Source organism: Sus scrofa, chromosome 3 (genome assembly GCF_000003025.6).
Source record: "Sus scrofa isolate TJ Tabasco breed Duroc chromosome 3, Sscrofa11.1, whole genome shotgun sequence".
NCBI classification, from domain to species: domain Eukaryota; kingdom Metazoa; phylum Chordata; class Mammalia; order Artiodactyla; family Suidae; genus Sus; species Sus scrofa.
In genome coordinates, this window is record NC_010445.4 from 58,859,719 (window position 1) to 58,931,254 (window position 71,536).

At 46.5% G+C, this 71,536-nt stretch overlaps 1 protein-coding gene across 2 annotated transcripts; it reads left to right on the plus strand.

Annotated features, from left to right (window-relative positions):
- ST3GAL5 (ST3 beta-galactoside alpha-2,3-sialyltransferase 5) lies at positions 3,266-59,836 on the plus strand. Of its 2 annotated transcripts, XM_021087294.1 has the most exons (8): positions 3,277-3,479; positions 5,979-6,048; positions 30,233-30,356; positions 33,456-33,567; positions 46,163-46,506; positions 51,438-51,624; positions 53,756-53,914; positions 58,100-59,826. In XM_021087294.1, exons 2-8 carry the CDS (start codon positions 6,003-6,005, stop codon positions 58,346-58,348), a joined length of 1,221 nt encoding a protein of 406 aa, XP_020942953.1. In that variant the 5' UTR covers positions 3,277-3,479; positions 5,979-6,002; the 3' UTR covers positions 58,349-59,826. The 2 variants fall into 2 exon arrangements, with proteins under 2 accessions (XP_020942952.1, XP_020942953.1); XM_021087293.1 differs by lacking the exon at positions 5,979-6,048 and having other exon boundaries at positions 3,266-3,479; positions 58,100-59,836.

Sequence of the window (71,536 nt, forward strand, 5' to 3'; positions counted from 1 at the left end):
TCCATAAGGATGTGGGTTACAACCCTGGCCTTGCCCAGTGGGTTAAGGATCTGGTGTTGCCGCAAGCTGCAGTGTAGGTACAGCTCGGATCTGGCATTGCTGTGGCTGTGGTGAAGGCCAGCAGCTGCAGTTCTGATTCAACCTCTACTCTGGGAACTTCCATATACCTCAGGTGAGGCCATAATAATAATAAAAAAAAAATGACGTTCCATGAAAAAACAGACAAACAAAAAACAACCAGCTAATTTAGCTCATAACTCAAATGATCACAGGAGTGCTTCTCCTTAGGCAACCATTGCATTTTAGTTTGCACCAAAAATGTTTTATGTCCACTTTCCATTTTGTCATAGAAAATATTTAAGGTCGAGATTTTGATAAGTTAATAACATTTTTGCTGCTCTATCAAGAACATTCCCAAATGAAATTGCCTTTTTTTTTTTTTTTTCACCATGGGTTCAAGGTGGTGAAAATACTAGTATAGCTGGGCACCATTCCCTTGACTTAGCACACCATTAGCACACCTTTGCTTCTGCACCATCAGTGAGAAAGGTAAATAATGGCTTAGATTATAATGAGGTAATTTTGACTTCAGAGATTCTCTGAAATGTCCTCAGGGACACCCCCCACCCCAGGGGTCTGTGGATCATACTTTGAGAACAACTGACTTAGACCAATCAGAGCCCAGTCATAGAGCTGAGAGCGGGCAGACTTACCTAAACTGAAGGGAGCAAGGGGATGGATCTTGGGGGTAACCACGATGCATGTTATGAGAATGACCAAAGTAATAAACATAAGAAACTAAAGAATTACCAAACCTGGCTACAGTCTGGGATTCACGAATAATCCCATTCTTTTCTTTTTATCTTTTTTTCGGGCCACACCTGCAGCATATGGAAGTTCCCGGGCTAAGGGTCCAATTGTAGCCACAGCTGCCGCCCTATGCCACAGTCACAGCCATGCAAGTTCCAAGCCACATCTGTGACCCACACCATAGCTTGCGGCAATGCCAGATCCTTAACCCACTGAGCAAGGCCAGGGATCGAACCAGCATCCTCACTGACACTATGTCAAGGTTCTTAACCTGCTGAGCCACAATGGGAACTCCAGCCCCAACCTTTTGTTAGTCAATGTCCAGAGGCTTTTCTGAGACCAGCCACTCACTGATTAAAGAGATTCCAAAGGAGGCTTTGAGATCTAGTGAATCTAGTAGATTTTCATCTACTGTTTGGGGATGGCTGTCTTAGTACAGAACAGTAGCTAACAGGGGCCCTGCAGCTAGTGAAAAGGATGTTTAGGGCAGGGCTTGTATTGCTGTATAAGTGGGTCAGCCTCTCTCCGTACCAAATGTGAGTGGAGTGAATGAGGGAGTGGGGAGGTTGAGCTTAACAGTTGTCCCATTAAGACAGGCTGGGGCAGGAGGCAGTGTCAAGCTCCCTTTCTCCCTTTCTCCTACTTAACTCACACTCTTCCCAGCCCGGGTACTGCTGACTCACATGGCAGCCTTAAAGGGTGTCTGGGCCTTGCCTGCCTGAGGGCAGGCTGAAGTGCAGAGGTGCACGGATGAGGGTTCAGCCCCCAACAGGAAGACAGTGGCGGTCAGGTCTCACTATGGCTCTGTTAGTGGTAGATTAACTGCAAGGTTAACCGTTCCTGCTCTAAATAAATACCTTCAAACAAGGGCTGGCTTTATGGACAAGGAGGATCTGGGAGAAATGGGCTGGTCTCCAAGGGAGAGGAAGTGAGGTGCTCAGCATTCCCCTTGCAGCTGTCACTAACCCCACGGAGCCAGGCCGCTGCTCTGCTGGTCAGCCTTGGCCAACACACTGGATTTTGATCTCCTAGTGACAGCTTTTTCACCAGTATTTTCAAAATGCTCAAGTGTCGTCACCTTAGATAATCCAGAAACATTTTTATGACAAAATCCTTTTGGGAGGCGTGAAGGGAGAATCCTTCCACCCTTTCCTTTCCAAGATTTCCCTCCTGATCTTTTTTTCTTTCTTTCTTTTTTTCTCTTTTTAGGGCCATGCCTGTGGCATGTGTATGTCTCCAAGCTAGGGGTCAAATCAGAGCTGCTGGCCTATGCCATAGCCACAGCCACAGCAACGCGGGATCTAAGCTGCATCTGTGACAGCTCACGGCATCGCTGGATACTTAACTCACTGAGCAGGACCAGGGATTGAATCAGCATCCTCATAAACACTAGTCTAGTTTTTAACCTGCTGAACTACAAGGGAACTCCTCCCCCCTGATCTTTGTTACTCAGATAACACTTTTTTTTTTTTTTTTTAGCACCCCATCCCCGCTGAGGGACAAACACAGACATCTTCAAACCCTGTTTGGAGCTGTGCAAACTGAGTGCAAGCTGTTGCAAAAAAGAGTGATAAGACTCTCAGTTCGTAGAGACATATTTGGCTCAATGTCTAGAATCTTCTTTATCAAGCAAGGACCTAACAGGCACCACAGGCACATGACTGTGATTGCTCTGTATATGTCCAGCAACCCGAAAGAAAATTCTGAAAGCAGACCAACTTCACCGACTTTACTGGAGAGTCAACAAGTCCGATGGCACAGCAATGTCACAGGCACATTCTACACACCTGGCCGTTGAAAGAAAGAACATATCCGTCCTTTCAAGTCTTTTAAATTCCTGAACTTGGGGATTCACCAATATTCACGCTTTAAAAATTGTATGCCATTTGCTCTCCAGAATCAAGGGGGATTCCAGAGGTATGGAAATGGGCGCTCCAGGCGCAGGTTCTGATCCTGGTTCTGCCACTAATTGCCCCAGTGACTCACCTTTGCTCTTTGGGTCTCAATTACCCAGCTGTGAAACTAGTAATCTCTCGCTTTTCTGTTCTGCACATCCCCAGCCGCACTCAGGTTTCCCTGCTTGTCTCCAGGGCCCTAGAACTCCAAAGCTGCTTTGCCTGGGGGTCGGTCCTGTAGAATAAAGCACGTGACTACATAAAGCCGGTTCATTCAGCGGCTCCGCAACTACGAGTCCTCCCCTCAGTAATCTTCTAGAACCAGTCTAAATACACCTCTTCTTAGTGCCTCCACAGTCTAACCGCACAGAGATCCAAAGGGCGGTGGGTACCCGGGACCCCCCATGCCGCACACAGCTCCGCGCGTGTCCGGCTGGGGGCGCCCCCTCCCCTTTACCCGGCAGGGTGGAGGGTTGCGTGTTCTGGGAGCCGGGCCGCCCCGGGAGCACTCACGCGCTCTGATTGGTCTCTGGCGTACTCGTGACTCCGGCCCCGCCCCACGCCCCTCCTCCGCATCTGAGCCAGGGAGCTGATGGTCCTGGACTGAATGGGCGCGAGCGCGGCGTCGGGGGCGGGCGGGGGCGCGGGGCCAGGGACTGGCGGCCCGCGGGCTCCCGCTCCCTAGTATGCGGACGAAAGCGTCAGGCTGCACCGAGCGGCGTCCCCTGCAGCCGCAAACCGAGGCGGCGGAGGCGGCGGCACCTGCCGGCCGAGGTACGTGGCGCAGCCCCCTCCTTGGCGTAGCGGGGCCCGCCGGCCGGGGGCGGCGGCGGCGATCTGTCCCTGTTCCAGTGCGGCTGGGCCTGGCGGCTCCGTCCCAGCCCCCATGGGCAGCGCCCAGGACCCACTTCCCCCAAACGCGTCTCGCGGGCTGAGAGCGGTGGCCTCCCGCGGAGTGGACGGGCTGGGGGCGCCGCGGCCCGCGCAAGTGTGAACACGAAGGAGGCAGAGGGGTGAACGGCCGGGCTGTGGGGTTCGGCTGCGGTGGCGCTTTTCTCCTCTGTCTTCTGCAGCGGCTTGGGGTTTAATTCATTGCTGGAAGCTTCTGAACCTGGAAAGCCAAGTTAACTCATTTCCCCAGGACAGCATTCGGGGGCCCTCTGTGGCCAGCAGCTCCGGAAACTGACCTTTGCATCCTTCGGGAGGGTGTGAGGTGTGGTGTCTGCAGGTAGAAATTCGCCAGTGACCTTGCCTGTCACCTCCCTGCGGCCAGCCCAGCGGGAGACACGTTTTGGTGACCTTTAGTTTCTCTTGAATTGGAAGCAGCTGCCTTGACGTGAGCAGCTGCCTTCACATGTGCCTCTAGTGTGTAAGTAAGGCAGGATTTTCGGGGAAGATTTTTGGAGAGCATGTCGGAGGAGCCTGCAAATAGGAAGACGTGGGGTCCTGCCTTAACTCCACACCAGGTGACCTTGGCCAACACTTATATCCCTGTGGAACACCGTCTTCAGTCTGTACCGGTAGGCTTGGCCAAGGTCCTTTTCAGGCCCCTGGTTCCGAGGTTCTGACCACAGAATGTCTTTCCCAGTGAAGAGGATCCTGCAGAATCATTGGCTGCCATGAAAGACAAATTTTATGTCCTCATGTCTCACTTCATGTCTGTGGCCTTTGCTTAATTAGATGTCATTCATTTACAAGGGAAAATGGTTTTGCCTGCTGCCCTTCATCTGGCACCTTTGGGTTGTCTGCTCATTGGGCCAACCACAGAGCTGGGTGTTGGGGTTACAGAGAGGAAGGAGACTCCTCTCCCACCTGCGGATGTTAAACCTGAGCCCTCCTCTTGGTTTATGACTGGTAATCCTCCTCTGCGGAAGGATGCATGTCCTGAAACTGGAAGAAGAATCTGGTGTCTGCTGAGTGAAGGGGCACAGATTCAAAAACTGTCAGGATGGGTTGTGGTTTCATTCGCATAATTCTGAAAGTCTGACAGTTGAGAAGAATGGTTTACATTTCTAGTCAGAGAGCCAGGGATCACCTCAATTCCAACCAGTGCTTGGACGAGGAGAGGCTGTGAACTGGGAGAGTCCTGTGACCGAAATGCCATGAGCCTTTTCACATGTCTGTCCATTGTCTGAGTGCTGCTGTTGCTGTAAGATGAAAGGAACCTTGGTTGTGGTTATTTATTGTAATTAGCTCTGTCTTCCTCTCAGCAAGAAAAGAAATGCGGTGAGGTGGGAAGTCTTTGTGGAGGAGCGAGGGAGAGGGCTGGCAGGCATACATTTTACAAATGCACATTTATGACTCCCCATTTTGTAAATGCTTATAATTCTGGGACAAACTGCCAAATTGTTTCATATTATCAGAATAGGTTAGTATTAAATTTTCAAGCTGTATCCAAGGCAGCATGAGAAGCAGCCCTTTGTTCTCTGATATGCCTCCTGCAGTCCTCCCATGCTGTCCCCGATGGGCTCTTTGGCAGGAGTTTTTCTAGCAGGTTGGCTCTTGGGAGGTGAACGGGACAATGAAGAGGGACTGTGGGAGTCCATCCAGGTGCTGGGGACAGAAGGGAAAATCTTGGCAGGAGGGTCAAGGCTCCCTTTGCACACCCTTCGAGCTCCTGAGGAGCGGCCGAAGTATTTAATTGGAGCTGCCTGTGGAGATGGAGTATTGAGACGGCTCCCTGGGGGCGCACGCTGTGTTGTTGGTCTAGCTGGGAGCCTTGGCGGAATTGAAACAACTGGCCACGCACACACACGTGTTAGTGATGGTACGAACTCCCTAACTGCTCAGGAAGGAGAAGCAAGGGCTGGATCCATATGTGTGGCACCGGTTAGCAAAGGCGTCCCAAAGTGGGTGAATCCCTGGTCTGATGTGGGAGGAAGCCATGAGCATGGATGGTGACACCCAGGCTCTCCAGAGAGACCCATCTTGAGCACAGGTGCACGGGGGAGTGAAGAAGATGTATAAGGGACGGGGGTGGGGGGGTGGGGGTGGGGAGAAACGAGCTTAGAGGGGGTACATGGACCCTATGAGGCTTGTCTTGTCTACCTGGAGAGCTTTTTCTTTTCTTCCTAAATAGCATACATCCTGGGAAAGTAGACATAAGTGTACTGTTCAACGGATGTTCCGAACCCAGCACACCATGCCTTTACATCAAGGAGCAGGAACGTCCTAGGTGCTCCCTTCCAGGCCTTGCCTCTTTGAAGATAACCGCTGGCCTGACTCCCTGAGCTTATATAATTCAACCTTGCCATGTCCCTCTTCCTCTTTTAGCTTTGGGTTTCCGAGACACTCTGGATGCTGCCTGTCTTTGTGGGGGTGCTCACTCTCGTGGCTGATTCAGGTGAATAATATACTGTATATTTGTCTGTACACTGTTGAGGGACATTTGGGTGGTGTCCAGCATTTGGCTATTGCAGATCATGCTGCCGGGACTGTTTTCATTCCCGTCTTTACATATACATGAGTTTCTAATCAAGGTCTATGTTAGGGTTGTGGTTCCTGTTCATGAGTGTGTGTATGTATACTCAGCTTTGGGAGCTACAGGCAAAGCTATTCTATTCCAGTTTTGGAATAAAAGCAGTGGTAGTTCCTCACTATTAGCTGATGAATGCAACACTGACTTTCAGTAGAGGCGGAAAGTTGTACTAGGAGCCAAGATCAGTTTCTACGTGGTTGCGCCCCATGTCTTCTTGGCAAGTTCAGTCACCTCCAGGCCCCAGTCTCCCCTGGGTCGGGTAGCAGGATGGGCTAAGCTGTGGGGGACCCTTTCGCTCCATGAACCTCTGTGATCAGGGGAAAGTTTCTCTGGTCAAAATGCTGCAAACACTCGTGAGAACCTCTCCCTCCCTTAGCTTTCTCTACTTTGTTTTTACTTATGTGCCTTGCCTTCCCGGTACCTCTGGATTTGTACTTAAGGATTCCCCCATGTCCTACAGGAAAAGCCTATTTCTTGTTTGGCCTTTTGAGGCCCTACAAGGCATTTTTGTTCCCCTTTACAGTGTGGAAAAATATATTCAGGATTAAGTTATTGGATGGTTCACCAACTCCTTATACTGATGAAGTCTTCTCCTTTTTAAATTTTGTTTGTTTTTGCTTTTTAGGGTTGCACCTGAGGCATATGGAAGTTCCCAGGCTAGGGGTTGAATCAGAGCCTCTGTTGCTGGCCTACAACACAGACACAGCAACACGGGATCCAAGCCGTGTCTGCAACCTACACCACGGCCTCACAACAATGCTGGATCCCTGACCCTCTGAGGGATCAGGCCAGGGATCGAACTGAGGGATTGTTCTGAGGCCAGGGATCAAACCCGCATCCTCATGGATACTAGTTGGGTTAGTTAATCACTGAGCCTCAAAGGGAACTCCAAGTTTTTAATATCTGGAATTAATTGTTCAGTATCATGTGGTATGATTTGATTAAAGGGGAAAAATTGATACAAATAACAAGTGTGGAGAAAAAGGTCTATTTGATGGAATAGTAAGTCTGTGTTTTGAACACGAAGGCTGACTTTAAGACTAGGTTATCATTCTCATAATTAAAGGCTTATACATAGTGAGTTGAGAGCAGAACAATTTTTCTGTTATATATGTAGAGTTCCTTCTTCCCCAGACTTTCTCTCTCCTCAGCTTCTACTTTTTCATCTTCTTCTATCTTGTTTTTCACCTCCTTTCTGCTTTTCACAAACATCTTGTCCTCATTTCCAGGAGCAAGAGAGGAGGACAGAGTTGCCGTAATTTTTCAGAGCTGCCAATACTCTCTCTCTTTGCTTGGTGTTTTCTGCAATCAAGCCTTAGTCACCCAGGATTTGGTGGCTGGTGCAGGCTTCTTGTTTATTCTTTCTCTGGATCAGCTCTGTCCAATGGAAATAAAACCCAAGCCATGCATATAATTAAAATTTTCTTAGTAGTTACATTTGAAACATTAAAAGGAAACAGGTGGATTAAAGTTTCAATTTCCCAGGAAGATTAAAAAAAAAGCTTCTAAACTCCTGTGCACCTAATAACATGGCTTCAAACTATATAAAGTAATAAGTGACTGAATGACAAAAAAAGTTGACAGTTGTATCATCAAAGTGAGAGATTTTAGTATACCTCTTTTAGTAACTGATAGAACAGCTAACAAAAAACCAATAAGGGATTGATTCAACAAGGAACACAGTTAATAAGCTTAATCAAACCAATCAAATAGAAAAACATAGTTCCAGCAAGTAAAGATGATGTTTTTACAAAATCTGAGCATTCACCAGATCCCAATGTATTTAAAATAATCGGTATCATACTGACCGAGTTCTCTGAACACAATGAAACTAAATTATATATCAATTTAAGAATATAATTTTAAAAGCATATTTGAAAATGTGAATTTGAAAATATTTAGATTAGAATGATGGAGAAGTAGTAACAATAAAAATACTTTTCAAAGCTTATAGAATGAATTGTACGCTTAAAGTTGTGGGGTGCAACTAAATCAATATTTGAAGGGGAATGTATAGTCTTCATTGCTCATGTTAGCAAGAAAGTAGGCAAAAAGTGATGATCTAATCAGCTAAATTAAGAGGACGTTAGGAACATAGCAATTAAGTCCAAGGAATTAAAGGGAGGGCATTTTTAAAGAACAGGTGAATTAATTTTAATAATATATTTTAGTTAACCCAATATGTGCAATATATTATGAAACCAATGTAAACATTGTTAATAAGCTGTGTGTTTTATATTCTTCTGTTCATGCCAGGTCCTCAAAGCCTAGTGTATATCTTAACAGTTATATTAGAGCATATCTCAATTTGTTCTGACCATATTTGAATTACTCAGCAGGTACACATGGTTAATAGCATTCCCACCTATAAATGTTGTGAGTTATTGTGATAAAGAGGACAGTCAGAGCTAACAGTGACAGAGTTCAAATATCTGCTAAGTTGGGAGTTCCTGTCGTGGCGCAGTGGTTAACGAATCCAACTAGGAACCATGAGGTTGCGGGTTCGATCCCTGGCCTTGCTCAGTGGGTTAAGGATCCGGTGTTGCCGTGAGCTGTGGTGCAGGTTGCAGAAGCGGCTCGGATCCCATGTTGCTGTGGCTCTGGTGTAGGCCGGTGGCCACAGCTCCGATTAGTCCCCTAGCCTGGGAACATCCATATGCTGTGAGAGTGGCCCAGGAAATGCCAAAAAGACAAAAAAAAAAAAAAAAATCTAAGTGAATCAAGGCTCATAGGAATCTAACAGTGTTTTGTGGTTGGCAAAGAGAGTGTGGGCTCTTTGTGAAAATCCTATACTACCCTCACCCCCCCACCCCACAAACCCACGCCCTAAAAAGCTGGATAGGACAGAAATAAAGATAAATGCTATACTGACTCACTTTATCTTTACCTGTTCTGGACATGATACATATATGTATAGATATCAGTTCATTTAATTTTCACAAAAGCCATGTGAGTTTGGTACCATTGTCATCCCCGTTTTAGAAATGAGGATATTGAGGCCCAGGCAGTTAAGACACTTAGAAACTATAGGAGCAGAGCCAGGATTCAGACTCAGGCAGTCTGGCCTGGAGGTGGTAGATGAGGCAAATGCATGGCTGTCTTTGCAGTGTGTAGTGCAAGCCCACCTAACCCCTCACAAGGGCTCTTGTTGAAATTCCTGGGATGATATGAGGCCCCTTCCTCCACAGGCCTTGTCAGCCTCCTTCCTTCTCGCTGTCACTGCCCCAGCTCGGCTGCCCCATCCCCCTGGCTCATTGCAGCAGCGCCCGGACCAGCCCCTCCTTCTGCCTCCTTCATCCTGCTGTGAGCTCTCTGCTCTCCTGCTTCAGAACCACTTAGGGCCACCTGACGCCTCCTCCTCTGGGGCCAGTTTGAGGCCTGGTTCCTTCCTCAAGACATCTTTTGCTACTTTCCCCCAGGTGCCCTTGATCTGGCTGGAGCAGCCCTCCCTTCCTGCCAGAACGCCTGCCCTCTTCTTTCTCTGAGGTCTTGCCTGTCCTTCCAGGTCCTGTTCACACATCATCTCCTCAGAGAGGCCTCCCTGATTTTGTCTGATGAAGCTAGTAGTTGCTGGTCCAGGGCGCTCCTCCTCTCTCATTCAGCATTTTCGGTGTTTAGGTATTTTTGCTTTCCCTGGCTGGATTTTTTTTCTTTTTCTTTTCTTTTTTTTTTTTTTTTTGGTCGTTTTAGGGCCACACCCACAGCATATGGAGGTTCCCAGACTAGGGGTTGAATCGGAGCTGTAGCCACCAGCCACAGCCACAGCCACGCCAGATCCAAACCAAGTCTGCGACCTACGCCACAGCCACAGCAACGCCAGATCCAAGCCAAGTCTGCGACCTACACCACAGCTTACAGCAACGCCAGATCCTTAACCCACTGAGCAAGGCCAGGGATCAAACCTGCAACCTTGTGGTTCCTAGTCAGATTTATTAACCACCGAGCCACGATGGGAACTCCTGGACTTTTCATTTCAAGAGAAAGGCTGGATCTTATTTTACTTTATATTTCTAGTACCTGGTATATGCTTATGAAATGTTTGATTAAAGGATTGTTAGGTGAACAAAGCAAATTAGATAGCAGTACAGACCAGCCCTCCTTCCCTGGGGTTCTGCTAGAGAACTAGACCGTAATGCTCTAAGGCCACCATTGCACATTTTGAATTAACTTCTCTCTTATGCTTCTGGAGCGATTCTAGATATATACTATTCTTGGGAGAATTGAGAAAATACACACTCAAATCCTTTTCTGTAGGGCTCAGTCTCCAGTGGAGCCCAGCCTGACGGAGGCTAGTGTGGATAATAGGACCCCACTCCTGATAAAACATTCAAATGCAAAGAGAAAAGGCCGATGGACTGTAGACCAGAATATTACCAGGGAGTATCACAACCAGTGTGATTGCAGAATGTTCTTTCTGAAATTTCTAACTTTGTGATAACACAGTTTTTTTTTTTTTAATGTTTCTTGAATAAGTCAAATTTGAATTCCTAAACCTAGCCATGCCTCAGGATAAGTCAGTGGAGAGTTGGAGTTTGGTTGTTAAATGTAACTTCTTGGTCATAGATGTGGAGAACAGACTTGTGGTTGCCAAAGGAAGGGGGAGGGAGTGGGATGGCCTGGGAGTTTGGGGTTAGAGGATGCAAATGATTACATTTAGAATGGATAAGCAATGAGGTCCTGCTGTACAGCACAGGAAACTATATCCAATCACTTGTGATGGAACATGGTGGAGGATAATGTAAGAAAAAGAAAGCACATATGTGTGTGTGTGTATGTGTGTGTGTAAGACTGGACCAATTTTCTGTACAAGCAGAAATTGACAGAACATTGTAAATCAACTATAATATTAAAAAAAAAATCTTTTTAAATGTGGCTGCTGGGGCCAGGCCGGAAATCACCTGTTGCAGGCCAGAAATCATCAAGCTGAGCCCTCGGCATTGCCGCTGCAGAGCCAGGCCTCTGTGTGAGGATGACTGGCTTGTCAGCCCTCTGAACCTGACTGTCAACACTGGACACCTTGTCAGTGGAAAGGCTGAGTTTCCAGGAGGCATGGTGCATTGTAGGAGACACTAGCACAGTCATGGGGACTCAAGGATATTCTCAGAAGCAAATGTAGAGGTGTTTTTTTCTTATTTTTTTATTTTTTGTCTTTTTGCCTTTTCTAGGGCTGCTTCCTGTGGCATATGGAGGCTCCCAGGCTAGGAATCCAATCAGAGCAGCAGGCACCGGCCTACGCCAGAGCCACAGCAACACGGGATCCGAGCCGCGTCTGCAACCTACACCACAGCTCACGGCAATGCCAGATCCCACTGAGCAAGGCCAGGGATCAAACCCGCAACCTCATGGTTCCTAGTCGGATTCATTAACCGCTGCGCCACGACGGGAACTCCTGAGGTGTTTTTTTCTTAATAGCTCAGAGTGAACATACCCAGGGGTTCTTTGAATTAAGTCTGTTAGAGGAGTCTCAGTGCTAATCCCTGCTCACCAGCTATTGCTTTTAACTGTCTCTGTTTTTTTTCTTTTTTCCCCTGAAGTTTGACCTTGCTTGACCTCACACAGAATTTTATCCTTATCCTGGGTGCCAAAACCAGTAGATTGGATGAGGAACAGGGTAGTTACTTAGTCCCTATGAAGTTACTTATTAATTACAAAGGGAAAACAGTAATAGTAACAGGACAATAGATAAATTCCCTTACACAACTTTAACCAGTTGATTTAACATCACCTAGTATTGGGACAAAGCAATATCAGGTGCTTCCCAAGAAAATGCACCGAGAAGGAGCAGCACCACTTTCTGTGGTATTCCTGCCCCGAAATGTTTAACTTGAATTGAATCATGAAGAAACAAAGAAGGATCATGATGGCAGAGGAGTAAGGTGTCACTCTGACCTTCTCCCACAAACATATCCAAAAAAACCACATCTACATGTAAAATGACTCGCATAGAACATCTACTGAGAGCTGGCAGAAGAACTTAAACCTCCACAACGGGCAAGAAACTCTTGATATGACTGGGTAAAACAAAAGAAAGAGAGAAAAAGGAATCAGGACGAGACTAGCATTCCTGAGAGGGAGCTGTGAAGGAGAAAATAACCCACATCCTGGGAAGCCACTTTACCGATGGGGAGATCAGCCGAGACGGAGGGACCTCAAAGTTGCCGAGAAAAGCACAGCAGCTGGACTGAGGAGGGCAAAGTAGAGTGAGAGCTGCACAGATCATCTGCACCACTGGCCTGGACTCCACAGCTTGAAACACTTGGCCAGAGGCTGGGCGCTGAGACTCAGGCTCTGGAGGTCAGTCCTGAGGAGAGGACTAGGGTTGGCCGTGTGGAGACAGCCTGAGGGGCTGAGGAGCAGCGTGCCATGTGGGGGGAGACAAGTGTGGTACTGGGTACCAAAACAGACATAGAGACCAATGGAACAGAACAGAGAACCCAGAAATAGATCCAGACACCTATGGTCAATTAAACTTCAACAAAGGAGGCAAGAATAAAAAAGGAGGAAAAGACAGTCTTTTCAGTAAGTGGTGCTGGGAAACCTGGACAGCCACATGTAAATCAGTGAAACTGGAACACACCCTCACACCATGCACAAAAATAAACTCAAAATGGCTTAAAGACTTAAATGTTTAGACAAGACACCATCAAACTCCTAGAAGAGAACATAGGCAAAACATTCTCTGACATCAACCTTACAAATGTTTTCTGAGGTCAGTCTCCCAAGGCAACAGAAGTAAAAGCAAGAATAAACCAATGGGACCTAATCAAACGGACAAGCTTTTGCACAGCAAAGGAAACCATAAAAAAAAAATAATTAATAAAAAAAAAACACGAAAAGACAACTCACAGAATGGGAGAAAGTAGTTTCAAATGATACAACTCACAAGGGCTTAGTCTCTAAATATACAAAGAACTTACACAACTCAGCAGAAAAACCAACAACCCAATGGAAAAGTGGGCAAAAGACCTGAATAGATATTTCTCCAAAGAAGATATACAGATGGCCAAAAAGCACATGAAAAAATGCTCAACCTCACTGATTATTAGAGACATGCAAATCAAAGCTACTATGAGGTACCACCTCACACCAGTCAAAATGGCCACCATTACTAAATCCACAAAGAACAAATGCTGGAGGGGGTATGGAGAAAACGGAACCCACCTGCACTGTTGATGGGAATGTAAGCTGGTATAACCACTATGGAGAATAGTATGGAGGTACCTTAGAAAACTATACCTAGAACTACCATATGACCCAGCAACCCCACTCTTGTGCATTTATCCGGACAAAACTTTCCTTGAAAAAGACACACTCACCCACACATTCATTGTAGCACTATTCACAACAGCCAAGACGTGGAAACAGCCCAAATGTCTATTGACCAATGAATGGATTAAGAAGATGTAGTACATATACACAATGGAATACTACTTAGTCATAAAAAGAACAAAATCATGCCATTTGCAGCAACATGGATGGTACTAGAGACTCTCATACTAAGTAAGCCAGAGAAAGACAAAAATTCCACATGATATCACTTATATCTGGAATCTAATATATGGCACAAATGAACCTTTCTGCAGAAGAGAAAATCATGGACATGTAGAACAGACTTGTGGTTGCCAAGGGGGAATGGGGAGAGTGGGATGGACTGGGAATTTGGGGTAAATAGATCAAACTATTGCCTTTGGAATGGATAAGCAATGAGATCCTGCTGTGGGAGCACTGGGAACTAGTCACTCATGATAGAACATGATAATGTGAGAAAAAAGAATGTATACATGTAAAAACAACAACAGCAACAAGAACACATCTGAATCCCCCCAAAAATAAAAATAAAAAAGAAACAGACAAATCTCAACTGAGGGATATTCTATAAAACCGCCTGTACTTTTCAAAAAAATGTCAAGCAAAGAGTTCCCTGGTGGCTTAGTGGTTAAGGATTTGATGTTGTCACTGCTGTGCCTTGGGTTTCTGCTCCTGCTTGAGTTTGATCCCTGGCCTGGGAACTTCTGCATGCCACGGACACAGCCAGGAGGAAAAAAAAAAAAAAAAACAAATAAACAAAAAACAAAAAACTAAGGTCATGAAAGATTAAAGGAGGCTAAAAGACGTGACAGCTTAATTCCCCCATGCGATCCTGGACATGTGATCCTGTTTTTGCTCTAATGCCATTATTGGGACTGCTAAAGAAATGTGTCTGAGGTCTTTAGATTAGAAAATAATTCTAATTTCCTGATTTTTATCATCATGCTATGGTTGAGTCTGGGCACATCCTTGCTTTCAGGAAATACTGAAATATTTAGGGGCACATGTCATTGTTTCTTCAACTTTCAAGTGGTTAAAAAAGTAGTATGTGCATCCTACAATAGAAGGACCAAAAGCATACACAGCAGAGTGGTAACAAGTGGGTTTTTGTGTGAGGGAAAAATCTTGGTACTCTTCTTGCAGTCTACCTGTAAGTTTGAGATTATGTCCAAAAATAAAGTTTAAAATCCGGAAGCCTCTGGGTCATGGTGCTGTGGCCAGTGTAACATCAGAAGCCAGGGCTTTCAGTGGCCACACTTTCTGGGGTTGCTATTGAAGTCATTTCTGGGAACACTGAGCTCTGTTCAGAACTGTTTTTGCAGAAGAACATGGGGGAAACCACTAAGAATATGGCTTCAGCTGACTAGAAGTTTCTTTCTCAAGCTTCCTCTTGCTGTCAGCTCCCCAGCTGTCCCAGACAGTGTCACCCCTGCTGGTTGTCCTCGGGTCTCTGGTCAACCAGCTCCTAGCCATAATTTGCCTGGGTGAGACTAGACCTACAGCTGTCCTGCAAAAGACGCTTCCTAGACAGTGTAACTTCATTACCACCCAACCTGCTTTTTACATGTTAGCAAACATCCTCAGAGAGGTGACTTGGCCACCATGAAACAGCCAACAGCCAAACAGTTGTGTATTTTATCTCTTTCCTCTTCTCTTGAAAAACAAAGCAAAACAGATCCAATGGCTCTTTTTTCTTTCCCATGGAGGTGAGTGGACAATTGTTTGATTCTGATCTCCCTTCCTCATTGTACAAACACACACGCACACATTCTCTCTCTCTCTCACACACACACACGCACACACAGTGACTGTTGTTTGAGAAATGATTCTCATCCCTGTTTTCCACGTGCTGGGTATGCTCTGGACACTTCACAACCAACCAGTGGTTGTGATACCTGGATGTAGAGAAGGAGCTGGTCTTCGTGCCTGCCTCTTGTTAGGACCTTGCTGAGTCTGGGTTAGCTTTTCTGTGGGGGTCAGGGTGCAGGCCGCTGATCAGTGCATTCATTTATTCATTGGTTCATTCATTCAATCAGTATTCAAGGACCTTTTGCATGCTAGGCACCGTTTTAGGTTCTGAGGTTACAGCAGTGAACAACGCCACAGTCCCTTTTCTAGGAATCTTATATTTTAATGGGGAGAGCAGACAGTAGGCAGATATGGATGAATTGTAATGAGTGTGTGAAATAAAGCAGGAAAGTGATAACAGGACCTAGGGCTAGGAGTGCTGTGTTGCAGAGAGTGGTCAAGGAAGGTGACTTTTGAACCAAGACCAACATAAAGATGGTGAGGAATGGAGCCTCCTGGAGGAGGGACAGAGAACCAGCAGTGGCATTGGAGACCCAGAGGGTGAGATTTCCCCTCCTCGACTGAAGATCAGCAGGAGCACTGCCAGGCTAAAAGACAGGGTGGGTGGGGCTCTGGATTTAACCCTGTGAGATTCTCTGCCCTCATAACATCTTCATCACTTCAGCAAAACCTCGCGGAAATAGTGTCTGTAGTTGTCAGGCACGTTCTTGTTTTTGGAGAATGTTGATGTATTCCAAGGGCTATATTGCCTTTAAAGCTTTTAAACACAGAAAAAGCGGGCAGTTGAATGATGGTGATGATGTATTCTCAACAGTAGAGGAATACCAGATGATTAGAAGTAGATTAAAAACCACACCTCCGAATCACTGAAGTGCTACATCTTGGTAGGTGATCAGAATTAGAAGCGTGTACGCTATGTATTCACAGAGCAATACTTTTCCTTTTTGTGACGGAAAACAGGTCCTCGTAACTCTGTGCAGGTTGTAGGAGGATCTGAAAATCTTCAGGCTAAACTCCACTGTTAATTTCAGCTGTGAGAACTGCTGGAGAGCTGGCTTTCTCAAAGTGCTGTACTCACCTAACTTGGGGGAACTTGCTTATAAATGTCCTTACCTGGTCCTACCAGGTGGGAAATTTGGGGGATGAGGTCTGGGAATCCACATATGTTTGTAGGAGTGAGTGGTTCTTGTGCACGGTCAGGTTGAAGAATTGCAGGCTCAGACAGGGGTGGAGGCATTGCTCATTTAAGTGGAATAAAAACCAGATGACTGGGTGTGGTCCCTGGATCAGTGCCCTCACCGGCACTTCTTTTGTGATTTTGGCGTCATGGCTGAAATGTCACGTTCCTAAATAAAAATGAGAAACTCCCTACGCAGCGGGAATAGGAAGGTACCGCTTAGCGGGAATTTGGACCCTTGGCTGGTGGGAGTGGGGTGAGATGGTTAAGGTGCTTGAGCTGCGTGGATCCAGGAGCACACCTGTGAACCCCCCTTAGCAGCCTGGTGTGTAAACACGGGCCTGTGCTTGCCCATTGGTTCCTGTTCTATTGTACAGGTGAGAACACGACCACGTATCTTGATGACTTGAGATTTCTTGTGATTATGCAACCCAAACCAAACCTAGCAAAAGTTTAGATACTCAAGTATCTGATTTGATACTTGTGTCATCAATTTTTAGCCCACAGTCTTTGATTTTTAGTTTTTGCATTGTTTAATTACCCTCCACACTTTAAAAATAAGGCAGTCTTGTGGGGGGGCGGTTTCCCATTGTGGCTCAGTGGTAACGAACCTGACTAGCATCCATGAGGATGCAGGTTTGATCTTGGCCTTGCTCAGTGGGTTAAAGATCTGGTTTTGCTCTGGCTGTGGTATAGGCTGGCAGCTGCAGCTCTGATTCACCCCCTAGCCTGGGAACCTCCATATGCTGCAGGTGCAGCCCTCAAAAGAAAATAAATAAATAAATAAAAATAAGGTAGTCTTAGAATTTTAGTATATACAATGGCTTTATCCCAATGGGTAAAAGCAGAGGTGATTACACCCCCCAAGGCACGTTGGGCAGGGTCTGGAGACATTTTGGGTTCTCATAAGTGGGAGAGAAGGGGAGGACCAGTGATGCGGGCAGCATCTAGTGGGTAGAGCTTGGTGATACTCTGAAACATTCTGTGGCACATAAGACAGACTCTTACAACAGAAACTTACCCAGCTCCAAGTGTCAGTAGTGCCAAGGTGGGGAAAGCCCACAAAAGATCAACTGAATGCCTCTTATCTGTGTTATATGTTAGGATTCCAAGTGAGCTTTCCTGGAAAAAAAAAAAAAAGTTCTGGGAGCTCCTACTGTGGCTCAGCAGTAACAAACCCTGTATCCATGAGGATACAGGTTCAATCCCTGGTCTCACTCAGTGGGTTAAGGATCCGGCATTGCCATCAGCTGTGGTGTAGGTCACAGATGCAGCTCCAATCTCTTGTTGCTACAGCTGTGGTGTAAGCCAGCAGCTGTAGCTCCGATTTGACCCCCTCGCCTGGGAAACCTACATATGCCACAGGTGCGGCCCTAAAGAGAGGGAAAAAAAAAAAAAAAAAGAGTTGCACAGCTAAAACTTTGAAATGAGCTCCCTAGATGGTAGGAGGATGGTGGTCTGCTTGGGTGGACAGGAGCACAGGTCACCTAGCGTTCCCTGAGCCCAGGCAAGGCCCTGGCTGGTGTGCTTTTGTGTTTGGGTTTCCAGCTAAACCCTATCCCCCGCCCCGCCCCCACAGCTTCCTTCCCAAGGCTGGATGGGGGCAGAAGGAAGTTTACTTTAGAGCTTCACTGGCATCTGCTTCCCAGCTTCTGGGCCCTAGACTGTGACTTTCGTAACAGTGCCCACGGGAGGGCTTTGGTGAGACCACCCGGAGTCTGCGTCGGTGCTGAGTGTCAGATGCCACGCGCTTTTGCTCAGCCTCCTTTCCCCGCGGCATTACAATGGTTACATTCCTGTTGTCCTTTCCCTGAACCTGGGGTTCTAGAAAGCAGGGGCTCAGTGTGTCGTTTCATCTCCAAGCATGTCATTTCATTCCAACACCAGGCATGTTGGAGGAATCGATGAAATTAGACGTCACCCTTTTTTGTGTGTACAGCGGGGGCGCCCATGATTACTTTTTTCAGGTTAAAGCAGTTCAAAATGCCTTTTTTTTAGGAACTATTGTGTTCCTTTCTTAAATGATGGAGTTTCAGTTCTCCTGTGGCACAGCGGGTTAAGGATTAGAGTTGTCACTGTAGCATCTCGGGTCACTGCTGTGGCTTGGGTTTGATCCCTGATCTGGGGACTTCCACGTGCCACAGGTTCACCAAAAGAACAAACAAAAAATACAGCGTTTCCAAGTGTTATGTCACATCAGAGTTGCTGATTTTAGTTGAGGTTTCCTTTCTTTTCTTTTCTTTCTTTTTTTTTTTTAGGGCTGTACCTGCAGTATATGAAAGTTCCCAGGCTAGGGGTCCAGAGAGCTGTAGCTGCCAGCCTACACTGAAGCCACAGCCACACCAGACCCGAGCCGCATCTGCCACCTACACCATAGCTCCTGGCAACGCCAGATCCTCAACCCACTGACTGAAGCCAGGGATTGAACCTGCATCCTCATAGACTCCAGTGGGGTTTGTTATTGCTGAGTGCGTTGGGGACTCCTGAGGTTTCCTTTTCTGATTTCCAGCAGTATCTCCTCTTTTCTCCAACCCCCTAGAAGGCTTTGCCCTTTGCTCTTCTCCTTGGAGGTTTTATCTCCTTAGCTCAGTCTTGACTGTCCCTTTATCCAAAATGCCCCAGGGCCTAGCTGGCCATCCAGATTGCCTCTCTCCTCTTTTCTTAGTGGCACAACCCCAATTTTGTGTGGGGAAGCAGCCTGCCCAGCTTGTGAAAAGTCCTGGCCAACTTTGCAGCTGGGAGTGGTCACATGGTGCAGTTCTGGCTAAAGAGATAGAATTGGAAGCCTGTCAGGGATTTCCGGAGGTTTTCCTCTCCTGGTGGAGGGGCCTCCCCTCCCTTTCCGCCTCATCCCTCTTCTCCTTCCTGCCTAGAGTTTGGAGCAGAAGCCAGTGGGAGCCAAGAACGCTGGCAGCTTTGCAGAGCCAGTGCGCCAGTGCTGGTCTTCCTGTCCCCAGACTTCCTATTCTAGGGGAAAAAGGCACCCGCACTTGGCTGAAAGCCTGGGCTGGTACCCAGGTATCTGTTATGTGCGTCCAAGTGCGCCCCTGACCAATACTCTAGCTCGGATCCCTCCCCAGGGCTCCAAGCTTGAGGTTTATCTGCCTCACAGCCCACAGGCACTGGAGTCTCAGCAAGGCCACATTTCCTCCTTTGTGACCTCCCTGACACTTGAGTTCTCTTCCTGCCTGCTCACCACAGTCACATCTGACTTGTCTCGAGCCCTGACTGTTCTGCATGTGGAAGCCATTCCTGCAAACTAGCTGACACCATAGTAGCCCAGCATAGGCACAGGGTCGGCTGCTGGGCACTGCAGAAGCTCCCCACCAGCACCACCTCAGGCTCGCCACCTCCTGCATGTCCCCACTGCCTCCCAGCGGCTCTCCTGGCATCTCATACCCACCCTCCAGAAAAATGGGGCTTGATCATCGGTGACCTTCTGACCTGATGGCCTGTCTTAGGTCAGGTTTCCTAGAAGCAGAGCCTGAAACAGAAATTCAAGGGCTCAGGTGCCAGGAGGCAGGGGATGAGGGAGGAGTGGGGGCAGAGGGACGCTGATCAGGACTGTGGTCTCAGCTGCTCCCCCAGGGAGCTCTGGAGCTTGAATTGCCCTCCCAAGGTGAGCCCACCTGGAGGCAAGAGGGCTAGCCTTTTGGACCTGCGTCAGTCACTCGTTGGGTGGGGACAGAGGCCAGATCCATGGAGAATGGGAAGCTGTCAGCACTCCAAACCCACAGCCAAGATCTTGCACCAGCCCTGGGGTGTCCAACAAGACCCCAATATTGCCCTTCACTCCTGCCTACCCACCTCTCCCCCCGAGGTCAGGCTTTCTCAGCCATTCCTGGTTATTTGCTGCCTCCCAGCCCTCAGCTTTGCTCATTCTGTTCCTTCTGCCCGCAGGACAGGTCTTCCATCTGCTCCTAGTGAAGCTGTGTTTGTCATCCTTGGCAATGTCAGGTGTTTCATCTCTGTGCACCCCAAAGCTGTCTTCCCTCTGAGGGAGGCTTTCTGTCTTGTCTGCTCTCCTCCTTATCAAGTGGAATTCTTCATCTAAAATGAAGAACCGGAGTTCTCATCATGGCTCAGTGGTTAACGAATCTGACTAGGAACCATGAGGTTGCGGGTTCGATCCCTGGCCTTGCTCAGTGGGTGAAGGATCCGGCATTGCCATGAGCTTTGGCATAGGTCGCAGACACGGCTCAGATCCCACATTGCTGTGGCTCTGGTGTAGGCTGGCGGCTACAGCTCTGATTAGACCCCTAGCCTGGGAACCTCCATATGCTGCGGGTGTGGCCCTAGAAAAGGCAAAAAGACAAACAAACAAACAGACAAAAAAAGCGCAGAACCCAGACATGATTTGAGTGACTATGTTCTCCACTCACCCATGGATGGTATATGACTTGTACATACCTTGTTTACAGGGAAGAGGTGAGTTTGTTCCGTACTGTGGATGGCAGAGGGCGTCACTCTTCCCCTGTTGAGAAAGGCTGGCCAGGCTGCATCTCCAGCTCCCTCCTGGGCATCTTTATCTAGTTATGTATCATCTCAATTTCATCACATCATCATCATTAAACTACACAAGTTGACTTCCATTTCTACTTCTTTCCATAACTGGGAGCCAGATTTATTGCCTGCTTTTTTACGTCCTTAGTCTGTCTTTGTTCTTTTGTTTGTTTTGGCTGTGCCCGTGGCATGCAGATGTTGCCAGGTCAGGAATTGAACCTGCACCACCGCAGCGACTTAAGCCACTGCCGTGACAAGGCTGACTCCTTAACCTGCAGTGCCACCAGGGAACTCCAGTCCCTAGTCTTCTTTTCACTGTTTCTTGATAGATCTCTGCCCTGGCACCTTCCTCTTCCTCACTAGGGTGGGTCTCAGGCTTCCACCTGAGCATCCAGTATCCTGCCCCACTGTGCCTGGGGATCTTCTTCCTTCTCAGAAACCCTGTGATATCCTCGGAAACCTCTCACCTGGAAGGGTGTGCTCTTTCAGCTGCCCTTTTAACATCTATACTGTACCTGTTCATCTTCCCAGAGAGTCCACTCCGGCTGTGTTGGTTTATTGGCTGCTTTGTCAGCTTCAGGGTTTTTTGGTTTTTTGGGTTTGTTTGTTTGTTTCCGGCTATGCCTACAGCATGTGGATGTTCGTAGGCCAGGGATTGAACTTGTGCCACCACAGTGACCCAAGCTACAGCAGGGACAATGCTAGATCCTTAACCTGCTGAGCCACCGGGGGACTCCTAGCCTCAGGTTTTTGTTTCTAATAATCCATGCTTTGGCATGTATTACTAAAAAAAAAAAAAAAAAAGACCCTTCGCCTATAGGTATACCCACCTATTCCAGTACCTACCCTTCCTCAGCACCCACAGGATGTGGATAGAGGTCAGCTGGAATTCTCAGCTCCCTGCTTGGCCACCTGTGACCTTCGGCAGGTTAGATGCAGATAGCGATCCAACGAAGTAGATGTTTGTAGAACGCAGTGATAGCATGTGTAGGCTTATTCCTTCCAATAAATATTAATGCCCCACCCTCTGGCACCAGTAATTGCCTGTACACGGTTAATCTGATAATTTGTCACACACTGTTTTGCGGCACCTATTGTCTTCTTTTTTGGAATGGTTAATTCCTAATTTAAAAACGTGAGTGCCAGTTCTCCCTGTGACGGAAAGCCTGGACCTTGCCGTAACATTTCTTCGCCAGGGCCTTGATAAGACTGATTTCTCCATCAGGCGTACAAGCATTTGAGAAGCACCAATTACATTTTTACACATGAAGAGAAATATATAATTTTGAAAGCCAGGCCTTTTCTGCATAGAAATGGTTAGTGGAGTCACGATGTGGAGACTGACCCTGCCAGCCTGAGTGAAGCGAGGGGACACATTTATGAGCCTGGGACCTGAACGCTTAGAAGGAGGCAGTAGGGGATGAGCTGCTGGTGAAGAAGATGGACAAAGGGAACCAGGAGGGTGCCGTGGGGCGACGGTGACGGCTGCCAGAAGACATCCTTGGAGGGATGTCTGAGACCGCCGTCACCTCGAACCCTCGTAAGAACCAGAATGTTTATGCAGTAAATATGTATCTGATGGCTGTTATGTGCCCCTTACCATCCTAGGCACTCTGAACCCAGGGTGGGCAAAGCACAGCCCCTGCTTTCATGGCATCTACATTCTAGTGGGGGAGACAAGAGACAAATGCATATTAAGAAGAACAAATGAGTTCCCATCATGCTTCAGCAGTAACGAACCCCACAAGATCCATGAGGATGCGGGTTCAATCCCTGGCTTGCTCAGTGGGTTAAGGATCCGGCATTGCCATGAACTGTGGTGTAGGTCGCAGATGTGGCTCAGATCTGGTGTTGCTGTGGCTGTGATGTAGGCCAGCAGCTGTAGCTCCGATTGACCTCTAGCCTAGGAATTTCCATATGCCACAGTTGCACCCTAAAAAAAAAAAAGAACAACAACAAATGACAACATGTTTCATGATGATAAGTGACATAATCGAACCTTTTGTCACAACCTTGGAATGGAGGCACCAAGCAGAATGTTAAAGACAAAAGAAGTGAATGGACACCGTGCAGCTGGTGTATAGGTGAGTGTGACTATAACTAGGTAAACCCAAATGTTCCGAGGGAGCATCTTAAGGCCATGCAGGTGTACGTGAGCAAAGGTGACTCAGGTTGGCCCTCCTTTTGTCACATCAAGGGGCATGGAATCCACATGGTCCCTTCTAAACTGGAAGAAGATATTCTGAAACCAAGTAGGAGGATACAATAAAACTTCATGGAAAGTCTCATACTTGGAATGGATGCATCCCAGAACATGATAATGTGTATATGCATATATACAGTTTTACAAAATTGCTTTTTTTTTCTTCCAGTATCTTTCTGTGTTAAACAACATGTGCTGAATACTTTAAGCTAGTGCTTCTCAAACTTTTATGTTTGTGTGAATCACCTGTTTCAGTAGAGCTTATACTTTTATTCTTTGCTCCTAAAATTGCTGTTAACATTCAGTTTTTTTTAAAAATGATGCTATCTTTATTTGTTATGGCTTAATTTACAAACCATTTTGCTAAAACAGCATATATGTTCTTTATTTTCATTTTTTTGTCTTTTTAGGGCCACACCCATGGCATATGGAAATTCCCAGGCCGGGGGTCAAATCAGAGCTATAGCCACCAGCCTATGCCACAGCCACATCAACGCCACATCTGAGCTGTGTCTGCGACCTACACTGCAGCTCATGGCAACACCAGATCCTTAACCCACTGAATGAGGCCAGGGATCGAACCCGCGTCCTCATGGTTAATAGTTGGCTTCATTACTATTGAGCCACAACAGGAACTCCATAAAACAGCATATATATTTTTAAACATGAACTTTTAAAAATAGTTTTAATGCTTTTTTTGAGGATTCTGAGTACTTTATTTTTTTCATTTTTTAAAGTTTTTTTGGCATATAGTTGATATACAATGTTGCAATAATTTCTGTTGTACAGCAGTAATTCAGTTACCCATGTACACACATCCATTCTCTTTCAGATTCTTTTCTAGATTATCACAGATTATCACAGATTATTGGGTAGTTCCCTGTGCCATACAACAGTCCCATTGGTCAATCATTCCATATACCGCTGTGTGCATATGCCAATCCCAAACCCCAGTCATTCCCCCCCACCTCCCACCTGTCCCCTTTGGTAACCATAAGTTTGTTTTCAAAGTCTGTGAGTCTCGGGAGTTCCCGTCGTGGCGCAGTGGTTAACGAATCTGACTAGGAACCATGAAGTTGAGGGTTCGATCCCTGGCCTTGCTCAGTGGGTTAAGGATTCGGCGTTGCCGTGAGCTGTGGTGTAGTTGCTGTGGCTCTGGCGTAGGCCGGTGGCTACAGCTCTGATTAGACCCCTAGCCTGGGAACCTCCATATACTGTGGGAGCGGCCCAAGAAATGGCAAAAAGACAAAAAAAAAAAAAAGTCTGTGAGTCTCTTTCTGTTGTGCAAATAAGTGCTAACATTCAGTTTTAGTTTTAATCATGAATATCACTGGGAAATTCCATTGGGGGGATGTTTCTCTTGTTGGATGACAGACCATAGGCATGTGATGCACATTCCATCCACTGTAAAATGCTTCTTAAGGCCTGATCTATGCCAAGCCCTGTCCCAGGTATCAAGGATACACAAAGGTGAGCAAAGTCTTGGCCTTGCAGCTCAGTCCTCCGGGTGCTTGCAAAAGGATAGCAGAAACCTAAAATGTACACAGAGTTCCAGTTCATTGTGGCAAACAGAGATAGGGAAGTACCTGGGTGTGGTTATGATGTTGAAGATGATCGTGCAGAGACGGAGAAGGGTTTAGGAATGAAGGGAAGGTCACCAGGCAGATGGTTGGGAGGGATCCCCTCAGGATGCCAGACTGAGCATGCATCATGTGCAAAGGCACTGAGGCAGCAACATGGCCCATCCAGGCTTCTCAGTGCTTCTTTGGGGCTAGAGCGTAACAGACAAGTTTGTCACCTCGAGTCACAGAACCTGAGATGAGCTGGGAACCACTAAGCAGATACAGATTTTAGAAAGATGGCTTCGAGGGGACAAAACTGAGACAGGGAAGTCCAGGTCAGTGACCTCCACTAAGGGAATGCCTTGTAGGCATGGAGAGTTCAAGAAGGTATGATTGAGAGGCCTGGGGGCTGATGGGGGCTGGGGATGGAAGGGAGAAGTCTGGGGCTGACCTACAGGTTTGGGGCTTGGATAGCTGAGTGGATGGTGCAGCTGCCATGTAGCATGAGGAGTCGATTCTGCTTTGTGGTGGTGTTGGAGGTGAAGATAGCGGGCAGGCTGTTAGCTGTACAGGTCTGAGCTGGGTCAGAGGCCTGCGTGGGGAGATGAACTTGGGCGTCTGACCCCTAGAGGAGGTGAGTAAAGGGCACATGGTGAATCTCATGGTTACGTGTAAGCGAGGATGGTGCTGAAGGTGGGAACCAGGACCCTGAAGTCACAAGCCGTGCAAGTGGGAGTTTCTGGTGGCAGGAGTCCTACGGGAGCACGGTTCCAAGGCATCCAGCTTGCAGTACAGGAAAGGGAGGGAGTGGCAGGGCCATCACACTGGGGACAAGAGAACAGTGAAAGAGGACTTCCCGTCATGGCTCGGCAGTAACAACCCAACTTGTATCCATGAGGACGTGGGTTCAATCCCTGGCCCTGCTCAGTGGGTTAAGGATCTGGTGTTGCCATGAGCTGTGGTGTAGGTTGCAGATGCAGCTTGGATCCTGTGTTGCTCTGGTTGTAGCATAGGCCAGCAGCTCCACCTCTAGCCTGAGAACTTCCATGTGCTGCAGGTGCCCTAAAAAAGAAAAGAAAAGAAAAAAAAAAAAAAGGATGGTGAAGGAAGCTGAGAGTTTAGCAAGGGGATGGAGAGAGAGGGAGGAGACTGGCTGGGACCTGACATAGGATGAGTACCTGAGGGGCTTTGGGAGGTTGTTGCCTCTCCAGAAGCCCCCAGGCAGGGAAATGGACAGGACTGAGGAAAAGCCTCCCATGGGGCTGGAGCAGAAACCTGTGGCCGGAGTGGGCGTGCCCAAAGGACTCAGGTGCCCCAAGCCCTGGAGATACCCTGCAGACAGTGGTATAAAGCACCCATCCCTTCCCTCCCTGTACAATAATAGCTGCCACTTAGGTATGCTTCCATGTGCCGCCACCATCGAATCCTCTGGGGTAGGTAATATCATCCCCATTCTCCAGATGAGGAAACTGAGCTCCAAGAATTAGCACATGTTACCCCAAGCAACTTGTCTGTGCTCTGCTCTCACCCTGCCTCCCCTAGATCCTCTCAGTGTGATTAGAAAAACCGAAGACCCAGCTGTCTTTTTCTTTTTTCTCTTTTTTAAGTGTTTGAATGATGTATGAGCACATTCTCTGGCAGCGAGGGTGGAGGAAGAAGGAGACCAGGACAGTAGGCCTTCCCCTCATCCCCAGAGCCCCGCCTTTCTTTGTTTGGTTCCACTAAAAGTAGCAGAAGACAGTCATCTGATGTCCCAGTCACTGTCCAGCAGGAAACCAGAAACCACAAACCATGAAGATCCTTCAGGCAGAAAGGCTTTTACAAAGGGCATCGACTTCAAAGTCCTTGGCAGGGCACAGCGAGAACAGTGTTAGCCAGCGACCGGGGAGCTACTGTCACCCTGGGCAGAAGCTTGTGCTTGTCACAGAGCTGCTAGAGGTGCCGTCACCTCTCCCCTGGCCTTCTAGTCGTCCACCTGGAAGTCCCAGAATCACAGCTCAGCAGGAAGCCAGCTGGCACAAGAGAGAGTCTAGAAATGCAGTTGGCAGGCTTGCAGCCTGAGTGGCAGCAGATAAAGGGGGCAGAGTAGAGTCAGGTGCCAGCTGCAGGCAGGGGCGGAATCCTAGTTCTAATTCCACCATCTGCTTTGTGTTTGAGAGGCCCACTCAGGTGTGATGTGTCATCCTGGCCATAAAAACACAGACATTGTAGAAATGTCCATTTTGTAGACATCCTGGTTAGAGGCAGCCCGCTGGGACCCACTGCTTGGCTGACTGTGCATCTGAGTAACCACAAAGTGTGGTTGAAAACCTTCCAGGGTCTCACTTCTCCTTTAAGAATTCAGTAGATTGTTCAGCAAAGGTTGATTAGTGAGGCCCTTGGCACTATTTTTTGAAACGACGCAAATGGAATGATGGACATCTATGAAAATCTTTGCCCTCAAGTGCTACGTGGTTAGAATTAGAATAGAGGGAGAGTAGCAAAAAGTCAAGCACTTGAATGCCAGTTTGATAAGAGACTTTTTTTTTTTTCAAAGAAAATGGGACAATCCTAATGAGGAAAGTGGAGTGAATAATGCAGTCAGCTGGCTGCAAGACCAAGTAAAGACGTTATTTCGTCTTTCCTTCCTTCCTTCTTTCCTCCCTCCCTTCTTTTCTTTTCTTTTTTTTTTTTTTTTTCTTTTGTCTTTTTAAGACCTCATATGTGGCACAGGGAAGTTCCCAGTTTAGGTGTTGAATCAAAGCTGCAGCAACCAACCTACACCACAGCCACAGCAACTCAGGAACCGAGCCACATCTGCGATCTACACTACAGCTCATGGCAACGCCAGATCCTTAACCCAGGGATCAAACTGCATCCTCATGGGTACTAGTTGGGTTCCTTACCACTGAGCCGCAGCAGGAACTCCCAAGACATTATTTCTTAAATGAATATATAATGTATCATAATGTAGTAGGTGCCTGCATTGAGTTAAGATCTAATGAACAGTTGCTTAAACAAGACAGATGTTTTTTTCTGTGTCATGTAGGAGTCCAGAGGCAGGCAGTCTGAGATGGATTGGTGGCTCTGTCCTTGGGGTGGCCCAGGGACCCAGGCCCTTTCTTTCTCGTTGCTCCTCCATCCCTTGGGTGATGTGCTGTGTGGTCCAGAGTGGCTCATCAGGTGTCATATTTCAATCAGCACAAAAGGGGGTGAAGGAGAAAGGGGAATATGCCGAAGAATCCACCCTGAAAGTTTTTGTGTTGTTGACTAGAACTTAGTCCCAAAGCCAAAGCCATACCTAGCTCCAAGGGATGCTGGGAAATGTAGTCTTTATTCTGGGAGGCCATGTGCCCAGCTGAAAATCCAGAGTTCTATTCACTTGAAAGGAAGGGGGAATCTGATATTGGAGGAGCTATTTTTTTTTTTTTTGTCTTTTTTTTGCTATTTCTTTGGGCTGCTCCCGCGGCACATGGAGGTTCCCAGGCTAGGGGTCAAATCAGAGCTGTAGCCACTGGCCTACACCACAGCTCACGGCAATGCCGCATCGTTAACCCACTGAGCAAGGGCAGGGACCGAACCTGCAACCTCATGGTTCCTAGTCGGATTCGTTAACCACTGCACCACAACGGGAACTCCTGGAGGAGCTATTTTGATTTGTTATAATACCTCTTGGAATATTACTTAAAAGTGGAAAATTTGAGAATAAAATTAATTCAAAAGAAGAGTAGGTAAGCATACCCAAGAACACATATTTTTAAAAGAAAAATTTCTTTTCAAATTGCCATATTTTCTTTTTTTTTTCTTTCAGTGCCATCCTCTTCTTCCATTTTTTTTTTTTTTCTTTTTATGGCTGCATTTGCAGCATATGAAAGTTCCTGGGGCCACAGGGCTTATCAGAGTGGCAGCTGAAGCCATTGTTTGTGCCAACGCTGGATCCTTAACCCACTGAGCAAGGCCAGAGATTGAACTGCATTTTCATGGGTACTATGTTGGGATTCTTAACCCACTAAGCCACAACAGGAACTCCATCTTCTTCTGTTTTTAATGTAACACTTTCTTGTTCAACATTTTTTTTTTTTTTTTTTTTTTGTCTTTTTGCCTTTTCTAGGGCCGCTCCCATGGCATATAGAGGTTCCCAGGCTAGGGGTTTAATCGGAGCTGTAGCTACCGGCCTACACCAGAGCCACAGCAACGCGGGATCCGAGCCGCGTCTGCGACCTACACCACAGCTCATGGCAACACTGGATCCTTAACCCACTGAGCAAGGCCAGGGATTGAACCCGCAACCTCATGGTTCCTAGTCAGATTCGTTAACCACTAAGTCACGACGGGAACTCCATCTTGTTCAACATTTTTATTGAAGAATATTTCAAATAGTATTGAGAATTGTATAATGAGCCCCACGTACGCGTTGCCCAGATTTGACAGCAGTTTAAAGCTCATCTTATCTCAGCTCTTCCCACGCACACACTTGTCCCCTTCCCGGTTTTTTTGAAGCAGCTTTTTTTTCCTCCTGTTCCATCTGTAAATAGTTCTGAAAGTACCTCTAAAAGGTAAAGACTCAAAAATAAACAAATAAAAGGTAAAGACTCAAAAAAAAGTTTGACTTTTTAGTTGAGGATAATTGTAAGAAATAATACAGATTACTCACTTTCCCCCCAAATGGTAGCATGTTGCAGAGTAGAATATCACAGCTGGGATATTGATGGGGGTACAGTCAAGAGAAGAATATTTCCATCATCACAAGGTCCCCTCCTGTTGCCCGTCCACAGCCACCCCCCAAATCCCCCTCCCTAACCCCTGACAACCATTAATCTGTTTACATTTCTATAATTTTGTCATTTCAAGAATGTTATATCCTGTGAAATCAGATTGTTATGATCATTATACAACTACAGATTGTATTTGAGTAATAAAAAAAATGAAAAAAAAAAGAATGTTATATAGAGAGTTCCCACTGTGGCCCAGTGGGTTAAGAACCCAGCTTGTATCCATGAGGATGTGGGTTTGATCCCTGGCCTTGTTCAGTGGGTTAAGGATCTGGCATTGCCAAAAGCTGCAGTGTGGGTCGAAGGTGAGGCTCAGATTCAACCCCTAGCCTGGGAACTTCCATGTGCCCCAGGTGTGGCCCAAAAAGAGTGTTAGATAAATGAACTCAAACAATGGGTAACCTTTTAGTGCTGGCTCAGCATAATTACCTTAAGTTTCCTCTGGTTGCTGTGTGTATCAGTTGGCCATTCCTTCTTTTTTGCTGAGTAGTATTCCATGGCATGGCTGTACCACATCGAGGATATCTAGCTATTTATTTACCACACCTGCATCATGTGGAAGTTCCCAGGCCAGGAATCGAACCTGTGCCGCAGCAGTGACCCAAGCCATTGCAATGATCATGCTGAGTCCTTAACCTGATGAGCCACCAGGGAACTCTAAGGCTCTTTAAGAACCTAATCTGCAAAACTCACTTCCTTCTTTTCCTCCCCACCCCCTGCCGCTCCCCATTCGCAGCAATGCCAAGTGAGTCCAACTGTGTGAAGCTGAGGAGCGACCGTGCGAGGCCTTCCTTGCCATGGTACCCCCGAGCCCAGAGCAAGATGAGAAGACCGAGCTTGCTGTTAAAAGACATCCTCAAGTAAGCACATGCCCTCAGGCTACAAGATGCCCCAGATTTGGGACAACTGGGTAGAACTGGGAGAAAAAAGCAGGAGGAGCCTGAAGATGGCTCTCATCTCCAGTCACACTTGGTCAAGGCTCCCTTAAAGGCATATCCTGTACCAGCAGTATGTGGAATTCCCAGGCCAGGGATCAAACCTGTGACACAGCAAGTGAGTTGTGTTTTGTTTTTGTTTTTGTTTTTAATAAAATATTGTTGGCGTTCCCATCATGGCAGAGTGGAAACAAATCCAACTAGGAACCATGAGGTTGCAGGTTTGATCCCTGGCCTCGCTCAGTGGGTTAAAGGATCCAGCATTGCCGTGGTGTAGGTGACAGACGTGGCTCGGATCTGGCGTTGCTGTGGCTGTGGCGTAGGCTGGCCGCTGTAGCTCCAATTAGAACCCTGGCCTGGAAACCTCCATATGCCAAGGGTGCTTCCCTAAAAAGAAAAAAGACAAAAATAAAATAAAATATTGTTTTAACAACAACAAAAATTAAAATAAATACAGCTAATTAAAATCCCCTAGAGGCGTTTGAACAGCATTGACTATTGAACACTGAAAAAGATGTCGAGTATTTCAGCCGGGTACCCCATCCACCCTAATAAGAGGTAGAATTGTTAAAGGAGGAACTTGTCAGTTTCACCTGGTGCCCCCCGACTAGGTGCTAATTTACCCTTTTTTTCGATGTCTGCAGATAGAAATCTAACCCTGAAATCTAATCTCCCCTCTCATTTAACTAACCTGGGAGGTGTAGGAGAACGGTGGGGGGCTAGAGAATGCACTAATAAGCCCCGGCTCATCGTCCGTCTCCTTTTGTCATCAACCAGCAATTACAGAGGGCTCCACATGCTGGCCCTGGATTGGGGGCCGGCTGCTTGGGAGATAGACCCAGGCCCCATGCTGCTTACACCCTGGGCGACGGACTCCCAACCAGGAATGACAGTCCTACCGAATCAGGGCTGTGGATACTGGGCCTGCTTTTAACTTTTTCTTCCTTCCTTCCTTCTTTTTCTTTTGTAATCAAAATAAAGGACTTATTCCATATAATACCTTTTCTGGGGACTGGAGAGAATAGGTGCTGCTGCATCTACAAGATTCAGGAAAACATCTTCTCGTCCCTGCTTCCCACCTTTCTTCTTTCTACTTAAAGATAAGCAGTTTTGGTTTGGTTTTTTGTTTTTGTTTTTGTTTTGTTTTGTCTTTTTAGGGCTGTACCCACGGCATATGGAGGTTCCCAGGCTAGGGGTCGAATCGGAGCTGCAGCTGCCGGTCTATACCACAGCCACAGCAACACAGAATCCGAGCCACGTCTGGGACCTACACCGCAGCTCCCAGCAACACTGGATCCTTAACTACTGATCAAGGCAAGGGATTGAACCCACATCCTCATGGGTACCAGTCGGGTTTGTTATTGCTGAGCCACAATGTGAATTCCATAATGACCGATATTACCAGTCTCGTATATATAGAAATACTCATGTGTGTGTGTGTATTTCCCTCCCCTCTTGGTTTTTCACACAAATGGTACCATCCCATTCCTTAACATTGTATTTGATCCCAGGGAAAAATTAAGATGCTTGTCTGGATTTTCATGGGGAAGCCTATTGAAAAGAGAATCATGAACTCTTGACAATACTTTTTAGCAACACTTTCTTGCGTCCTCCTCCTCAAATATTAAGAAATATTTAGCATCTGTTGTGTACATACTAAGGCTTTATTTTTTTAAACTGTCCCTTTAGAAAATAGATTATTTTCCCGTTCAGGTTATTCCTTTACTTAGTTTCTTTTCAATAGCACAGATTATTTAAAGCAGTTGATCTCAAACTTTTTTTTTTTTTTTTTTTTTGTCTTTTGTCTTTTCTAGGGCCACACCCGCGGCATATGGAGGTTCCCAGGCTAGGGGTCTAATCGGAACTGCAGCCGCCTGCCTACACCACAGCCACAGCAATGCAGGATCCGAGCCGCATCTGTGACCTACACCATAGCTCAGGGCAACACCGGATCCTTAACCCGGATCCTTGAGCGAGGCCAAGGATCAAAGCCGCAACCTCATGGTTCCTAGTCGGATTCGTTAACCACTGTACCATGATGGGCACTCCTCAAACTTTCTTTAAACTTTTTTTTTTTTTAGCCTTTATTTGGTTAGTATCACGTGGGGAGCTTATTAAAAATGAGATTTCCAGAACCAAGATTGGATTCAGTTCTTTTCTCTTAATGGGTGTGTGGGTGTGTGTGTACGCGTGTGTATGTGTGTGTATGCGTGTGTGTTTTAAACTGCAGAATAGTGTGAATTTATCAGATCTTTAAAAACGGTTTCATAGGTGATCTGAAGGGTGACTGGTGGTACTGTCTTACCTCAGTCAGTGTCATTTCTGGGTAGATTTCTTTAGAAGAATAGTAGGTGATTGTTTATTTTGTTTTCCTTTTTTAAGAGCTCCCAGTATTTTCCCCCATTTTTTTTCACTGTGGTGAAACAACATAACAGTGGATTTGCCATTCTAACCATTTCTCAGTGTACAAGCTCAGTGGTATTAAGCCCATTCACACTATTGTGCAACCACCACAAACATCCCTGGAACTCTCTTCATCTTGAAAAGTTTGATACTTTACACTCCTAAACACTAACCCCACTTCCTCTTCCCTGGCAGTCACCGTTTTACTTTGTGTCTCTTTGATTTCGAGTGTTCTATTTGCCTTCTTGTAAATGGAAGCGTACAGTATTTGAAAAACGGACTGACTGGCAAATATTTAAAGCTGAGATTCTATGCCTCAGAACTCATTACCTTGTTTTAAGTTCAGCAATCTGTATTATGATTCAGATTTCACTGTGGGGTCTTTCCAGAAAAAAGGGTTTTTTTCTGCGTTCTCTCATGACAAAGACAGTCATAAATGACTAAGTTATTTTGTCGGAAAAATAAGAAGAGGTGCCTTATGTTAACAGGTCATTTTAAAGACTGTACTTTCATGCCATCTGGCAAGCAGGCTCAATTTGGGTTAGGTTTTCACTTATTTCACATGATCTCTCTTGATTATGCCGTGACGACATCATTATATCTAATTGATTTTTTTTCTAGGTGTATATTGCTTGTGTTTGGAGTGTGGATCCTTTATATCCTCAAGTTAAATTATACTACTGAAGAATGTGACATGAAAAAAATGCATTATGTGGACCCCGACCGCATAAAGGTTAGACATTCCCTCATGTGCTTTAATAGAACATTTCCAAGTGTACGTGGAAACAGTTGTATGATCTCTAAAGTGTTCGAAGTAGATGTTCACAAAAGTTACAAACAGAAAGGAAAACACCTAATCTCAGCGCTCCCCAAACCCACCTACCCCTCACTGTTCTCCCCCCAGTTACTGAAGTTGTGCGGTGAGCTGAGTTCCATTGGGCCCTGTAGGGCACCTGTCACAGAGTTCATGTGCCATGATGCTGCCAGCACGTGAGTTCTTAAAGCAGGTCAGGAAGAAATTCTTCTAGTGTCATTTGTCCTTTCTCTGTCTTATGTTTTGTTTTAATGATTTCACATGGTATTTTAAGACTTCTCCTTCAATGTATGTATATTTTTTAAAAAAATCAATCGACAGGCGTTCCTGTCGTGGCTCAGTGGTTAACCAATCTGACTAGGAACCATGAGGTTTCAGGTTCGATCCCTGGCCTTGCTCAGTGGGTTAAGGATCCGGTGTTGCCGTGAACTGTGGTGTAGGTTGCAGATGCGGCTTGGATCCCTCATTGCTGTGGCTCCGGCGTAGGCTGGCAGCTGCAGCTCCGATTCGACCCCTAGTCTGGGAACCTCCATATGCTGTGGGTGTGGCCCTAGAAGAGGCAAAAAAAAAAAAAAAAAAAAAAATCAATTGACATATTAAGTGCCGATTTCACTGATTATTTGAGTGGCAAATTATCTGGCAATGTTCACCTCTGGATAAAAGATTTTTTTTTCTTTTTAGGGCTACACCTGTGGCATGTGAACGTTCCCAGGCTAGGGGTCTAATTGGAGCTGCGGGCATATACCACAGTCACAGCCATGGCAACGCGTGATGGAACTGCATCTGCCACCCATACCACAGCTTGCATTAACTGCAGATCCTTAACCCACTGAGTGAGGCAAGGGATCAAACCCGAATCCTCATGGATACTAGTCAGGTTCTTAACCTTCTGAGCCACAACGGGAACTCCTGACAAGATGATGTGAGCGTGGATAATAATGATAATGGACACACATAGGTGTTTTACCTGTATGATCTCATTTCACCTATCATCGTGATTGGGAGATAATCTCAGTGCTCTCTGCACAGACAGAGATGACCACCCAGGAAGTTAAACTGCATCCCCAGATTCCTGTCTAGCGTGGTTTAACTAATTTGGTTAACCTAGTTTAGTATATATCACGTAGCTATTCTGAAGCTGCCTTAGTGATATAACTTCATTTAACCCTCATAACAGCCCTGGGATGTAGGGACTGTTATTATCCCCATCTCATGGCAGGGAGATGAAGTAACCTGTCCACAGTTACGTTGGCAGTAAGTTGTGGCCTTAGGGCTTGGACCCAGCAGTGTGGTTTCAGAGTCCTGGCTCCAGATCTCTGCTCTCTGCCTGGGTCCGGAGTAATCAGTGCGCAGCCAGAAGTTATAGGTAGTGTGGTGCAAAAGAGGAGAGAGCTTAAATGTCCGGCCTAGAGTCAAATCTAAGCGCCACTTAGTAACAATGAGACCTTAGGCAAGTGACTTAATTGTTTGAATCTGCCACCCCCCACCCCACCCTCCCCCCGGTTTTCTCAGCTGTGAGGTGTCAGTAACATCTGTGTCACAGGGGGTCCTCAAAGTCGAGTAAGATAATACGTACAAAGCACCCGGTCTGGTCCTGATTTTTACTCATGCTTCTAATCTGTACTTGCTTTGAAGTGCCTCAGATTTTTTTTGGAGTACAGGCAGGTAGGAACACGTAACTGGAAAGAGCATAGTTAGTGAATGCATAGCTTGGCCTGTGCGGATCCCTCGTGTCTCGGGTCTTGCTGACCGAAGCGCCTTCCTCTCCCCTGGATGGGTTCTCCGCTCGCCCATCAGCATGGGCGCCCTCTGCTTGGTGGAGTGCGATGTGTCCTGCCTCCTCCTCTCAGGCTTTCTTCCCACATGGTGGGCCTTGCAGACCGCCCCAAACCCCTTTCAACTCAGGGCCCACCACAGCTCGCTTGGACAAGATTTTCAGATATCTGGTCTCTGTTTTTTGTCTCCTGGGAAAGGCCTGAAATGCTGACACTCGATATGCTTACCGGTGTCTGTGAACTCGCCCCTTTGTCCCTGTGCTACGCTTCTCCATGTCCTCCGTGCGTCCACTTCGTCCCGTTCATTTCATTACTCACACCATTGACCATCTGACCAACAAAGAAAATGGCACTTTGTTGAGTCTGGGTTCATTGAGAAATGTGTGCTCCTTGTGCAAGAGCTGAACACTGCATGTACTTGTGAAGTGCACGGAGAGGCAACACCTTACGTCAAGTCAACTTAGTGGTTTCAGCACCTGGCCAGCCCCAACTGCATCGGCATGTGCTGTGGCTGCCTACAGCTATTTTCTTTTTTGCACCTTAATAGGCCAGGGATGGTCTGCTCATCCCTGCTGTGTTCAGACAAGTGCTCTGGTCATTGTGGCTCTTTAAGGTTCCTTCCCCTAAGGAATCCTAGTGACTTCTGAGAATGAGCAGAGAAGAGACTCAAGACCATGTCCCCAAGGGACCTTTGAAGGGATGGGAACATTTGCGTAGAAGAGACCAGCGCAGGATACAGGCCAGCTGCTGCCCATGGGAGGGTTGGCCTGCCCAGGCGGCCTCAGTGGCAGAGCTGCAGCTCAGGGGGTGGCAGCCACGCTGAAAGGAAAGGGGTTTGATGGTTCATGGCATCCAAAGATGGAAAACATGAGCTGCCTTTGTGGCAAATCTCTGGAGGTCTTTGAGCAAAGCCAGGATAACCATTTGGCCGTCCTGTAGGTAGAACTCGGGCATCAGACAGTTGGTGGCTAAAGGGCCCTCTGATCCCTCCAGCCCTGGCATTCCATGGTTCTCAGCAATTGTCCAGTACGTGGCTGGAAAGCATAGGCTGGTTTTGCAAGCTGGACTTTTCCTGTTCTAAAGGCAGGCACATGGTACCACTAGCCCCCAAGTCAGTGATGTTCAAACTGAACCTTGGTGGTCTTTGAAGCTCCTCTGAAACTTACTGGATTCCATCTGGTGTTATCATAATTTGTGTAAGCATGTCATTGGCCCATCTAAAAAGTGTAAGTTATTTGAGAAAAGGGGCTATACTTATAAAAATATATCATTTCGGTGGGAGGAGAAGAGGAGCGAACTAGGGGTTTGGGATGGGCACATGCACACTATTATATCTGGAATGATTGGTCACCTGGGACCTGCTGAATAGCACAGGGAACTCTACCCAATATTCTGTGATAACCTATATCACAGGGAAAAGAATCTGTAAAAGAATGGATATGTGCGTATGAATGACTGAATCACTTTGTTGTACAACGGAAATTATCACAACCTTGTAACTCAACTATACATCAACAAAACTTTAAAAAATGAAATAATACATACATATATATATAGTTTCTGGAATTCCAGAAAAAGGAATAAAGAGCCAAGATCGCCCTTCAGAATCCTCTGTTCTCACCACTACCCCAGTGCAGTATCTCCTTACCTGCCTTTCTGCATCCAGGCATGCACACTATGGCTGTAGTGGTATTTCTAAAAATTGCATCTGATCTGTTGCTTCTCTGCTTCAAACTCTTTGATTTCACTCTTTTGTCTTCAGGAGATTGTCCATGTCCCTTAGTCTGGCCTATAGGTGCTTCACGACTTGGTTCCTGCCATTCTTTTTTTTTTTTTTTTTTTTTTAAACCTTTTGTCTTATTAGGGCCACACCTGCTGCATATGGAGGTTCCCAGGCTAGGGGTCGAATTGGAGCTATAGTTGCCAGCCTACACCACAGCCACAACTTGGGATCTGAAATGCATCTGCCACCTACACCACAGCTCACAGCCATGCCAGATCCTTAAACCAGGGATCGAACCCACATCCTCATGGATGCTAGTCAGGTTCGTTAACCACTGAGCCACGACAGGAACTCTGGTTCCTGCCATTCTTTTCACCTGCTTTTGTCACCTCCGCCATCCCAGTCCTGCCTACATTAGGCACATGAAACCCTTCACAGGTGCTTGGTTGAGTTTCTTTCTCTTCCTCATTACGATTTTATTTTTATTTATTTATTTGTTTAGCTGCACTCATGGCATGTGGAAGGTCCCAGCCCAGGGATGGAACCTGCACCACTGTGGTGACCTGAGCCACAGCAGTGACAACACTAGATCCTTTACCCGCTGAGACACATGGGAACTCTACAGATTTTGATCTGATAACTAATGATGTTGAACATCTTTTTGTGTACCATTGGCCATTTGTAGGTCTTCTAAGTAGGAATATCTATTCAAATTCTTTGCCCAATTTTCAATTGTCTTTTATTAATGAGTTGTAAAAAGTTCTCCATATTCCTGGGTACTGGTTCCCTATCAGACATATGAATTGCAACTGTATTTTTTCCCATTCTCTGGGTGATCTTTTTACTTTTTTTGATGTTATCATTTTTAGTGCAGAAGTTTCTAATTTTGATTAAGTCCAATGTTGTGCTTTTGATGTCATATCTAAGAAACCATTGCCTAATGTTTTCTTCTAAAAGTTTTAGTTTTGGCTCTTACATTTAGGTCTTTGATCCATTTTCGAGTTGCTTTTTTGTGTATGGTGTGAGGTCAGGATCCAGCTTCATTCTTGTGCATGTGGCTCTCCTGTTTTCCCAGCACCTTTATTGAAGACTTTCCTCTGTATTTTCTGCATTCTTTTTTAAATTTATTGTATTGAAGTAGCATTAATTGACTGTGTTGTGTTAATTTCTACCGTATAACAAAGTGATTCAGTTATACATGTAGTACATTCTTTGTCATATTCTTTGACATTATGGTTTATCACAGGATATTCAGTATAGTTCCCTGGCTTATACAGTAGGACCTTGTAGTTTATCCCATCTATATGGAATAGTTTGTGTTTGCTGCATTCTTTCCTCTTTCCCTGGAGCCCTTCCTTTGCCTCTCTTTTATTCATCTTTTATATCCAATCTCAGCTTAGGTGTTACTTTTTCTAAGATCCTTCTCTGATCATCCTCTCTGTCTTCTAGAAACTTCTTCATACTTCAGTTCTAGCAATTACCACTATGACTTTTTTTTTTTTTTTTTTTTTTTTTTTTGTCTTTTTGCCATTTCTCAGGCCGCTCCTGTGGTATATGGAGGTTCCCAGACTAGGGGTCGAATAGGAGCTGTAGTCGCCAGCCTGCACCAGAGCCACAGCAATTCGGGATCCGAGCTGCGTCTGCGACCCACACCACAGCTCATGGCAAAGCCAGATCCTTAAGCCACTGAGCAAGGCCAGGTATCAAACCAGCAACCTCAAGGTTCCTAGTCAGATTTGTTAACCACTGAGCCACGATGGGAACTCACCACTGTGATATTTTAACTATGTTTTGTCTTCCCTACTTGTCCTCCAGGCAAACCCTTGGGAGGAAGGGATTGTGTGATAACATGGTACATGGATGAATATGTACTTATACAGATTATGCTCCAGAGGGAGGAGAGAGATTACTTGAACCACAGTGTCTCATCTTTGAATTCCCGATTGTACCAAAAAAACACACAGTTAAATGGTAACAGGCAATTCTTTTGAGGACTTTCAGTAATATACATTAAGATAATATCCCTTTGAATGTAAATCAGCACAACCACTATGGAAAACAGTATGGAGGTTCCTTAGAAAACTAAAAATAGAACTACTTATGATCTAGAAATCCCATTCCTGAGCATATATCTGGACAAAACTATAATTCAAAAAGATACATGTGCCTGCGTGTTCATAGCAGCACTATTCACAGTAGCCAAGACGTGGAAACAATCTAAACATCCATTGACAGATGAATGGATTAAGAAGATGTGGTCCATATATGCAATGGAATACTTCTCAGCCATAAAAAAGAACAAAGTAATATCATTTGCAGCAACATGAATGCAACTAGAGGTTCTCATACTAAGTAAAGTAAGTCAGAAAGAGAAAGACAAATACCATATGATATCACTTATATGTGGAATCTAAAATATGGCACAAATAAACCCAGATACCAAACAGAAACAGACTCACAGACATAGAGAACAGATTTATGGTTGCCAAGGGGGAGGAGGGAGGGAGGGAGTGGAGTAGACTGGGAGACGGGGTTAGTGATGCAAATTGTTACACTGAGAATGGATAAGCAATGAGGCCCTACTGTACAGCACAGGAAACCATATCAGGTCTCCTGGAATAGACCATGGTGAAAAATAATATAAAAAAGAATACATATGTATGTATGACTGAGTCACTTTGTTGTACAGCAGAAATTGGCACAACATTGTAAATCAACTATACTTTAATTAAAAAAATAAAACTTTTTAAAAAGTTTAATATCCTTTTGAGGAATAGGACAGATACCTCCTGTGCAACTCTTTATATCCCCCAGGCAACAGACAGAACAAGAGTTCTCCTTTCTCTTCCCCCCTAAACTGTGGAACATGAGTTCCCCCTTTAGGTTGGTGGGGCCAATTTTAAACCTAAGTTCGCTGCTGGACCAGTTACAGCTTCTCGTGGGTTCCAGTGCCCTGCCCTGACTAGCTCCAGTAAGGATTCCTGACTCATCCCTGAGTCCCTGACCGGGGACTGGGAGAACCTGAGGGACCAGGTCAGCCTACCAACCCCCACTGCATGTGTGGAGAAGGGGTCATGGCTGCCCGAGCGACATTGTGGTTCTGGAAGAAGGAGGAGCAAGAAACGGAGACCCAGGAGGCAGCCTCGGTGACCCCCACGTCAACCCAGTTCTGAAAGATTTCCAGTGAGAAAGTCCCCTGCAGGGAGTTCCCCGGTGGCTCAGCAGCTTGAGGATCCAGCAGTGCAAGTTCAATCCCTGGCCCAGGAACTTCCACATGCCATGGTCGAGGTTGAAAAAAGAAAAAAGTCCCCTGGCATGAAGGAGGATTGGTGGGAGGCACAGTTGCATGAATCAAACACGTTTGTACAAGGGTTGGTCTGGAAATTAATAAGGAGAAGGTGAAAGCCTGCTCTATCGATAGTGGAATTAGGGGTTTCTTCTATTCTGTTATTTGAGACTTTTTTTTAAATGTAGGTTTGGAGTTCCCTTTATAGCTCAGTGGGTTAAGAACCTGACTGATATCCATGAGGATGCAGGTTTGATCTTTGGCCTCGCTCAGTGGGTGAACTGAGCTTGTTGCCACAAGCTCTAGCGTAGATTGCACATGTAGCTCAGATCTGGTGTTGCTGTGATGTAAGCCGGCAGCTACAGCTCCAGTTTGACCCCTAGCCCTGGAACTTCCATATGCTGCAAGTGTGGCCCTAAAAAGCAAATATAAATAATAAATAAATAAAATAAAGTAAGCAGAGTAGAAGTTCCTGTTGTGGCTCATCGGTAATGAACCCAACCAGTGTCCATGAGGACCCAGGTTCCGTCCCTGGCCCTGCTCAGTGGGTTAAAGACCTGACGTTGCTGTGAGCTGTGGTGTAGGTCGCAGACGCAGCTCAGATCTGACCCCTAGCCTGGGAACTTCCATGTGCTGTGGATGCGGCACTAAAAATATTTTAAAAATAAATAAAATAAGCAGAGCAGAGCTGGGCTGAGTTATTACATCAGTCCCAGCATTCATGCTCCCACACGGGTTCCTTCCTCTCCTGGGTGCTGCCCCTGCTCTTCTCCAATCATCTTGGAACATCACAGAGGTGAGGAAACTGAATCTTTGACTGCAGGTTGATGCTTTAACCCAGGTGACGCTCCTGATAAAGAGATCCGGAACTGGGGGGGGGGTGTTTAGATCAGATGGTCTGATTGTTTTCTTCCTAACCACGGGGTGTGATAAAATATGCATCCCATGACTTACTGCCTGTAAGCGTCCAGTTGGAGGAGTGTTAGTAGTTGTGAGCACTTACACCACCTTTGCCACAATCCCACTTGAATGTTTCATCACACGAGTTAGTTCCCTCTCACCCCTTCCGCGGTCAATCCCTGCCCTCAACCATCAGCCCCAGGCAACCACGGACTGATTGAGATTGTTCTGTGCTGTTCTTATACCTGCAACTTGGTTCTTCAGATTTCTCTGCTGTTAACCAGGCAAAAGTTGTAGACAGCTAACTTTCAAGGGAGTTAAACACGGCGGTAGCCAGTACCACAGTTTACAGATGTGGAAATGAAAGTTTCATAACGTAACCTATACCCTGAGTTCATGTGGTCTGAGGCTGATTGGCCTCCTGCCCAGGTCAGGTCAGCTCCAGACCCTGGACTCTCCTTCAACCCAAATACTGTACCCTGGCCTGAATTATTTATATATTTATTTATTTATTTATTTATTTATTTATTTATTTTCAGGGCCGCACCTGTGGCCTATGGAGTTTCCCAGACTAGGGGTTGAAATCAGAACTATAGCTGCCAGCCTACGCTACAGCCACAGCAATGCAGGATCTGAGCCACGTCTGCAAGCTACACCACAGCTGATGGCAACGCCAGATCCTTAACCCACTGAGTGAGGCCAAGAATCGAACCTGCATCCTCATGGATGCTAGTCAGATTTCGTTTCCACTGAGCCACAACAGGAACTCCATGAATTTAAATCAATCAATAAAAGAGAGCATTGCCTTTTACTTAGCATCATGCCATTTAACCTATATTTCTGAGAGGGATTGTTCTAAAACTTATGAGGTAGAGAAGAAAATGGAGATTTTTATGGAGGCAAATTCATTGTTTGAAACCCCTCAACAGATTCTCACATCATGGTTTTTCCCAGCAGACTGCCTTATCATTGACAGTTGGAAGTGCCCAATGCCTGTTTATTCTCAATTGTGGGCAGCCAGCAAGCTCAACCTGGAAGACTTTCAAAAAGTGAAGCTCTCGTGTCCATGCCTCAATTTGAGAGAAGAGGGAGTTCCTGTATCTTTTTTTTTTTTTTTAACCTTTTTAGGGCCACACCCATGGCATATGGAAGTTCCCAGGCTAGGGGTCAAATTGAAGCTGCAGCTTCCGGCCCACACCATAGCTATAGCAACACCAGATCCTTTCTGGTGCCACACCTGTGACCTATTGAGGCAACACTGGATCCTTAACCCACTGAGCAAGGCCAGGGAGTGAACCTGCATCCTCATGGATACTAGTCAGATTTGTTTCTGCTGAGCCATGACGGGAACTCCCCTCTATGTCAGCTTCTTAACCCACTGAGCCACAACGGGAATTCTGGAATGTCCATCTATAGCGAAGAAAAGAACTTTGTTCATCCCTCAGGCCTGGGGTCTGAGGACAAGTGTGTCTAGATGTGTGATCCCCCTCTCGCCCTGCCCTCACAATTGGGCCTTAAGTGCCTCTGGGTGCAGAGTGTCACTGGCTTGGAGGCCCAGTCAGGGGGAACCCTCCATTCTGGGGCTGCTCTGGGTCACGACCAGTTCCTCGCTTGGCTTTCCTGCCAATCCCTCACAGAGATGCCAGTTGAAGCCCTTGGTCTCAGCGGTGGTTTTGGTCAGCGGCTCTCTGTGGGCAGAGGCTGGGCTTGTGGGACTTGGTGAGGTAGTAGGACCAGGTGAGCCTGCCAGCTCAGCCCTCTTCCTGGGTGTGCCACTGGAGCCCACGAAGTGAGGACACTCAGGACCATCTTGCAAGGTGCCCTTGGTGTCACATGGTGACCTGAGACAGTGACCATGTGTAGTGCCCACAGCATCATCTGAAGCTCAAAGACTGTTCCTTCCCACCTTCAGACACAGAGGCAGATCCTTACACGTAGACAGTGTAACTCTCCCCCATACTAACAACTTTTTCAAGCTATAATTTACAAAAAAGGGAGGGGCTTCTGCTATTGCCAGGTAAGTATTGTTTCTATAGAAATTTTCTTTTTTAATATTTTATTATTTATGTATTTATTTTTGTTTTTTGTCTTTTTCTTAGGGCTATACCCGTGGCACGTGGAGGTTCCCAGGCTAGGGGTCTAATTGGAGCCATAGTTGCTGGCCTACACCACAGCCACAGCAATGCCAGATCTGAGCTGCATCTGCGACCTACATCACAGCTCACGGCAATGCCGGATCCGTAACCCACTGAGCAAGGGCGATCGAACCTGCCACCTCATGGTTCCTAGTCAGATTCCTTTCCGCTGCGCCACAACAGAAACTCCAGCAATTTTATTATATAGAAATCAGTCAAGACTTTGAAGAAAAACATAGTGGAGACGAACATTTAAAACAGTATGGTGATAATTCTCGCACAATTCAAAAGACATGTTCAATCCTAAAAATAAATACCCCAGCAAGTCTGGGACCACACACACACACACACACACACACACACACACACACACACAACTTGGTAGGAGGAGGGATAAGACTGCTGCGTGTGGCCACGAGGACCGCAAGCACTGTGATGAGAGAGAACTTCCTGCCGGCTGGTCCCAAGGCAGCCTTTGGCCACAGCCACGGGGAAGAAAGGGGGCAAGTGGGCGTTTGTTCCACGTGTCTCCATGGCCTGCTGCATTCAGCTGGGCTCCTGTACTTGGCCTTCACCAGTCATTTCTTGTTGATGTAAAACATTAACATTCAGGGAAACTTGTATACAAAACCAAGGCAACATCTTTGTGGACATGACAGCCGGGCGGGTTGCACTTTGTTTCCATTCCTGACTGTGTAAACCTCGTTACTGCCGCTGATAAAGTGTGTTTCTCATCTACGAGATAGGAACTTGAAACAGGGGATCGTTTTTTTCATTGTGTTTTAAAAAATGACATTTACCATCTTAATTATTTTTAAATATATAGTTTGACCCCGATAAGCATATCACAATGTTGTGAAACAGGTTTCTGGAACCTTTTCATCTTGCAAAACTGGAACTCTGCCCATTGAAAGCAACAGCTCGCAGTCACCTTGCTGTACAGGAGAAAATTGACAGAACCCTGTAAACCAGCTATCATGGGAAAAATAAAAATCATTATTTAAAAAAGGAGTCGCTATTGTGGCTCAGCGGTTAGCAAACCTGACGAGGATCCATGAGAATGTAGTTCTATCCCTGGCCTCGCTCAGTGGGTTGAGGATCTGGCGTTGCCATGAGCTGTGGTGTAGGTCACAGATGCAGCTTGGATCCTTTGTTGCTGTGGTTCTGGTATAGGCTGGCAGCTGTAGCTCCAATTTGACCCCTAGCCTGGGAACCATCATATGCCTCCAGTGCAGCCCAAAAAGAGCCCCCCTCCAAAACCCAGCTCCCCGTTCTCCTCTCCCCAGCCCTTGGGAACCATCATTTTACTTCCCATCTCTATGAATTTGACTAGTTGCGGTACCTTCTATAAATGGAGACCTGCAGTATTTGTCTTTTTGAGACTGGCTTATTTCACTGAGCATGTGTCCGGATTTTATGAGACATGAAAATCTTAAACACCTCAAAGCACATTTTTTCACCCGAAACTTATTTGAACAAGGTTAGGCTGGGGGCCAAGTGGCAGGAGGTGGAGGTCCTTCCTGCTTTCTTAGGCAATGAAATAAATACTCTTGTTCGTAATGAGACTCTCCCAGGTTTTTCCCTCAAGTTCCTAGTACAGATTAACTCTTAAAAGCAGATGTTTTAAGAAATTTAAAAAGGGGCAGAGCCTCCTTGCCTTCCTGCTTGCATCTCTCACAAGCCTCCTATCTTATAAACTATTTCTTGCCTATCCAAAAAAAAAAAAAAGAAAGCAAATTTAAAAAGGAGTTCCCACTGTGGCACAATGGGATCGGCGGTGTCTCTGCAGCTCCAAGACACAGGTTCAATCTCCGGCCTGACGCCGTGGATTAAAGGATCTGGCATTGCTGCAGCTGCGGTATAAAGGTTGCAATAGCAGCTTGGATCTGATCCCTGGCCCAGGAATTCCATATGCCGTGGGACAGCCAAAAGAGAAAAAGAAAAGAAATTTAAAAAAAAAAGAAAAAAGAAAATAAGTTTTTTCGATAAATTGTGAACTTTTTTTTTTTTTTTTGTCTTTTTGCTATTTCTTGGGCCGCTCCCGAGGCATATGGAGGTTCCCAGGCTAGGGGTCCAATCGGAGCTGTAGCCACCAGCCTACGCCAGAGCCACAGCAACAAGGGATCCAAGCCGTGTCTGCAACCTACACCACAGCTCACGGCAATGCCGGATCGTTAACCCACTGAGCAAGGGCAGGGATCGAACCCTCAACCTCATGGTTCCTAGTTGGATTCGTTAACCACTGTGCCACGACGGGAACTCCAATTGTGAACTTTTTAAAAACAAATAAAAGCAGATGTTTTGAGGAGTTCCCGTTATGGCTCAGTGGTTAACAAATCTGACTAGGAACCATGAGGTGAGATGGCAGGTTTGATCCCTGGCCTTGCTCAGTGGGTTAAGGATCCGGCGTTGCCGTGAGCTGTGATGTAGGTTGCAGACGTGGCTCGGATCCCTGCGTTGCTATGGCCCTGGTGTAGGCTGGCAGCTATAGCTCCGATTGGACCTATAGCCTGGGGACCTCCATATGCCGTGGGAGTGGCCCAAGAAATGGCAAAAAGCCAAAAAAAAAAAAAAAAAAAAAAAAACAAACATGTTTTGACTGACACAATAGCCATCACAGGAGGAGGTGTCACCTGTGAGAGTCTTTCTAATGCCCAAGAGCCTTTTAAACTCAGATCTGTGTGATTCTTTCCAGAGAGCACAGAAATACGCCCAGCAAGTCCTGCAGAAGGAGTGCCGGCCCCACTTTGCCAAGAGGTCGATGGCACAGCTCTTCGGCCCCAGGTACAGCACGGACTTACCGCCTTTCGTGACAAAAGCCCCCTTGGGGAGCAAGGCTGAGTCCAAGTACGACCCTCCTTTCGGATTCCGAAAGTTCTCCAGTAAAGTCCAGGCCCTCTTGGAACTCTTGCCTGAGCATGACTTTCCTGAACACTTGACAGCCAAGAGCTGTAGGCGTTGTGTGGTCATCGGAAGCGGTGGAATCCTCCACGGGCTAGAGCTGGGCCCAGCCCTGAACCAGTTCGACGTGGTGATAAGGTACGTTGGTTTTAAAACCAGCCTTTCTCCTCTAGATGTTAGTTGGGCAGGGCAGCCTGGAGGGGGAAGTGGGGGGCACCTTTAGGGGCTTCCTTGTTGGAGAAGTTGAAACAAAAACATGAAGCGATGGGATGCCCCAAACTGTGCAGTACTGACCCTAATCTGGTAAAAGCCTTTCCAGAGGAGGTGAGGCTTGGAAGGGTAGATCCGGGTAAGCCAACCAAGGAGAAAGCTGTGAGGGCAGGGCCCGGAAGACGATGAGAAGGTGGTGGGTCGGGGGTGGGGGAACTGAGCCAGTAGGATGCCTGGCATCTGGGAGCTGGGGGGCTTGGGGTGGGTGAGTCCTGGGAGGCAGTGCCAGCTGGGACTGAAAAGCACCCAGACCAGTTTGGACACCACATAGCAGGCTAATAAGCAGTCACCCTAGCTTCTTTTGGATTTAGCTGGCCAGAAACTGTTTTTTTTGATTATGAAAGTAAAATATGTTCATTCTTGGAGTTCCCGTTGTGCCTCAGCAGTAATGAACCCGACTAGTATCCATGAAGATGCGGGTTCAATCCCTGGCCCCGGGAATGTCCATATGCCTTGGGTGTGGCCCTAAAAAATAAATAAATAAATAAATAAATATATAAATAAATAAATAAAAAGAGCTTTAAAAAATATATATTCATTCTTGAAGATGAAAAAATTCAGAAAACTACAAGGAAGAAAATACCACTCATAGCACAAATGGCCAGCCACAGTTAATTTGCTGCCCTTTTTTCCATTTTTGTTCAATATACATACTAATCAGTACATTTATATTCTTGTATTTTACTTTTTTAACTTAGCATCAGGAGCCTTTTCTTTCTCTTTGCTTTTGAGGACCACAGCTTCAGCATATGGAAGTTCCTAGACAAGGGGTCGAATCAGAGCTGCAGTTGCCGGCCTCCACCACAGCCACAACAAAACACAGGATCGAGGCTGTACCTGTAACCTACACCACAGCTTACTGCAATGCCAGACCCTTTACCCACTGAGTGAGGCCAGGGATTGAACCCACATCCTCATGGTTACTAGTTGGGTTCATAACTGCTGAGCCACAATGGGAATTCTTAGGAACATATCTGAGGCCGCTAACTATTCTGGGGAAGACTAACTTTACTACATGCTTATTAATGTTCCCTCATATGAGGGCATCATGAGTTGTTTAGTTGTTCTCCTATTGCTGGACATCTAGAATGTTCCCAGTTTCTTTGTTATTGTGAACATGCTAGGCATATTTTCCTGTGTATGTCTTTCTGTATAGCTCTGCTTATTCCCTTGGATATAATTCCAAGAATTCCTAGAATTGTTGGCTTAAAGATAATTGAATATTTTAAGGCTCTTGATACATTAGTACATGGTTTCTGTCTTAAGGGTGTGCAAAAAACCAGAAACATGGTGAAAGTTGGTTCCTCATTAAATCTGTTCAGCAGTCGTGCCAGTTTGGTTGAAGGTAGGAGATGGTAGGGATTTAGAGGTTTAGAGGTTCCAATCAGAGCATGTGGGATGTGGGCCTGGCCTGAGATGCAGGAAGTGGAAATAGAGGCCCAAGATCAAATCTGAGAGGTAGATTGAAAACGTGTGGATTTCCTTGCGGCTCAATGGGTTTAGGATCTGATGTTGTCACTGCTATGGCTCTGGTTATAGCTGTGGTGTGTGTTCGGTCTCTGGCCTGGGAACTTCTGTGTGCCATGGGCATGGCCCAAAAAAGAGAAAAGAAAAAAGCAAAGAAAGGAGTTCCTGTCATGGTGCCATGGAAATGAATCCGACTAGGAACCATGAGGTTGCGGGTTCGATCCTTGACCTCGATCAGTGGGTTAAGGATCCGATGTGGCCATGAGCTATGGTGTGGGTTGCAGACGCAGCTCAGTTCTGATGTGGCTGTGGCTGTAGTTCTGATTAGACTCCTAGCCTGGGAATCTACATGTACTGCAGATGTGGCTCTAAAAAGCAAAAAATAAATAAATAAATTTAAAAAAAAAGAAAAAAACAAAGAAAAAGGAAGTTACAGGATTTTCTAATGGTTTGACAATGATGTCATGGGATACCAAGGTTTCTAGTCTGGAGCCTAAGACGTTAGTGGAACCGCTGTCAGAAGTGGAGTCATGGAGGAACATCTCTGATTAGCGAGGGAGAGTGACAAGATCCATCTCAGGTATTCTGAGTGAGCAAGTGATGACATGTCCACATGATGGCTTTGTTGCCAGTAGCTGTGATCTTGGGCAAGTTTCCTGCTGGCCCGTGGCTCTTTTGCTCATCTGTAAATGGAGGCAGCAATGGTCCATACCTTAAAGGGTTACTGTGAAGACAGAATGAGTTAACAGAAGTAAAGCACCTGGAGCTGTATCAGGCTTGTGGCAGATGCTCAGGGCATGTTGGCAGCTATTTGGGGGAGAATGTGTAGGAAGGTGAGGTTCAAGGAGGAGAGGGCAGGGGTGGGTAAGAGGTTTGTAGGAAAGAACCAGACTTTTGTAAGGGCCAAGAGAGAGAAGCAAGAGGTAAGAACCAAGTTTTAAGGCAGAAGGTGTGAAGTGAGGTGTTCCCGTCTCGGCTCAGTGGTTAACGAATCTGACTAGGAACTATGAGGTTTCGGGTTCGATCCCTGGCCTTGCTCAGTGGGTTAAGGATCTGCTGTTGGAGTTCCCGTCGTGGCGCAGGGGTTAACGAATCCGACTAGGAACCATGAGGTTGCGGGTTCGATTCCTGCCCTTGCTCAGTGAGTTAACGACCCGGAGATGCCGTGAGCTGTGGTGGAAGTCAAAGATGAGGCTCAGATCTTGTGTTTCTCTGGCTCTGGCTCCGATTAGACCCCTAGCCTGGGAACCTCCATATGCCGTGGGAGTGGCACAAGACATGGCAAAAAGACAAAAAAATAAATAAATAAAATAAAATAATTTAAAAAAAAAAAAAAAAAAAAAGGATCTGCTGTTGCCGTGAGCTGTGGTGTAGGTTGCAGACGTGGCTCAGATCCCGCGTTGCTGTGGCTCTGGCATAGTCTGGAGGCTACAGTTCTGATTGGACCCCTAACCTGGGAACCTCCATATGCCATGGAGCAGCCCTAGAAATGGCAAAAAAGACCAAAAAAAAAAAAAAAAAGAGGTGTGAAGTGAGGGGGTGGGAGTGGGGTCAGGACTTCCAGGGTGGTGAAGGGTGGGGTGAAGGAGGATGGAACCTGCCGTTGTCTGGGTGCTTCCTGGGGCCAGACGCTGTCACATGCTCTGGGTGTCCTCATTCCTCTGTAAAGCCATCACGCTAGCCAGTGTCAGAGACGAGGACCGTAGGGGCACAGGGGCCAGGCCAGATCCTGACATTCCAAATGCAGGATTTTGAGGCTTCCAGAACCTCCACCCTGGTTCCGTGTGAGCAGCTGAACGGTCTTCTTTGCACAAGCAGCACTGGAAGAGGCAGACAGGGTCCCCCTGCCCATCCAGTGGTGCGTGCCCGGGATACAGCGGGGAGGGAGGTGAGAACTGGGCTGCATTCTCCCTCCAGAGGAGAGCTGCAGTGCCGGAGAGGGTGGCCTTGAGCTGACCTTGGAGAATGGCGGGGTTTGGCTCTTCACGGAAGAGGCGAGCGGGGAGATCTGGCAGGAGGAGGGAGGGCCTGGGAGAGAGAAAGGGAGCTGGTGGATGGCTCGTTGCCCAGTGATGGTGGGACCAGACTGGGGAGCATGGGGTATATAGGCGCTGGAGGCCACAGAGCGCTGGGGACAGAGGAAGGGGACTTAGCCAGATTGTGATGGAGTTGAAAAACTATTGGGGGTAACTTTTAGGTCTATAGCAGTTCTTCACAAAGAAATTGCCAGAAGAGTACAAAGAACTCCCATATTCACCCTTCTCCCACATTCCCCAATTGAAAACTCTTTTATCACATTGGCTTTATAACTTTCCTCTCTTTATACATTGTTATTCTTTTCTGAACCCTTTGAGAGTTAGTCATAAATCTCAAGCTCCTCCTTGACCCTAAATACTTCCGTGTGCATTTCCTAAGAGCAAGGACATTCCATTATAGAACCACAGGGCAACATTCAGAATTAGGAAATTCACACTGATCCAATAGAGTCCTTAGTCAGACTTCAGCAGTTATCCCAGTAAGGGTCATTATTTTTAAAACAAAAAGGAAAGAAAAAGAAAATAATAACTAATCCAGGATCGTGCCTTGCCTGTAGTTGTCATGTCTAATAACATCTTTTAATAATCCAGGGGTTAGGGATCTGAGACCTGGAAAAGGAAGTGAGTGGAATGGAGAAGAAAGGTTTATACAGATATGATAATACAGGGAAAGGACCAAAGGACTTTCTTTGAGATTTCAAAACTATGCCTGGGTGAATGGTGCTGCTTTAGGAAGAATTCTTAGCATTTCCCCCAAAGCATCCACCCTGAGAGCCTTCGTTGATCTAACCATTGTAAGTGCCCCCAGTTCCTGCTTTAATTTAAAACCAGGTTGCACTTGGGCCCATTGCCTTCCTTGGCCCTAACCCTGGCCATATACGTGTGGTTTGTGTCTGTCTTGCCCTGGTGTCTAGGTCTTCTTTCCTGATTACATTTTTGAAATTCTGCAAGAACCGCTAATATCTAGGCGCAACGTAAGCTTTCAAGGAAACAGCACCAGTGCCCAGAAAACACCCACAGTGTAATATGTTTGGGTTGGCTTAAAATGACAGGACTAGATGGAATTGCTTGTCATTCAGAGATTAGATACAGGCATCCCTCGCAGAGAGCAGACACCTGAAAGGGGCAGAACTGAGGGATGATGGAGCTGGTGGGAGGGTCACCCTCCCCCCAGCCAACCACACCCTTGTTCCTTGTCCTAAAAATATGTGGGAAGCACGCTGCAGGAGTTTTGCTGCAATAAAGTGGTGAATGGCTTACATTGTCAGTTCATCTTTGTCCTTTTTACTTAAATAGGTTAAACAGTGCACCAGTTGAAGGATATTCAGAGCATGTTGGAAATAAAACTACTATAAGGATGACTTACCCAGAGGGGGCACCACTGTCTGACCTTGAATATTATTCCAATGACTTGTTTGTTGCTGTTTTATTTAAGAGTGTTGACTTCAACTGGCTTCAGGCAATGGTCAAAAACGAAACCCTGGTAAGCACGAGCCGTTCAGCTCTCAAACATGCCTTTGTACAAAGGGAAGGGGTCTCTGATTGGCGTTAACAGGTTTTTGATTTTTAAACTGACATGCGTACTTTTGTGTTGGCTTTCAAATAACCTCTCCCTTTACAGAAGCCCCTCAGGACTCCTCCTGGGAATTGCCTTCAGGATGTGATGGAGTCACACGTGCAAATTGGGATCATTACTCAGTGTAAATAACAAGCTTGGGACCAAAACTGCTGTTTTTTGAGCTTGATCCCCCACCTTATTCCCTAGACTTGAATCTCTATGGCTTCTGGCTATTTTCAGAGATGAGATGTATGTGTGCAAATAGAAAGCATTATTGAGACTGTTCGGAAGAATATACATAAGTTCTCTGAGGAGTATTTTCAAAGAGGTTCTCCCAGAATTCCTTGATTGGTAGTGTTGTTGTTGGAGTCAGTTTGCAGTGTTCCGGAGGGGCAGGTGTGGAGGAGATGGCACTTACTTGGTCCTGTTTTTTTTTTTTTTTTTTTGTCTTTACAGTAATTTATCACCTTACTTTAAAGTAATCACCTGGAGTTCCCGTCGTGGCTCAGTGGTTAACGAATCTGACCAGGAACCTTGAGGTTGCGGGTTCGATCCCTGGCCTTGCTCAGTCGGTTAAGGATCCGGCATTGCCATGAGCTGTGGTGTAGGTCAGAGACGCAGCTCGGATCCCAAGTTGCTGTGGCTCTAGTGTAGGCCGGCGGATGTGGCCCTGATTTGACCCCTAGCCTGGGAACCTCCATATGCCGTGAGAGCGGCCCAAGAAATGGCAAAAAGACAAAAATAAATAAATAAATAAAGTGATCACCTTACTCCCCCACCCCTCCACCCATTATATTGAACTAAATTTCACAAGTCAACTGTTGAAGATTGTGTGCATTTATTTATTTACTTACTATCTTTTTAGGGCCACACCTGCAGCATATGGAAGTGCCCAGGCTAGGGGTGGAATTGGAGCTGCAGCTGCTGGCCTACACCACAGCCACAGCACATGGGATCCAAGCCACATCTGCGACCTACACCACAGCTCCTGGCAGCGCCGGATCTCCGACTCACTGAGTGAGGCCTGGGATTGAACCTGCGTCCTCATGGATCCTAGCTGGGTTCGTTACCCCCCTGAGCCACGACAGGAACTCCAAGAGTGTGTGCATTTATATGCACTTGCATAAACTAGCTGACTGTAAAATCAGTAAAACCTATCAAACTTTTCACATAAGTTTCTCATGCTGAAGAATTTGTATCTCCTAAGCTTGATTATCATGGTCACAGGTTATTGCAGTCTTCTGGATTTTCTAATGGGTAGCTGTTCTAGTTAAAAGATGAAGCACTCTGGGAATAACTCATGGTGAATTACCAAGGGACATCACGGGACTAGGAAGTGGAGTCATTTGGAAAGAGGATGTGTGGTGAGGGCCTGATCAGAGCAAGGTACCCATAGCACCTCATACCCTCAAGTTGGGTGTTTCCTTGGTCTTCCCTGGGCAAAATGGTGGCTTTGGATCCTAAAAAGTTGGGTTTTTGGGGGTTTTTTTTTTTGTTTTTTTTGTTTTTGTCTTTTTAAGGCCACACCTGCGGCATATGGAGGTTCCCAGGCTAGGGGTCAAATCGGATCCGTAGCTGCCGACCTATGCCACAGCCACAGCAATGCCAGATCCGAGCTGCGTTTGTGATCTACACCACAGCTCAGGGCAACGCCAGATCCTTAACACGCTGAGCAAGGCCAGGGATCGAAAGTACAACCTCGTGGTTTCTAGTCGGATTCGTTTCTACTGCGCCACAATGGGAACTCCCCTAAAACGTTTTACCATCTGCGGTCATTACCAGAAGAATTTCTCCCCCAAGCCAACAAGAACTCCTTCTGCAGTTCCTGTCCTTCTCTGGTGCCACCTTCATAAATCAGATCCTTAGAGTTGCTTGTTTGAGTCGAGGTCCTGGGTTCGCACAGATCTGTGACTTGGCTGCAGGATGCAGCCCCAGAGCCACCTGGGGCCCCACCCTCAGCTTTGTCCTGATGAGCAGGAGATGTGTCCTCCCCCTCCGATGATAAGATAACTTTATTAAGCGATGCCCCTAATGATGGCTTGCTTTCTTTCCTTAGCCATTTTGGGTACGACTCTTCTTTTGGAAGCAAGTGGCGGAAAAAATCCCACTACAGCCCAAACACTTCAGGATTTTGAATCCAGTTATTATCAAAGAGACTGCCTTCGACATCCTTCAATACTCAGAGCCTCAGTCAAGGTTCTGGGGCCGAGATAAGGTATTTTTGTCACTCCTGAAAGTTAACTGTTCTTCTCTGTGTCGGAAAGGCGTCGTAGGTACAGTGTTCACTTAGGCTCGGCTGTCTACTCAGAAGCATCTTCCAATGGAGAAGCCTAGTTAGGGATTCGATGTTCTGTGTGTTTTCCCCTCTCTGCATCTTGACCTCAGGGCTCCGCCTGTTTGATCGGCCTCCTTTCCTCTCCAGCCCCCAGGTCACTCATCTCTTTAGTATAATTTGCATGTTAGCACTTTGGTCACTGAGATGCTACTTAAGGTATTCTTACTCCAGGACTTCATATCATAAAAATTAAAGGCACTTCGGTGGTCAGAAAAACATTTTTTTTCGCTTTTTAGGGCCACACCCGCAGCATATGGAGGTTCCCAGGCTAGGGGTCGAATAGAATCGGAGCTGCAGCTGCTGGCCTACACCACAGCCACAGCAACGTGGGATCCCAGCCACATCCGCAGCCTGCACCACAGCTCAACAGCAATGCCGGATCCTTAACCCACTGAGCAAGGCCAGGGATCAAACCCATGTCCCAATGAATACTAGTTTGGGGTCATTAACCACTGAGCCATGATGGGAACTCCTACACATTGGGCTTTTCAAAGTTCCTTGGGTGATTGTATTTTGCAGCCTAATATAAGAACCTTTGTGATGTAGGCTGTTCACTGCAGTAGATTCTTTACCTGCAGTTAGCCTGTGTTGCCACCCGGTGGGGAGATGCCTTTATTACCTATTTCTTCATGATCTGAATAGCTAAAACTCTTTAAATAAGACTTTTTAAGAAACAATGGAAATCATTTTTAAACAAAATTTAAGCAAACCATTTCTATACAAGGAAAGCAAGGGATTTTGAAATATGGGGGCTGCTTCCCACACTGGGGGCCCGAGGTGCCTCCTAGGAGGTGGGGTTTGGTCCAGGGCACACTTTGCAAACACTAAGCCAGACTCAAGTATTGTCCACCAATAGGCACATTAGCAGGTTCTTCCATCTGCAGCTTTGAATCAAATTCTAATTAAAAAGATGCCTTACAGGAGTTCCTGTTGTGATTCAGCAGTAATGAACCCAACTAGTATCCATGAGGATACGCATTCGATCCCTGGCCCTGCTCAGTGGGTTAAGGATCCGGTGTTGCCATGGTGTGGGTTACAGACGTGGCTTGGATCTAGCACTGCTGTGGCTGTGGCGTAGGCTGGCAGCTGCAGCTCAGACTCACCTCCTAGCCTGGGAACTTCCATATGCTGCAGATGCGACCCTCAAAAAAATAGATGCCTTACTACAACTGTGTAAATTTTAAAGGGAGAGTTCTGCGGTAATTAAGGAAAACAAATCCCTAAATAGACTCCTGGAAAACAAAACACCTAGTTCTTCACTGTTGTCAGTAGGAGCCAAATCCAGTTCTGGCTCCAGCCCGGGACTCAAATACACAGCTCGGATGAAGTGTTTCACATGGTGGCAGCCATTCCTTTTGCAGGCTGCCAGTGTCCTCCGGGGCTCTACCCTCTCCCTCGACGGGGAGCCCAGGAGGGCCGAGCTGTTGCTGCCCATTGAAGGAGTATGTTGGGGACCCAAGCTGTGCTTCCTTCTTAGAGGAGAGTGGCTCTGCCCCTCCCCAGCTGATTGGCTTTAGCTGCTTTCTCCCACCTGGAGCACATGGGGCCCCGGAAGACTCTTCCAGGAAAGGAGAGTCGTTTATGAAAACCACAGACTCAGTGAAGATGGACCAAGGAGGTACATTTGCACGGGGAAAACAGCGTAAAAGAGTATCAATCCGTAGATGGCCAGCAGCCGTCAGGAGGGCTTCAGCAGCTCAGGGCTTTCTTATAACTTTTCACCTGTTAGCATCACTTTTTAACAAAACAGTTCTTTTTTTAACTTTTAATTTTTATTTTTTTATTTATTACTCAATGAATGTATTACATTTATAGTTATACAAAGATCATACAATCCAGTTGTATAGGATTTCCGTCCCACAACTCCAGCGCATCCCCTCACCCCCCCGAACAAAACAGTTCTTTTTTAAAAAGATAACATATTTTGACAAGATTCTTAAACTAAGTTATAAAGAGGTTTCACTATAAATATACTTGAGTATCTTTCAGTATATTTCTGATAATATAGATTTATATTATATATATTCAGTATAATATAGATTTCTGTATCTTTTAAACTGCCCTGTCTCTTTATTAAGTTCCGTAGTGTTTTTTGAAGCACGGGCAAATGCTCATTTGTGGGTTTTCAGGTCGATCTTATTTTAAAAATAACTTTAGGAGTTCTGTTGTGGGCTCTGCAAGTTAAGAACCTGACTAGTATCCATGAGGATGTGGGTTGGATCTCTGGCCTTGCTCAGTCGGTTAAGGATCTGATCCGGTATTGCCTCAAGCTGTGGCATAGGTCACAGACATGGCTTGGATCTGGCATGGCTATGGCTGTGGCATAGGCCAGCAGCTGCAGCTCTGACCTGACCCCTAGCCTGAGAACTTCCATATCCTGTAAATGCGGCCCTAAAAAAAATTTTTTTTTAATTTTATTTTTTGTCTCTTTAGGGCCACACCCATGGCATATGGGAATTCTCAGACTAGGGTTCTAATCAGAGCTGCTGCTGCCAGCCTACACTGCAGTTCATGGCAACTCCGGCTCCTTAACCCACTGAGCAAGGCCAGGGATCAAACCCATGTCCTCATGGATACTAGTCGGGTTCATTACCGCTGAGCCATGATGAGAACTCCTGGGTCATTTTCTCTTGCTTTCTATTTCAAACATGCGGAATGACAATTGAGTTCCCTTTTAACAAGGGAGGTTGGCTTTGAGAGAAGACAGGACAGATTGGGGAGCAGGGAGCAGTTTTTACCGAGTGGTGGGTTCCCTGTATGTTCCCTCATCCACCTTAATCCATGGCCTCTGAAAGTGTCACTGCTGGTCCACTTTACAGGAGAGGAGAGTCATTTATGAAAACCACAGACTCAGCTAAGATGGACCAAGGAGGTACATTCGCACAGGAAAAAACGGTGTAAAAGAATATCAATCAGTAGTTGGCCAGCAGCTGTCAGGAGGGCTTCAGCAGCTCAGGGCTTTCTGTATTCCTGCCTGCCCAGTGTGCTGTCCTTATGCAAGATTGGGGCGGAGGTCCAGAAAGTACGATTCCACATTTACATGTGGTGCGATGTGGGATATGAAGAGGGAGGGGTGACACAGTCAGAATCCCAGATATTGGATGTTTGGCATCCTAGCCAAAGTCAGTAAGGCTACATTTGAAAAAATATATATATATGAAAGCCTATAATCTGGGCCTAAAGATGTGCTTGCCTGCACAGAGTCTGAGCAGAAACTGGTTTAGCACCTGGACATGTGAAAAACGCCTGATGTGTTCTTTGCCAGGAAGGCAGGTGGGGGCCCTAAGCTACAGGTAAGGAATGGATATAGTCTTCACTGGTGGAAGCAGAGTCTGCTCTGTGCTAGGACAGAGGTTCCAAAACCTCATCCAAGAAGGTCTCGCCGTGGAGTTCCTATCTTGGCTCAGTGGTTAATGAATCCAACTAGGAACCATGAGGTTGCGGGTTTGATCCCTGGCCTTGCTCAGTGGGTTAAGGATCTGGCGTTGCCGTGACCTGTGGTGTAGGTTGCAGACTCGGCTCGGATCCCGCGTTGCTGTGGCTCTGGCATAGGCCGGCGGCTACAGCTCCAATTAGACCCTTGGCCTGGGAACCTCCATATGCCGCAGGAGGGGCCCAAGAAATGGCAAAGACAAAAAAAAAAAAAAAAAAAAAAAAGAGAGAGAAGGTCTCCTTGGCCATTTATCCCAGAGCAGACCTCGTAGACATTTGTCACATGAGAGAGGAAAAGGGCTAGTTTTGCCATTATGGCTTTTCCTATGTAGGACCAGTGGGTGGAAGTTTTAGAAAGAATACATCTTAGCTTGGGGCAGAAGGATCTGCCAGGCTGCCTCCTCCTGGTGTGTGAAAAGAATTCACATCCCAGACCATGCTTGAGCGTCTGGATTCCTGTCTTGAATGGCAAGTTAGACCTGAGAAATCAATGATACATGAAATTGTGTGATGTGGACAAATGCAGCCCCCAGCATAGCTTTCATTACTTTGTGTAGCATGTAGCGTCCTTGGAAAGCAAGGTCTGGGACTAAGTTTTTTTTTTTTTTTTTTTTTAACTTTTCTCCTTCCCAGAACGTCCCCACGATTGGTGTCATCGCTGTGGTCTTAGCCACACATCTGTGCGATGAAGTCAGTTTAGCAGGCTTTGGATACGACCTCAACCAACCCAGAACGCCCTTGCACTACTTTGACAATCTCTGCATGGCTGCCATGAATTTTCAGACCATGCACAATGTGACAACAGAGACCCGGTTCCTCCTGAAGCTGGTCAGAGAGGGCGTGGTGCGGGATCTCAGCGGAGGCATCCATTGTGAATTCTGAACCCAGAAAACCTCACTCGACAGCGCAGCTCCGACCTGGAGGGCTGCTCCTCGCAGCCTTCTTGACGCATTTCGTCCTACAATGACTCGGAAGTGCAGCCGGTGTTTTTTAACCTTTAATTTAAAAAACAAGAACAAACAAAAAAGTTCAATGCTTCCCATGTTTTTTCCCCTATTTATTTGACGTCAGTGTTTTTGCACAAAATTTCGTAAGCTAATTTCAAGGATGGGAAAGACTTTCCAAAGAGAAGTGTATGTGATGATGTGTTTTTGTATTGTAAGCAAGTTATTTAGGGCGTTCCACTGTGGCTCAGCGGGTTAAGAATCCAGCTAGTATCCACGAGGGTGCGGGTTTGATCCCCGGCCTCGCTCAGTGGGTTAAGGATCCAGCGTTGCTGTGGCCATGGCATAGGCCGGCAGCTGCACTTCCGATTGGACCCCCAGCCTGGGAACCTCCATATGCTGTGGGTGCAGCATTAAAAAGCAAAAAAAAGTTATGTAATTGGTAAAAACTGTTCATTTCTACTGCACACAGAATCCCAGGTAATGAGGTGCAAAGAGGAAGGAGGTCACTCCTTTGATGACAGCCCCCAATGCCTGATTCTGGTCCTCTGTTAGTCTGTTTGGGGGGAACAGAAGTTGGCACTTCCAGGATGACGTGTTCCGTAGCTAAACCACTGCGACTGGTTGGGCCACGCTGCCAAGTAAGGCCAGGGCCAGTTGGAGAAGTCCACCGTCCCTCTCTGTGGGTCTGCCTTCTGCGGAGAGACTTGAAGGAATCAAGCCAGGGAGACATCCTGCAGGTCCCTAGGCAGGAAGGAACCCAGAGACGTTCGCTGTGCCCCCTGGGTACTGCAAAGCCACCATGAGTAGCAGAAGCCACGGTCTGCCCTACAATTAGGACAGCTCTTGGGTTTCTTGAGAGCTTGTAACTGCCCTGCCAGACACTTGAACATTAACCTTCATTATGCCACTGTCTGTCTGAGGTGGCATATCCAAATAAGGACAAAACCTCTGTTCTCCAGAGTCATAGAGAAAGAAATTCCAAGAATAATCACATTTTCTGAAACACTGAAATGAAGTCTTCCCAGTGTTATAAATTGCCTATATATATATTTAAAAAAAAGGTTTTGGAGTTCTCGGTGTGGCTCAGCAGGTTAAGAACCCAACATAGTGTCCATGAGGATGCTTCGATCTCTGGCCTCACTCAGTGGGTTAAGGATCTGGTGTTGCTGTATAGGTCACAGTTGCCACTCGAATGTGGCGTTGCTATGGCTATGGCTGTGGCTGGCAGCTACAGTTCTGATTCAGCCACTAGCCTGGGAACCTCCAAATGCCACAGGTGTGGCTGCAAAAAAAAAAAAAAAAAAAAAAAAAAGTAAATAAAACTTTAAAATAAAAATTTTTTTAATGCCTACTCAGTAGTGTGTACCAGGCAGTGTGCTGGTCCAAAAATAAAAAAAGAATAAAAGCTTTTGAGGAACTCTTACAGTCTAGTTGATTTGAGTGCTTTTTTTATTTTTTAAAGAAAATAAGTTTGAGAAGTCTAGCTAAAATGTCCCTTTTGGATGGCACAGCCCAGCAGAACCTCAGTGTGGATGGCAGTGGGTTGAGGATCCAGCATTGCTACAGTTGCTGCTTTTATGCTGCAGCCATGGCTCAGATCTGATCCCTGGCCAGGAAACCTCCATATGCCAGGGGGCAGCCACAGAAGAAGAAGAAGAAAAAAAAGAGTTCCTAAATCTGACGAGTAGCCAAGAGAACGAGGATCCGATCCCTAGCCTTGCTCAGTGTTGCTGTGAGCTGTGGTGTATGTTACAGACACGGCTTGGATCTGGCATTGCTGTGGCTGTGGCTGTGGCGAAGGCCAGTGGCTGGAGCTCTGATTTGACCCCCAGCCTGGGAACTCTCATATGCTGTGGGTGCATCCCCCCACCCCCTGCTGCCCCCGCCACCAAAAAAAAGAAGTAAGACTTCCCTGATGGAGTTAAGAATCTGGTGTTGTCACTGTTGGTGGCTTGGGTTGCTGCTGTGGTGCGGGTTCAATTCCTGGCCCTGTGAACTTCCACATGCTGTGGGTATGGCCGAAAAAAAAGACCCTCTAAAAAATAAATAAATAAAACAAGCAGCAGCCAGTGTCTAACAGCTTTCCCAGTGTTGCTAGCACCCCCTCACAGATGGGTACATGTGGACTCCTGTTCCCCTTCTTTGCACGGCTGCTGGGAAGTGGCCTGTCCAGCACTTTCTCAGCTGTCAGCAAATGTCAGGTCCCATCCCACCCCTCCTCTCCATGTTTGGGTGGGTTTTGGGTTTGGGGTTTTGTTTGTTTGTTTGTTGGCAATACTACATTGCTTTGCCCAGGCTTCTCTCATTTCTAGCAGGCAGAAAGTACCCTAAATGAATAAAAAGTCATTTTTTTTTTCTTCAAAGTCCTCTTATGGAGTCCAGCCAATTGGAGATGACCAGAGACCGTGACGGTTTTGGTTAGATGTTGCTTCTCTGTTTCAGGGCTGTATCTCCCTGACCCCACCCCAGCCCGCCTGCCTTTCTGGGAAGAGAACTGCAGGTACCACAGGATGTCACAAGGTTGGTCTCTAATAACCGAGTTTCCTCCACCACGCTTCCAACTTTGTATAGCTTTATAGGTAAACACACACACACACACACACACACACACACACACACACACACACACACAATGGTTAGGTGGAAATAACCACTGGTTTTGATGCAACTTAGGATGACTTAAATACGTTCCGTAGTTTTAACATACTTCTCACTGGAACTTTGAGCCACAGAAAATTTCAATGAGTTTGAGCTTATTCTCTCCAGAAACCTAGGCTGGCCTTAGAAAAATGTTTTGGGAACTGGAATGTCTCCAGATGATGTGTTTTTAGGCAAAGCTCAATTGGGATCTTCTGAACAACCTCATGTATTCTAGGTGTTACTGTGCCTTCTTCACTGCTACTTTTGTGTCACGCTGGTTTTTTAAAATACCCTCAACAATGTACTAATAAGGCATCAGTCATGTCTGTTCCCACAGGTCTGGGAGGGTCTCATCACCTGTTGGACCCATTAGTTAACATAAGTTGTCACACCCACTTGCTGGACCGCTTTTGTTGAACTATGACCTCTGGAACTGCAATGATCAATCTGGTTTGTGTGGCAGACCTGGGTTGATTGCCAAAGAAAAAAAGCCAAGGTCCCATCCTGGTCTCCCTAGCTTAGTTAAGACTTCTGAAATCAAGGACCACTTGGTTTTAACTACGTTCTAACTCCAGTGCTTTGGGACTTGATATCAAAGGGATTGTTGAATTTGCCTCATTTCTGTCTCAGCAGCACCAGCGTCTAGGAGGATTTCTAGAAATGGATTTATTCTCCTTGGCAGGTTGACAGCATCCAAGTGTGGGTTACTTTTCATCCTTTCCTGGGGACACTTCAGATAAGTCCACTGAAAGGCGAAGAAAGGACTTAACTGAGGGTTCTGACCACCTGCATCTCAGCCCACTGCTACTTCAAAAGTCTCTGTAGAGGAGTTCCCATCGTGGCGCAGTGGTTAACGAATCCGACTAGGAACCATGAGGTTGCGGGTTCGATCCCTGGCCTTGCTCAGTGGGTTAACGATCCGGCGTTGCCGTGAACTGTGGTATAGGCTGCAGACTCGGCTCGGATCCCGAGTTGCTGTGGCTCTGGCGTAGGCCGGCGGCTACAGCTCCGATTGGACCCCTAGCCTGGGAACCTCCATATGCTGCGGGAGCGGCCCAAGAAATAGCAAAAAGACAAAAAAAAAAAAAAAAAGTAAAAAGTCTCTGTAGAATTTTCCCCAAACCTCTCTCCAAAAAATGCCAGTTCTGATTTTCTTCCCTTCTTCCTCCTCTCTGCCCACCCCCACCTCCTGCTCACATCCTGTCTCAAATATTGATTTAACTTCTCTCCATCTAGAATGAATCCTTCCTCTTCAGGTCATTGGCAAATTTGGGCTGACAATTGAGGAGATTCTGGCCTGGAGCAAGGAGCCAGATTCAAAAACCACAGCCTTGTTTGGATTTGTCAAATGTCAAAACTTCCTGCAGAAACAAAGGACTATCCAATTTCTATTTTCTAATTTTGAATACCGCTGAAAAAAGAGAACAGGATTTTAAATAGCATTTAACACTGAGATATGAAATAGAAGAAAATCTTACTTAGATCATTTTTCACTTCTTGAGGCTTTTTGAAGTCTCCGTGTACATCAAGAGATAACATGACCTCCTTTGCATAACAAACTTGGTTTAAGTAACCCTGCAACTGTCTGGCCTAACACCCTGGGGAAACCCCAAAACTCTAATAACACCCACAGATGCAGCTTTGTTGTAAGAGAGAAAGGAGAGGGAAATATTTTGAAGTGTTTTTCTTATGGGCTAACAGTCCAAAAGTTGGTGTGTCCACAGAGACGGCGCGGCCGGGCACTTGTCCACCGTCAGTTCTTGGGGTGCCTTCATGGTGTTGTCTTTATCTGGTTCAGAGATCTGTTGGCTCTTCTTCTGGGAGAGCTCTCACCAGGTCAGAATGAAGGCCAGGCTGAGCCTTACCTGCTCCGGATGCAGCCCCACATTTACCAAAACTTAGAATGGAAATCAAAACCAATGACTGTTTTATTTTTAAACACACAAAAATATACCAGCTCCCAGAATATGAAAGTGAGACTAACAGTGCGAGCCCTTTTGCTGACTCAGTTCTGCGGCTCTAGCTAACCATTCTCTGGCTAACCACTCTGGCAGACCATTCTGTTCTGAACACCATGTGTTCAAATGCTGGAAACAGTTGATGCAGAGTCCACAGTTCCAGACAGATGCTCTTGGTTATATCTTAGTACTCAGCGGGTCTACCCTAAGGGTACCTCTGCCTTGTGGCAGCTGGTGCCAGCTCCTCTGCTGCTTTGCAGGCTTGGCCACCCTTAGTCCCATTAGCCTTCCAAGAGCCCAGGCTGGACCCTCATGGATAGGCTGCATCCTGATGGACAGGCTGCACACAGAATGGACCCTGTCCTAGAGGGAGTTCAGCCCAGAGCGAAAAAGATGTTACAGAGGAGAACATGACAGCATGGCGTTAGAGCACAGAGGAGGGTACCGTGAAGCACGTGGAGGATGCCAGGGAAGTCAGCCCGGGACCAAAGCAGGAGAAGTGGGGAGGAGTGGGGTAGCAGAGAGAACAGATTTCTGTGACAGCATGAAAGCTTTATCAGAGCAAACGCAACAGGTAGGTACAGATAGGCTCAGGGTAAGACTTCTAGAGGGAGGAAGCCGGTGGTCCAGGCTAAGATGAACGTCAGGGTAAAACGCAACCTGGAGCCACGAGCGGATGTTAATAGAAAAGCAGCTTGATTCAATTGAAACTGAAACACACCTTTGTGGCGGCAGGTGGAAAGAAAACGGGGTGGGGTGAGTGGGAAACCCAGGACGGTGATTTCACCGTGAGCAAGACTGAAAAGTAAGTGGACCAGGTGGGCTGGACCTGGTGGGCAAGGAGGTAGCCCTACCTCGGCCGGGACACCCCTGAAGGCTTCGGGGAAAACCACAGCCCCTCTCTGGGTTTCTCATCTGTTAAACAGGGCATGGGGTAGGGGTAGAGACGCAGCACTCAATTTCTAATTAATAGAAAGAAAACTCCTACACGAAAACGAGCGGCTGTTAGAATGGGGCACAGCGCCACCTAGTGTCCATGTGGTGTGTGCGCAGCTCTCCGAGCCCTGGGCTTCCAGGCAGCCCCCAGCGCCCAGGTGGGACCTGTTCCACCTGGAAGGTCAGGATTCTTCTGTGGCTAGGGCACTTCCCTCCTTCCTGCACTGTTCCTGACCACTTCTCCTTGGTCTCACATTCCCACGCTTCTTCCCTCGATCCTCTTTTCTTTTCCCCTTAATCTCTCCATGAATCACACTTTGATCCTGACTCTCTTTACTCCCATGCCCCAGTCTGCAGTACAGCCTCCCCATCAAGTCTCCAGAGCCCCGGCCCAGCATGTCACCTTCTTCAGGACATTTCCTTCTCCCCAGCTAGCCTGGACTTCACCCTTCAAAGGCCTAAAGTGCTCTGTTTGGAGTTCCCGTCGTGGCTCAGTGGTTAACAAATCTGACTAGGAACCATAGGGTTTAGGGTTCGATCCCTGGCCTTGCTCAGTGGGTTAAGGATCCGGTGTTGCCATGAGCTGTGGTGTAGGTTGCAGACTCGGCTCAGATCCCGCATTGCTGTGGCTCTGGGGTAAGCCGGCGGCTACATCTCCAATTAGACCCCTAGCCTGGGAACCTCCATATGCCACAGGAGTGGCCCTAGAAAAGGCAAAAAGACAAAAAAAAAAAAAAAAGAAAAAAGAAAGTTTTCTGTTCACACCAGGGATCTTCCACTGACTCAGTTTCTCTCTCTCTCCCCCCATCTCTCTCTGTTTTTTAGGGCCACACCCATGGTTTATGGAAGTTCCCAGGCTAGGGGCTGCATCGGAGCTATAGCCACCAGCCAACGCCATAGCCACAGCAAGGCCAGATCCAAGCCCTATCAGCCGCCTGCACTGCATTTTGTGGCAAGGCGGGATCTTTAACCCACTGAGCAAGGCCAGGCATAGAACCCACATCCTCATGGGTACTAGTCGGGTTTTTAACCCACTGAGCCACAATGGGAACTCCCCACGACTCGGTTTCTGATAGGCAACATCTCACAGGTACCATGACCCAGAATCCTGCAAGGTCGGGTGGATTCCCCCTCTGCAAACATCCAAGTTTGCCACTTGTTAAGTGGATGGCTTATTTGGGAGGGTGAGGTTCTGGGAGGCAATGGAGCTTCTATTGACCTTGTCAGGCTCAGCTTGCCCTTGACACTTCTTTGATGGGCTGGTCCCTGACTGTCCCTCACAGCCCCTGACTCCTAGACTCACCATCAGAAAGAAACCCTACTTGTGTTTTTTCTTTATGGTGCAAAGAATACATATCCACTGGAGATACTTTTCAACATACACACTCACCAAAAGACAAAAATTAGAAAACCCAAATTACCCATGTTATCATTCCAGAAGTACACACTGGTAAGAGTTCAAGATAGATTCTCTGGTGTTTTTTCTGTGTATGTGTGTGTACCTATAACTAGAATGATTATAGACAGGTTAAATTCTACAATGATTTGGGCTAGACTTCTCATTAATAGACTCCTCCATCTTTAATACATATGTTAATTGATATTGATCTGTATTTCATCCTTTTTTATGGCTATGTTCAAATATGCCATATTTTTTAAACCAATCCCCAAGACAATGGATTGTTTTGATTTTAATATTATAAATAATATATATTTGAATTTTACATTCATTAGATAATTTTCTTAGGATAAATTGTTAGTAGTAGGGTTGATTGGTCATTTTTTTTTTTATCTTTTGTCTTTTTAGGACTGCACCCGAGGCATATGGAGGTTCCCAGGCTAGGGGTTGCATTGGAGCTGTTGCTTCCGGCCTACGCTACAGCCACAGCAATGCCGGATCCGAGCTGCATCTGTGACCTACACCACAGCTCACGGCTCGGTCATTTTTTTTTTTTTTAAATCTCCATGCATGTCGTCAAATTGCTCTCCAAAATAGTCATACTAATTTATACTCCTCTCACCCATGTAGGAAAGCATCTGATTACACATGGCCTTGATGATCCTAAGTCTTATTACTTCTCTTTTTTGACAGTTTGATTTTAAAATGACATATATTCTCGAGTTGAATATCTGTGACTACTAGAGAGGGTCTATATTTTTCTATGTTCATTAGCCGTTTGTATTTTTCCTAAAGTCAATTGCCAATTGCTCTTTACATATTTTTCCTGTGAAGGGGAGAGTATTTGTTTGTTTTTTTCCTAATAATTTCATAAGAACTCTTTACATGTTAACACAAATTCTTTGGTTCCACTTCTGAGATGAAAGTGGAAGGAGCGCCACAGTGAAACAAACAAAGCTGATGCCATCTGTTAGAAAAATCTATGTCCAGAAATTGTTCCAAGAGCTTACAGCAAACAAAGAAACACATATTCAAGGAAATCTACTAGGAGTTCCCACTGTGGCATGGTGGCAATGAAAAACAATCCCACTAGTGTCCATGAGGATGTGGGTTCGATCCCTGGCCTTGCTCAGTGGGTTAAGGACCCAGCGTTGCTGTGAGCTGTGGTGTAGGTCACAGATGCAACTCGGATTCTGTGTTGCTGTGGCTGTGGCGTAGGCCAGCGGCTATAGCTCCAATTGGACCCCTAGCCTAGGAACCTCCATATGCTGCATGCGCAGAAAGCTTAAAAAAAAAAAAAAAAGAAAGAAAGCAATTAAAAAAGGAAAGAAGGAAGGAAGATCTACTAAAACTTGGTAAGAACAGCAAGAGTGTGTGGTACTTGAGCCCCCACCCTTTCCCTTCCTCCCTGCCCCCAACCATCTCAGCTTGAAGGTATCTTCACTACAGGCGTGTGAGGCCAACAAGACAGGTGCTTCTCTTCTCAGCAACTGATCCAGTTTTGGTATCTCATCAGCAGGGACAGGCGTTCCTTATCCCCTCCAGCTCCAAAGTGAAGCGGTGAGGAGTTCCTGTTGTGGCTCAGCTGGTTAAGAACCCAACTAGTATCCGTGAGGAGGCAGGTTCGATCCCTAGCATTCCTCAGTGGGTTAAGGATCTGGCATTGCCATGGGATGTGGTGTAGGTCGCAGACAAGGCTTGGATGTGGCATTGCTGTGGCTGTGGTGTAGGCCAGCAGGTGCAGCTCCAATTGGATGCCTAGCCTGGGAACCTCCATATGCTGCGGGTGCGGCCCTAAAAAAAAAAAAAAAAAAAAAAAAAAGACAAAAAAAAATTGAAGAAGGGAGCATGACCAAGAGGTTGGAGATGTCTTTCCCAGAGCCAGCCCCTACCTATTGGATGGAGGCTGCACCCAAGGCAGGCAGACGGAGAACCTGGAACCTCCAGCTCCTGTGGGAAGTTTATTGATGAACTACTCACTTGATTTCTTGTTACAGATCTATTCAAATTTTTCATTTTTCTTGAGTTAGTTCAATAGTTTGTGTACCCTCTTTCCTGCCTACATCAATCCACCAAAGCAGCCATCCCCTTGGCTGGGCCCTGTAGGCTGGGCCATCTCCTTTATCAGATTCCCACTGTGGAATGTCTGAGAGAGAGAGAGAGGAAAAGTTTGCAAATGATAACTGTGCACCAGGAGGCTGAGCAGCCCTGCCTAGAAACGGGTCACCAGCAGAAGCATTTTTGCCTGAAGTCATTGGTGCCTAAGCTTGTTTCTATTGGTTCTTTCCAATTCCGTGGGTCTAAAACCACCTTTGTATCTTTTTTTTTTTTTTAATGTGTTAAGGTGTGTCTGATTGCTCAGAATGCGGTCTATCCTGATGTCTTAATCTACTTAAGCTGCTATGACAAAATACTGGGTAGTTTAAAACCAGGTCTGTTTGCCTGTCTCACAGCAAGTCAAATGCAGAGATGCCAAGGTCACAGCTGAGAAAGGGTTTATTCACAAAGCAGCCGAGAGGGGAGACAGGAATAAGTCTCAGATCTGCCTCCGGGAAGGCAAGGGCATTGGGGTTTTTATGGTTTGAGCAAGGTGGTCTTAGGTGTGAGGAAAGGTGCTGGGAGGTGGGGAATCTGAGGTAATTGTTCTTTGCAGGTACATCTGGGTTACATTCCTCTACATGTTTAAAATAGAGGCACTTGGCATAATCTGAGGAGTTTTCAGCCCTCTGACATCAGAAGGCTGTTCACTGGACATTTGCACAGGCTAGTTCTAGGGTCGGTGGTTCCAAGCAGCCCCCAGCCAACTTGCACTGGGCAGGAACTGACTCCAAGTTCCTGTAAAACCACTGAGCTGGGTGAAGCTGGGAAGGTATGTGAACAAAGAGGGGAAAAACGAAAGAAAGAGAAAAAAAAAAAAAACAACAACACTAAAGCAAATCTAAGCGATGGAGGCAGTTTACAAGCAAAGGAATTTCAACAAGTTGTTCCTTTATCAGCTGTTTTGTAAGACAAGTTCAAGAACTTTTCTTCGTTATCAGCTTTTTTTTTTTTTTTTTTTTTTTGTCTTTTGTCCTTTTAGGGCCACACCCGAGGCATATGGAGGTTCCCAGGCTAGGGGTCGAATCAGAGCTACAGCTGCCGGCCTACACCAGAGCCACAGCAACGCGGGGTCGGAGCTGTGTCTGCGACCTACACCGCAGCTCATGGCAACGCCCCATCCTTAACCCACTGATGGAGGCCAGGGATGGAACCCTCAACCTCATGGTTCCTAGTCAGATTGGTTTCCACTTCGCCACGCCACGATGGGAATTCCAGCTTTTGTTAACTCTATGAGGCATGACTTCATAAACAACAGAAATGTATTTTCTCCCAGTTCTGGAGACCAGAAGTCCAAGTCAGAGGAGTTGCCAGGATAAGTGATGCGGGCTTTCCCCTCGGCCTGCAGGTGGCTCCCTTCCGGCTTTGTGCTCACTTGACCTCTCTTATAAAGACACTACTTGTATTGATTGGATCAGGGCGCCACTGTTATGACCTCAATTATCCTTTACTACCTTAGAGGCTCCATCACCAAATACAGTCATAGTGGGCGTTACGACATCAACACGTGAATTTCGAGGTGACACACTCTGTGAATGTTCTGTGCGAGCTTGTGTAGATGTGTGTTCTGCTTGTGTTGGGTGAAGCAGTTAGTCTAAAAATGTCAATTAGATCCAGACAACTGATGGTGCCCTTTAGCTCAACTCTGTAATGACTGATTTTCTGTCTCCTGGATATGCCAGTTTGTCCAGCCTTTTTCTTGTTGCAAGGATGGGAACGACAATTTCCAAGCTCTTTGCATTTCAGAGCTGACACAAGGGTCCCCCAGATTTGCCATTTTGTGTTGGAAGGTGTTACAGATAGAAGGTGGAGAAGTAGACAGCCTGTCCCAGGATGCCCCGGGGATGGATGGAGAGGAGGCACCTTCACCCATTCCTGTTGGAAAGGGGAAGAGGGTGCCTTTGGAGTGTGGAAAGAAAAGATGGGTTGGAGATGGGGACGGAGGAGACCAAAGAGGTTTCAGAGGGGAGCCTGAGGCTGTGGCCCCCGTACCAGGGCCAGAAGGCAGCCTGGTTTCCCGTAGAACATCCAGAAAGAGGGTTTACAGATTCAGAGAGACCCTGGAACAGAAGAAAGAGGAGTTTCTGGGGGGGGGGTCTTATTTTTGATGCTCAGTTTGGATGAATTTGCAGAGACTTTCAGGGCTTAATGGGGTCAAGGAGACAGAATCTTCAGTATTAATACCATCCACCCACCACAGAATATCTGCCAGGCACTGCCCCAGGCACTTTGCAAACGTTATCCCTAATCCTTAGAATCAACCTACATGGGCAATGATATCCCACTTCACAGATGGGAAAACTGAGGCCCCAAAGGAAAAGATTACTCACCCAAGCCATGCTGCTGATGAGGACAGGATTCATTTTACAGGTGAGGCAGCAGAGGTCTGGAGATGTGACCTCACTTGCACAAGATCACACAGATGGGGAGTTCCCACTGTGGCTCAGTGGGTTAAGAAGCCGGCATGTTGTCTATGAGGATGTGAGTTCAATCCTCAGTGGGTTAGGCATCTGGCATTGCTGCAAGCTACGGCCTAGATCTCAGATGCAGCTCCAATCCAGTCCCTAGCCTGGGAACTTCCATATGCCACAGGCGTGCCCTGAAAAAGAAAAAAATCACCTGGATGACAAAGCCACAGGATTTCAATCAGTGCTGGTCCTTCATATCACGTAACCTGGAGGTGCTCACTGCCTGACTGAAGATTAGGGCTCTGTCTCACCCACCCCAGGGCTCAGAGAAGGCCCTGGTAAGGACCTTGGCTCTGCAGAAATCAGGGAACTGCAAGAAGGGGTCTCCCAGGCAGAGGCTTTGAACCTGCAACAGGGAGGCAGACAGTGTGGAGAGATCCTGTTACTCTAAGAAGATGCAGGTGTCCCAAGCCAAAAGGTGGGTAGATCCAAGCTGGCATTTGCTGCCAGAGCTCCATCCAGTTGCAGTCTAAGAATCCTGAACTTGAATGATAAATTTAATGCTATTTAATGATGTTACAACAACAGCAATTATCAAAGAATTTTGAAATTCATTGCAGCATTGTTGAGAAGCAGCAAAAAAATGGAAATGACCTAAGTGCCCAACAACAATAGCCAACAGCTGTATTCTGAATACAGAATACCCTCTTTGTGGGCATTATCTCATTTAATTCTCAGAACCTCCTGATAATGTAGGCACTATTACTATCTCCATTTTATAAATGGGTAAACTGAGGTCCAGAGAGGTTAAGCAACTGCTCCAAAGTCACACAGCTAGTGCATGGTAGAGCTGGAATTTGTAGTCTGAATCTTCAAGAAGCTTTTTCAGTTGTTTCAGTAGAGTTGATTATAATTTTCACCTTTTTTTTTAATTTTCCCCAGTTGGGGAGCTATTTGAATTTTTATCTGACCTGAAGTGGGGGAAATCTGACTACAGAATAGTATATATAACATCATCTTATAGTTATGGGCAGTGTGGCTATTCAGGATCACAGTCATATAATATCTAGTCAAATGTAGTACGGGCATAGTAGGATTTATAACAAAGCAATTTCAGTCCTGGGTGTATATTTTAATTGCAGAGAAATTCTCACACAGCTCTAGAAAGAGGGCATGTATAAGAGTAGTTATCATAGCATATTGAGTGGCAATCTGGGTGTCCACCCTGGAGGAAAAGACAGGTCCAGTGCGGTTGATGACACCCCATAAAGCACTACGCAGCAGAGTTGACAGACCTGGTGCCGATGCTATGAGATGGATCTATTTTAAAATCAAAGAGCCAAGCACAAAAAGCAAAAAGAACAACACTGTAAACCAACTACACTTGAGTTGAAAAAAAATTTTTTAAAGACCAACAAGAGAATGAGATCTGTGTCAGTCCCAACCGCAAAATGGAAAGCCCTGCAAACATTTTAAACAAAGGGATTGAATACAGCATTCGTGATAAAGGGGTTGGAATTGCTGTAGGAAGAGAAGCAGAAGTTTAGGCTACCCGCCCATTCGGCCCTGGAGGAAGCAGAAGGGCAGCAGTGTTACCAGGAGCCCAACTCACCAACTAAGGCTGTGTGTTGTCCCTGCTGCCACCACCGCTACTGCTGCTACTGGGAGAGTTGTTACCAGAAACC

Bases quoted from the DNA above. Each gene is read 5' to 3' on its own strand.
- ST3GAL5 (XM_021087293.1), top strand. From the start codon at position 3,392: ATGCGGACGAAAGCGTCAGGCTGCACCGAGCGGCGTCCCCTGCAGCCG. The intron at 33,568-46,162 runs GTTAGACATTCC...GATTCTTTCCAG, and splicing joins TGGACCCCGACCGCATAAAG to AGAGCACAGAAATACGCCCA. The intron at 53,915-58,099 runs GTATTTTTGTCA...TCTCCTTCCCAG, and splicing joins GGTTCTGGGGCCGAGATAAG to AACGTCCCCACGATTGGTGT.